Source organism: Hordeum vulgare, chromosome 2H (assembly GCF_904849725.1).
Source record: "Hordeum vulgare subsp. vulgare chromosome 2H, MorexV3_pseudomolecules_assembly, whole genome shotgun sequence".
Classification (NCBI taxonomy): Eukaryota; Viridiplantae; Streptophyta; class Magnoliopsida; order Poales; family Poaceae; genus Hordeum; species Hordeum vulgare.
This window is the reverse complement of record NC_058519.1, coordinates 96,683,000-96,755,088: the sequence shown is the minus strand read 5'-3', so window position 1 is coordinate 96,755,088 and position 72,089 is coordinate 96,683,000. Positions and strand designations below refer to the sequence as shown.

Below are 72,089 nucleotides of genomic sequence, written 5' to 3'. Positions count from 1 at the left end.
GTTTAAATACCAAGAGACTCCAAACTAGATGTACGACTATCACAGTAGTTGGAACTGCGTCATGAAATCATTGTCTTCACCAAGAACCTGGTTCTATTTGCTCAACACTTCAATTTCCTCATTTACGTGTTGATGAAATTGATCATTAATGTTTCAAGAATTTGACTAAAGACTTTCTCAATTTCCTTATCACAAATTCTCCACATCACTTGTTCTTCACTTGTGTATCCTGATCACGCTACTCACGCTAAGTGTTTGTTTCATTTCATCATGATGACTATGTTGTTACTGTGTTGTGCTTACGCCTGAGTACTTATTACTCTCAGGGAAATTCCTCAGTGATGAATTCATAAAAAATCGCTTACTGACCCCCTCTAGTCGATATAACACACTTTCAATTGGTATCAGAGCAAGGTACTCCCTTGTTATGTGTGATTTTGGTTTAACCACCTCCAGTTTTAGTAATGTCGACCGCAGGTATGAGCAAGGTCACTCCAGGCTATCCTACCTTTGAAGCGAGAGACTACCCCTACTGGAAGAACAAGATGTGGATGCATCTTGAAGCAATTGCAATGATCTCTGGTATGTTGTGGCAAGAGTTGTTCCCACTCTATCTGAAACTATCAACACTGCTGACGTGAAGAGATTCAAGCAACTCGACTCTCAAGCGAAGAATATCATCTATGGCCATCTGAGAAAAGATCAGTATGGCAGGGTGAGTGCTTTGCGAACTGCAAAGCTCATCGGGGACATGCTATCCAAAGTCAACAAAGGAGTATCTACTCAACGTGACTCACGAGTTGATGTTCTTCACAATCTCTTCAACCTCTTCAAAAGACTTAATAATGAAAATTGTGAGCAAACCTTCAATCGCATCATGATCTCTCCAATGAGCAACAAGCTCTCGGGGCCAATGACATCACCGACCATGAGGTGGTGAAGAAATTGCCAAGATCTCTTGATTCTTCATTTGATACACTCGCCCTGATGATTCAAGAGTGTAGAGACTAAAAGTTACTAGATCCTGCTGATACTCTTGAGAGACTCAATACTCATGAATTCCAACAAGCTAAGAAGAGAGATCTCTATGGACCAAGCTATGGAAGATATCGTGTGCTGAAGGCAAAGGCTATTTCCTCATATAAAGAAGAAAAGTCTGATTGCAGTCTTGGTGATCCTGAAGAACTTGGTGAGGAACTTGCTATGCTTGTGAGGAAATTCTAGAAGTTCTCCAGGTGTGGTCAGTTCGGAAAATCTTCAAGAAGAGATGTGAGGAAATCAGAATCTTCATCCGGGGACTACAAGAAAAGAACTTGTCATAAATGCAAGAAGTCTGATCACTACATTACTGATTGTCCTTGGTGGGTAAAGAAATAAAAAAACAATAAGTACAAGGATGACAGTTCTGATGACTCAAAGAAAAAGAAGAAACCTTCAAAATTCTCATCATCAAAGTCCTCATCGCACAAGAAGAACAGTTTCAGAAATGCCCGAGCTCTTATTGGCAAGGAAATGGATTCTGAGGTATGTGATGAAGAGGCAGGGTTTGAGGAGGGGCCATAGTTTGGTGTGGCAAGTCTAGCCCTTGCTACCACATTCGTCAGCAAGTCCATCTTCAACCTTGAAGAAAATGACAACGTCAACAACATTGATGATTGTGACGACGACTTTGCTCCCTCCTATTGCCTCATGCCAAAAGGTGCCAAGGTACCCAAACACACTTCCTCTTCCAACTCAAGTGACTATGAACCTGATGATTATGATAAACCCAGTTACTACAAACTTGCTAATATTGCCACTAAGCAACAAAATGCTATTGAAAAGCTTCAGAAATTGCTATACAAAAGCGATGACCTGTTGAACGAGGAAATGGATCGGACTCAAACCCAGACTCATGATGTTCAAAGCCTTCATTCTAAGTTTGATAGTCTTCAAGAACGTCATGACACTCTCTTGGATGATCATGAGAAACTTTCTAATGAGTTTCTTCAAAGACAGCAAGATCTTGAAAAACTAAGAGCGTCTCATGATGATCTTTGAAGTGAAAATAATTCTTTGCTCGCTCAATAGGTCAGTTCCACTCACGAAGAATTCATTCACCATGTATGAAATGCATCGAATGTGAATCTGCTAATTATTCACCTGAAAGTTCAAATGCTTCTATTGCTACAAATTCCTCAACTGTATGTGTGGTCACAAATTCCTCGCTTGAGGTACCCACATATGTCCCTAACAAAAATGCAGGGTTTAAGGAATTGTATGTGATAGGCATATACAAAAATCTCAAAGGACATCAACCCCTTCGTGATGTGTTTCAAAAGTAGATTTTAAACAAAAACCCTATCAAAGAGGGTATTGTATTTGAGAGGAAATTGAATGCTGATGGATCATACTGGAAACCTGAGCAGCATCCCAAAACCTCACGGGTTGCTGCAAAAGGACCTCCTGTTGATCCATCTACATTATCAGGCTTTGTATGTGAAACTTCATATTCCTCTGATGAGCCATTTGGCTCCAACTATAAATTGTTCAAAAATCAGAATGGTGAAGTATTTGCTAGATATGTCGGAACTGATTACAGGAATGGACCACTCTTGAGGAAAATCTGGGCTCCCAAAAGCAGCTTGGAAAGTCTTCACATGAATGTCCTCATGACACCGCTCGTGAAGAAAAGGAACCCCAAATCAAATTCCTCAAGTGGACCAAAGTTTTCACAAGGACCAAATTCCTCATATGGTCAAAATTCTGCTAATACTCGTGCTAATGCTTCTGGAATGCAATGAAATTACAAGGGTCGTGAATATGTGCACTATTCCTCAAATCATTATGTTCATAAGTCCTCGAAGAATTTCTCTACATATGCAGTCGAGTAGACTAACCCCCTCCTGTGAAATGAAGTGCATTAGCTTTAATACCAAAATTCTCATATGGTGCTCGTAGGATGATGAAATCTTTGACACCCCTTTAGATGTGGGTGGTGAAGAAATTTAACTAACCACTTATGCAGGTTAGGTCTCCAAATGAACATGAACATTTAAAGAATTTGCTCGATACCTGAGGAAATGCTTGATAGGACGCAAGCTGATCATGATGAAATGATTATCATTTCACATGTCCTCAATATTATCTTAACTCTACTCTGTGTGATGAAATTCAAGTCTAATGAATTTGATATCATATTCTTCACTCTAAGCATATGAGATGGTAAGCAGTACTAATTCATCTGCAGGATGATAACCCCAAAACCACTAAGGGGTTTTTTGAGAGTGGATGTACAAATCACATGACTTGTGAAAAGAGTCTATTGATGAACATTCCATTAACTCCATCACCATTGAAGCATATCACCTACGCACACAAAGGAAAATAAAGATATTGGGTCTTGGTAAGGTCGCTATATCCAAGGACTGACACATGGACAAAGTCATGCTTGTCGAATCCCTTGGGTTTAACCTCATGTCAGTCTCAATGCTTTGTGATCTTGATATGATTGTCATATTTGGCAAATATCGTTGCATAGTCATCATGGAATCTGACAAATACAAATTCTTCAAAGACTTTAGGAGAGGAGACTTGTACATTGTTGATTTCTCTACAGGACCATAGCCGACCACATATCTACTTGCAAAAGCCTCAGAGGGCCGCCTATGCATCGATGACTTGTTCATGCAGGCATGAGGAATCTGCACACTCTGCAAAGAAGAAGCATGTCATTGGCATCGAGGGTGTAAAATTCCTCAAGAATCATCTGTGCGGAGCTTGTGAGTCTGGAAAGATGACCAGATCCAAGCACCCCTCGAAGACTATCATGACCACCACTCGTCCTTTTGAATTGCTTCACATGGACCTCTTTGGACCTACTCATTTTACACTAACCAATGCAGCATCTCTATATGGCTTTGTCATTGTTGATGATTATTCACGTTACACTTGGGTGCATATTATCTCTTACAAAACCGAAGTGCAGGAAGTCTTCAAACGATTTTCCTCAAGGGCCTCGACGAACTTTGATGTCAAGATCAAGCTTATCAAGAGTGACAATGGGATTGAGTTCAAAAACACTGGTCTTGATGATTATCTTGATGAACTTGGTATTACTCTTGAGCTGTGTGCCGCATATACTCCTCAACACAATGGCATCGTGGAGCGCAAGAATAGGACTCTTGTTGAGATGGCTCGCACTATGCTTGAAGAATATCAGAATCCTCGTTGCTTATGGCCTGAGGCAATCAACACTTCCTGCCACATTAACAACAGGGTATATCTCCACAAATTCGTCAACAAGACCTCATATGAACTCCTCACTAACAAGAAACCCAATGTAAGTTATTTCAAAGTCTTTGGTGCAAAATGTTGGATTAGAGATCCTCATCACAATTGTAAATTTGCACCGAAAGCACATGAGGATTTTATGCTTGGTTACGGAAAGGACTCGCATACCTACAGAGTCTTCAACAACTATCACAACAAAGTTGTTGAAACTGTAGATGTGCGGTTCGATGAAACTAACGGCTCACAAAGAGAGCACCAGCCTCCTGTGCTAGATCAAATGGCTCCCGAGGAATCCATTAGGTTCAAATCTACTGAAGATATCATCCCCATTGAAGAACCTCTGCATCTTGAAGAAGTCATCCCAAACAACGAAGAAATTCAGGCTGGTGCACCTAAGAAAATTGTTGCCGATCAAATTCCTCAACCCAAGCAAAGTCCTCAACATGCGCATCGAAGGTTTGCAAATGAAGTGCAAATTTACAAAATCCTTGAGGACATCAATGCAACAGGTCCCCTCACTCTCTCAAAAGCTTGACACTTAATTAACTTTTGTGGGAACTCTTCCTTCGTGTCTATCACATAACCCTCAAAAGTTGAAGAAGCCTTCATGGAGCCTGAGTGGATTCAAGCAACGCAAGAAGAACTTCATCAATTCAAGCTTAACAATGTATGGGAACTTGTCAAGCAACCTGATCCTTGCAAGTATAATATCATCGGTACCAAGTGTATCTACCAAAACAAGAAAGACGAAGATGGTCAGGTAGTAAGGAACAAGGCACGACTTGTGACAGAATGCTACACATAGGTTGAAGGAATTGACTTTGATGAAACTTTTGCACGTGTTGCTCGATTTGAAGCTATTCGTATATTGCTTGCTTATGCTAACCATCACAATATCACCTTATATCAAATGGATGCGAAAAGTGCATTCCTCAATGATAAGCTTGAGGAAGAAGTATATGTTGCTCAACCCCTAGGTTTCGAAGACCCAAAGCATCCTCACAAAGTCTTCACACTCAACAAGGCTCTCTATGGACTCTAGCAGGCCCCTAGGACGTGGTATGACACGTTGAAGGAATTCCTCATGTAGAAAGGCTTCAAAATTGGTTTACTTGATCCAACTGTTTTCAAAAATCCCTATGACAATGAACTATTCGTGTGCCAAATATATGTAGACGACATTATCTTTGGTTGTACTGACAAACATTAAGTGACAAATTTTCCTACATGATAGGTGAAGAATATCAAATGTCCATGATGGGGGAGTTGAAATTCTTCCCAGGACTTCAAATTCGTCAACAACGCAATGGCGTCTTCATCTCTCAAGAAAAATACCTCAATGATGTTGTGAAGAAATTCGGCATGCAAGATCACAAAGGCGTCAAAATTCCAATGCCTACCAACAACCACCTCTACACTGATGAAACTGGTAAAGATTTGGATCATAAGGTATATCGCTCCATGATTGGATCTTTATTGTACTTATGTGCATCTAGGCAAGATATTATGCTTAGTGTTTGCATGTGTGCCCGTTTCCAAGCAACACCGAAGGAATCACACCATAAGGGTGTGAAGCATATTCTTTGATATCTAGCTCACACACCAACGCTTGGATTATAGTACCCCAAGGGCTCAAATCTTCATCTCATTGGATATTCTCACTCTGACTATACTTGTGACCGTGTGGATCGCAAGTCAACATCAGGCACATGCCATTTCCTCGGACGATCCTTAGTCTGTTGGTCCTTGAAGAAATAGAATTGTGTGTCACTTTCTAATGCTGAAGCTAAGTATATTGCTGCTGGTTCGTGTTGTGCTCAACTACCATGGACGAAGCAAACCCTCAAGGACCACGGCATCAATGTGAAGAATGTTCCACTCTACTGTGCCAATGAGAGTGCAAGCAAGATTGCAAACAATCCAGTACAACACTCAAAGACCAAGCACATCCAGATTCGTCATCATTTTCTTCGTGATCATCTACTCAAGGGCAACATCTTCCTCGACCATGTGAAGACTGAAGAACAACTGGCAGATATCTTCACTAATCCCTTGGGTGAAAAGAGATTTTGCAAGTTGTTGTGCGAGCTAAATATCTTAGAATCTTTGAATGTTCTGTGAAAGGACACACATCCTAACACTTATGCAAAATTGATGACTTACATGTGCAACACAATAAGTAACATTTTTTTCAATCAATCAAGACTAACCCGCTAAGTGTGAAGAAATTTGAAAGTGCGTTATATCGACTAGAGGGGGGTGAATAGGCGATTTTTACAATTTCATCACTGAGGAAAATCCTAGTGAGGCAAATCCTGAGTCATGAACTAAGTGCAGCGGAAATAGTACTTAGTCAGAAGTGCAGAAACATTTACAGCAAACTACTCAGCGTGAATTAAGGGAATCTGTTTGCACAAGTCACGAGTACAGGATAAGAAGGTGAAGAATAACTAAGCTAAAGAATCTGAGGTGAGGAATTCAGAGAAAGTCTTCAATCAAATTCTTCAAACAGTACAGATGAAAGTCTTCAACAAAAAATTGAGGAAATGAAAGGTGTTGAGGAAATAGAACCAGTAGCTCGATGAAGACAATTGTTGATGACCCAGTTCCAACTGTTGTGACAGTTGTACGTCTAGTTTGGAGCGGCTTGCTATTGAAACCAAAGGACGCACAGTCCTGGGACACACAGTCCCTACCGTATTCTCCTTGAGCTAAGGACACACAGTCCTCTCCCAATACTCGTTGTAAGTCTTCAGGGCGGACTTCTAAACCCTCACAAACTCGGTCACCCGGCGATCCACAAGTGACTGCTAGATGCTCTAGACCATAACGCCTAGCCATATGGAGGACGCACAGTCCTTACAGGTAACAAGCGTTGGTTCCACACAGGGATAACTTCTTCAGTGATGCTCAATCACTTGGGTTTCAATTTGGGTTTGGGTGTTTTGGGGGTATGTCCTCACTTGACGATTTTCGCTCAAAGGCTTTGAGGAATTTGGGTTGCTCTAAATGACTGGTGTCAGTTTCTCCTGGAGCATCCAACCATCTAGTGGTTGTGGGGGTGGCTATTTATAGCTTGGGAGCATCCCGACATGATTTGACATATATGCCCGTAATGATATGACCGTTGGGTGGATAAGCATTGGGACACGTGGCGCGTGGCGCGACAACGGTCGGAACTTTCAACTGTGAAAGTCCTCATGTTTCTCATGTTCCTCACTTTGAGGATTTGGTATGCGTAGGTCTGGGTTGAGCATCATCAGGAAATTATTTCCGTAGTTTTACCTCGACCCCCTTTAACAGTACGGTGTTCCTATGACTCAAGAATGAAGAATATTAAACAGAAAGAATAAGTCTTCAAGCTTCAAATTCTTTAGAGTATTTTCTTCAGGACACACCGAATTCCTCATCTTCAATATATTCAAGAGGAATATCAATTTCTTCGCAATGTCTTTGCGATCAAACTCTTGAAGGAATGACCAAAGTCTTCACCCGAACACATACATTTTTGGGGGTCGATATTCTTTTAATAACTCAAACTCCTGAGTGACTTATAGAGCTTGTGTACACTTACAAACATATCAGTCTCTTAACCTATAAGTCTTCAATCCACGAAAATCACTAAGGGGCACTAGATGCACTTACAAAATTAATGAAGAATTTGATTCTTAGGACCGCACGAGAATTGTACATGATGTGTGAAATCATTATTCTTATACGATGGGTTACACCACCAACCCAAGTTGAAATTCTTCAAATTTTGAAAATTTTCAAATTCTTCAAATCTTCCAATTCTTCAAAAAAAAATTCAAATTCCTCAAGTTCGTAAATTCCTGAAAAAGTTCAAATTCTTCAAAATTTTCAACATGTGTTCTGCATTGACTATATACATATACATTTATGCTTGAGCTTTCAAAGTCCTCAACATCATTCACTTATTGCAAATTCTTCAAGTTGGTTTTTCTTCTAAGTGAATGTGATCGGACCCGTTCCCCCTCTGTTCTAAGCTCAACCCAGTCTGTTCGGAACATCATTTGAAGAATTTGCGTTGGACTACAAATGCACATTGATGATTTATATCATGGATATCTCCCCTTGTATCTTGTAATTAATGCATGCATTTGACATATAGTATGAGGAATTTGAAATTCATGATGAAAAATGGTGTCTGACGTATTTTAGCATGCATGCATTAATTAACTTGAGGAATAAGCATGCGAGGAAAAAGTTCAAAAGTGTCAGAACACTATCGGGCTTAAGTTACAACTCATTACATCAAGCACTTTAGAAGAAACGAGAGTTTGTAACTTAATAAAGTTTATAAGCCCATAAATTTAACTCGCTTGAAGACTAATTCTCATATTTCTCCCCCTTTGTCATCAAGTGACGAAAAGGGACGAAACAGAGGACTAACGCGCATGAAGAACTTCACTTCTGTGTTGGAGGAGAGGCGCGAGCATACTTCATGTCAGTCTTCCTTGTTGGGCCTGTTGCAGTATCAGCACGTTCTTCATCAGAATTAGAAGTGTGGATGAATAATATGAGTTGTCCACCAAGTCAGGAACTGGGATCTTCTTGAATTTCTTCTTTGGTGGCCATGACCAATCAAAGTCTTGAGTGAATTCTAGTTCTTTGAGTTCCTCAGGTGTATTGAGGTGAGATAGTATGGCCGAGGTGCGATCAAATACCTTATGAAGATAATAGTGATTTTTCTTCACAACATTTTTAGTGTCATTGAGGGTTTTAATAATGGAGCCAAACTGGCATTTAACCCACTTATGGTTTTGGTAAACTTTCTCATGAAGACTCAGGAGAAGCTCTCTGTTAGTCATCACCCGTGGGGTAGTTGGAATTGGAGGTTTTTCTCTGCCATCATATTCTTGGGTGGCAGTGTCATCATATAAGGAGTAGGATGCATCCTTGCGAAATTGATCATCCAGTGGACGATTTCCTTCATCAATCACATACTTGCCTTTGCCCTCAATTGGTTCAAAAGATTTCTTGATGACTTTGAGAGGAGGCAGATAGCCAAGATGATTCTGATAGTTAGCTTGATAGTTGATTGCAGATCTGGTATATCTTCACAAATTCCTCAAGAAAACCTCATATGAACTCCTCATTGACAAGAAACCCAATATAAGTTATTTCAAAGTCTTCGATGCAAGATGCTGGATTAGAGATCCTCACCATAGCTCAAAGTTTGCACCTAAAGCACATGAGCGTTTTATGCTTGGTTACGGGAAGGACTCGCACACCTACAGAGTCTTCAACACCTATCACAACAAGGTTGTTGAAACCATAGATGCGCGGTTTGATGAAACTAATGGCTCGCAAAGATAGCAACAAGGCTACTAACGATATCATTCCTACTGAGGAACAACCCCTTCTTGAAGAAGTCATCCCCAACACTGAGGGAATTCATACTCGTGCACATGAGGAAAATGCTACAGAACGAATTCCTCAGCCCAACCAAAGTCTTCAACCAGCTCATCCAAGGATTGCAAATGAAGTAGAACTTGACAAAATCCTCGATGACAACAATGCACCAGGCCCTCTCACTCGCTCAAAAGCTTCACATTTAGTTAACTTTTGTGGGCATTCCTTGTTTGTGTCTATCACAGAACCCTCAAAAGTTGCTAAAGCCTTCATGGAACCTGAGTGGATTCAAGCCATGCAAGATGAACTTCTTCAGTTCAAGCTAAATGACGTATGGGAACTCGTCAAAAGACCAGATCCTCGCAAGCACAATATCATCGACACCAAGTGGATCTACCGAAACAAGCAAGATAAGGATGGTCAGGTAGTGAGGAATAAGGCACGACTTGTAGCCCAAGGCTACACACAGGTTGAAGGAATTGACTTCGATGAAACATTTGCATCTGTTGCTAGACTTGAAGCTATTCGAATATTAATTGCTTATGCTAATCGTCAAAATATTACTCTATATCAAATGGATGTGAAAAGTGCATTCCTCAATGGTAAGCTTGAGGAAGAAGTATATGTTGCTCAACCCCCAGGTTTTGAAGACCCGAAGCATCCGGACAAAGTCTTCAGATTTAAAAAGGCACTCTATGGTCTCAAGCAAGCCCCTCGGGCGTGGTATGATACATTGAAGGAATTCCTCATAAAGAAATGTTTCAAACCCGGTTCACTTGACCCTACTCTTTTCAAAAAATCCTATGACAATGAACTATTTGTGTGTCAAATATATGTCGACGACATTATTTTTGGTTGTACTGACAAACGTTACAGTGATGAATTTGCCTACATGATGAGTGAAGAATATCAAATGTCCATGATGGGGGAGCTGAAATTCTTCTTAGGCCTACAAATTTGTCAACAACACAATGACATCTTCATATCTTAGGAGAAATAGCTCAAGGACGTTCTGAGGAAATTCGACATGCATGAATGCAAAGGCGTCAAGATCCCTATGCCTACCAACGGTCACCTCAGCACTGACGAAAATGGCAAAGAATTCGATTAGCAGGTATATCGGTCTATGATTGGCTCGTTATTGTACCTATGTGCATCTAGGCCAGATATTATGCTTAGTGTTTGCATGTGTGCTCTTTTTCAAGCAAAATCTGAAGGAATCACACCATAAGGTTGTGAGACATATTCTTCGATATTTAGCTCACACACCAACACTAGGATTATGGTACCCCAAGGGCTCAAATCTTCACCTCGTTGGATATTCTGGTTCTGATTATGCTGATGACCAACATCTGGCACATGCCATCTCCTCGGAAGATCATTAGTTTGTTGGTCCTCAAAGAAGCAGAATTGTGTATCACTCTCCACTGCCGAAGCTGAGTACATTGCTCCTTGATCTTGTTGTGCTCAACTGCTATGGATGAAGCAAACCCTCAGAGACTACGACATCAACATGAAGAATGTGCCCCTCTACTGCGACAATGAGAGTGCAATCAAGATCGCGTACAACCTAGTATAACACTCGAAGACCAAGCACATCCAAATTCGTCATCATTTTCTTCGCGACCATCTCCTCAAAGGCAATACCATCATCGACCATGTGAAGACTGATGATCAACTAGCAGATATTTTCACAAAGCCCTTGGATGAGAGAAGGTTTTGCAAGTTGCGCTGTGAGCTAAATATCCTAGAATCTTCGAATGTCTTGTAAACATGCACACATCCTAACACTTATGCACAATTGATGACTTAGATGTGCAACACACAAAGTAATGATTTTCTTCAATTAATGAATAATATCACTCTAAGTGTGAAGAAATCAATGAAGAATTTGGTTCTCAGGGCCCTACAACAATTTTTCGCGGTGCCTGAAATCATCATTCTTATACGGTGGGTAACGCCACACCCAAGTTTGAATTCTTCAATTTGAAACTTTTTCACAAATTCCTCAAAATTTTAGAAGTCTTCAAATTTTCAAATTCTTCAAAACGTTTTGTGATGATCTTCATTTGATTATATATATATATATATATATATATATATATTATAATGAGCTTTCAATGTCCTCAACAACATTCACTTATTGCTCAGTCTTCAATTTGTTTTTTCTTCTAAGTGAATGTGATCGGACCCGACTCCCCTCTATGCTAAGCTCAACCCAGTCTATTCTCAATTCTTCATATGCGTTCTGTTTGACACTTGTTCAAAATCCTCACCGAGTCCTCGTCACGTGAGGACTTTGCAACGAAATCCTCAAAATTCATTTTTTTTACGTTAAAACAGTAACCACACCCACTACTCACGTTCGGATAACCACGATCTCCATCGCTTCGATCGTGGGCACCACATGTCACACGGAGACGAGGGGGCAAGGGAAGTTCTGTCCGAAAGTTTTGGCCCGGACCGTTTTCACCTGAGTTATAAATAGCCCACTTACCTCCCTTGGTGAAAACTCTTCTCTTCCTCTCGTCTTCTCCGCTCGAGCTCAAAACTTAGCACCGCCGCTAGCATATTCGTCGACGGTGAGGAAAAGCATCACTGCCTCGCCCTCGCCATCGCCGGACTCATGCCGACTGCGGAATATCTTCCTCCACCACCGCCGTAGCTGTCTTCAGTCGCCAAATTAGGGCATTGAAGATCTGGACCGAAGAACTTCCTCTTTTTACTGCCTCAGTTCATCGTGTTCTTCGCATAGGGTAAATAAAATCCTATTTTACTGCCCCTGTTGATTCTTATTTCTCTTCAGATTCGCGAAATCAGTTTTTCCTTCGAAATTTCCTCAGCTATGCACACCCATGTATAGAACACTTGATGAATTTCACTAAGTCACTAAAATTCTTCACGAGATTCCTCAATTGTGTAAATTTTTGAATCTGCACAACTCTAGAACCCAAGATTAGAATGCTTAGTCAAATTCCTCAACTCACTGGTCAAATTCCTCAACTTAAGTAATTATTCAAATTTCCTCAAATCTGAGAACACATATGACCTCTCCAAATTCTTCGCACCTATACTCTGTTCACAGGTACAAAATGTCAGCTAATGAATCACTAGGTTCACATCAACTTAACTCATTTGCAACATTTCTTGAAGAAACATTACCTGTGTTCTCAGAATCATCAAGAATATAAATTCCTCAGCAAAAGCCTCAGCTGAAGAAAATGGAGGAAGACAAGAAACAGAAAGGTGGCAAGAAGCTGGAACAAAATACTGCCTTTGAGATCCCTGAGGAAATCTATGCTAATTATTGTACACATGATTAGGAAATTCATGGGAAAGAGACCATGGCGAAGCGCAAGATAATGCTTCAGAGGATATAACGCCGATGGGCTAAAGAATGGAAAGAATACAGATATGTGACTCCAAAATATGCCAAAAAGTTTGCCCTCAAGCCTCCCTGCAAAAGGTTGCCACAGGGAGCTCAACAAGCAGCTGATCCCTCAACCGTAGCTACTATTGAGGATTACCGTGATGAAAGAGACAAATATCTGTCTAAGCTGCAGAAGAAGCCTAAAGCTGATGTGACAAAATTCAATGACGACTTTGCTGAATCAGCTACTTCTGCCACTTCTTCAGATGTTGAGGCCTCTGCCACTAACAGTCCTTAGAAGAAGGCTCTGCTGAAGAAACCAATTCTCAAGCCAAAAGCCTCAACAGGTGCATCAAAAGAGCAATTTCCTTAGAAAGTTGCAACTACTGCAAAATCGTCAAGTGCAGCCAAGTCTTCACCACCTCAGCAAAATAAGCTTAGTAAGATTCAATCTGACAACCTTAGTTCCTGTGTTCCATCTGCCACTGGCTCAGTGTTAAAATCTTCACCAAGTCTATTGAAGACTAAGATGACTGCTGGCAGAGGTACCAGGCCAAGCCATGGCAAAGTAGTCAAGATTCCTTCTGCATCAGAAGGAAGTGAAGAATACGATGATGAAACTCTTCAAGCCATCATCAGAAACAAACAGGAAAGAGTTGCAGAAGCCACTGGAAGCACCACTCCTCTTGCAATGGATCCGAAGGAATTACTAAACTTCATTGATCTCTGGCATGAGGATCCGAACACTCCCATTGATGATTTGAAGCTTCCTCCTCGAGTCAGCCACATGGTTTCCACTTTCATCAACGAAGCTAAATGGAAGGATCGGCAAGCCAAACAAGCTAGGCTTGCCAAGATAAAAAAGGAGAAATTCTTGAAGCAGAACCTCCTCACCTTATCCCATGATAAACTTGTTTCTACTCAGGCGGAGCTGAATACTCTCACAAACAGATATACAAGTCTTCATGCTGATCAAAAAGGCGCCAAAGTACAATTCGTCAAAGCCGCAACTTCAGTTGTTGATGAATACAACAGCAGAATGGCCGCTTCCAAGCAGCCAACAAAGCCTCAACCAAGCCAAATTGTGCAAACGGCTGAGGGTGATGAAAATGAAGAACCAGCAGCTGAAGAAATTCCTCAGAATATTCCAGCTGAAAAATCTGCTAGGCCTGATTCTGATGAAACAACGCCTGAAGAAAATGCTCCTTCACCAAAATCCTCAAAGGTGAAGAAAGTGACTCCGTCTGCAGGAGACGTGAAGAAAACTAAAGCGGTTGAAAATGGAGCTAAAATAGAAAAGCTCCAATGGCTTCAGAATCCTCAAAAGCAAAACGTCTGAAGACAATGCCGTCAAAATCTTCATAAGCCCCGATGGATGCTACTCCTATGAATGTGGCACCATCGTATATGATGATTCCTTTCGGCGAGGAATACATCATCCCTGAAGAGGATGAAGAAATGGAAGATAACGTATCTCATGCATCCACACCGATGGATGAGGAAATTCAAATTGACGATATTCCTCAAGCCACAACACCTCCGATGACCACTGAAGAAAAGGAGGGTGATGAAGAAATTGGATGAAGCACACCTGTGATCCAGGATGAGTTCTGGGAACAAGCTCGCCCTAACTCAAGAACAACCCAAATTCCTCAAACTCCAGCTGACACTGAAATTCTGACTGGCCCTGATGGAAAAAGCATACATGAAGAATCAGCACAAGACCGCAAATCAGCTGCATCAGCTGAAGAAAATGCAGCATAAAAAACTACAACTACTTCCCCAAATCAGCAAATTTCTCAAGCTGAAGAAAATGCTTCTGCTCCAAATGCTGAAACTGCACTTGTTGTGGTGAATCCTGAAACTGCCATTGTGGTGGCCACAATTCCTCAAGATGCACAACAGCACAATCTTCAGTCGAAGCCTAATCAACCCTTCTCCAAGAGGCCAAAGTTTCAGAAGGAAGCATTCTTTGATGAACGCCATTATTTCACAGGTGCAAACCCTTATGATAAACTTCGCATGAGGCACAGAAAATTTTGGACCAGAAATCAACTTAATTATTATGCCTCTTTGCTCTATGGAAGAAAGAAGATATTTCTTCACACCCATATTCCTCATTGTGACATGGAGGAAATACCTTGCTTATCCCGAGTCCTCAATGTTCTTCACGAAGCAGGGCTACTGCCATTCTGCACAAATATTAGTGATTGGAACACAGACATAATTCTTCAATTCTATGCTACACTGCATATCTCAGGCGGCCCCAAAGATGTCACCACATGGGTCTTGGACTGGATGACTCAGCACACGCATTACAAAGCTTCAGCCACAGAATTTCTTCAAGCTCTCCCAATATCAATTCCCTCATAGGATGCAATCAAAATGTATGATGAAAGAGAACTGCCGAACGAGCTCATGGAAGTCCTCATGAAGCCTATGGCTCAAGGCCAACCTCCAAGGACCAGATTCCTCATAAAGGATCTGAAGTATGAGCCCAAAACTGTCTATTGAATCTTATCATATTCCTTCGCTCCAATCAAAGGGCATGACAATGAAGAAGACGTTGTAGGCATCATAAAAAATATCCTATTCAATGTCATTCATGGCATTCCTATGGATCTTCATGATTTATTCTTGAGGAATTTGGCTGACAACGCTTTGACACCATATGTGACGCCCTCGATTTAATCGTACGCTAATCATACACACAAATGCGTACGATCAAACCCAAGGACTCACGGGAAGATATCACAACACAACTCTAGACACAAATAAAATAACATCAGCTTCATATTACAAGCCAGGGGCCTCGAGGGCTAGAATACGAAAGCTCGAAAAACACACGAGTCAGCGAAAGCAACAAATATCTGAGTACAGACATAAAACATGGGGTGCCTTAGAGAAGGCTAGCACAAAAGATACAACGATCGAACGAGGCGAGGCCTCCTGCCTGGGAACCTCCTAACTACTCCTGATCATCAGCGGCCTCCACGTAGTAGTAGGCACCGTCGGGTAGCAGCCGTCGGTGGCGAGGACCTCCATCTCCTGGGCTCCATCATCTGGTCGCAGCAAACGGATCGAGGGGACAAGAGGGGGAGCAAAGCAGCGGTGAGTACTCCTCCAAAGTACTCGCAAGTCTTACATCAGAACTATTCTAATTATGCATCAGTATCAAAGAAGGGGGTTATATGTGGACTGACTGCAGCAATGCGAGGATAGAGAGAGAAGGTCTAGTCCTATCGAAGACTAGCATCTTCAGGGTCTTGCAGCAATAGACGAGAGTAGAACAGGGGTAACACATTAATAATCATATTGTTGCAGAAATATTAAAGTGAGGCCACGCCTAAAGATCCTCCCTTGACTCCCTGCGAGGAAGCAATCCCGAGGCAAACTAATTCCAGTTAAGTAACAATTGTAGTTGTAAAAGATCGGGGCACAACTCCAAGTCGTCCTGTAACCGTGGACACGGCTATCCGAATAGTTAATTTTCATCCTTGCAGGGGTGCACCACATGTCCCGTCACGCTCGATAACACTCTGGCCGGACATACTTTTCTGGGTCCTGCCCGGCCTCGGAATATCGACACGTCGCAGCCCCACCTAAGACTAATCAGAGAGGCCAGCCCGCCGGTCTAACTCCTAATTACAAAGGGTTCGTGGGCCCAGTTCGCCTTCACGCTCCTGCACGTGGCGTGGGCGGCCGACGTCAGTCCTAGCATCCCTTAATCACAAGCGCGATGCATCTCGGGACCACTCGGGTGCGCGCCGCTACAATGCTGGCATCTGAAAAGCTTCGGCTGATACCGCGACGCCGAGTACCCATAATTCTTCCTGCGTAGCCGGTTAGTGCGAAAAGGTCTCCGACCAACCCAGATCAAAATACCCAAATCCATTAACATTTTAATTAGTCCAACAACACAGTTTCACGGGAATCCACCCGTCTTACAACTAATCACCAATGTCCCCATTAACATGGTCGAGTAACTGTGTGGTTGTAACATCGGGGGGGATCCGAGGTATCACCCTCGTTGGATTCCGAACGATGTACCCGTCAAGGTGGGCTTAGAGGAATCACCCTCGGGGGTCCCACACTTGAGGGGTTGCACGACAGGGGCGTCAACGGGAATGGTGAAAGAGGAATCACCCTCGATAACCACGACCGACTAGCTATACTACAGAGATATCATCAGGAGTACTTAGCGAGGTGTCACCCTCGGTACCCGATAGTATCTTTGTAGCGTCGTAAAACGAAGGGGGAGTGTATGTGCTGTGTCGGGTCTGGCTCGTCGATCAGAGATCGAGACTTGAAAACAAGCGGGGCAACTGGACTACGGGGTCAGAGGGGATGACTGCTCCACCTATACTAGGCATATTAAAGGTACATGACTGAAAGTAGCAGTTCATCAAAAACAGGCTATGCATCAGATATAGGAGCTAACTACAACAGTAGCAAAATACTAATGCAAGCAGTGAGAAGAAAGACATAGGCGATATAGGAATGATCAAGGGGGTTTGCTTGCCTTGCTGCTCTGCGGCAAAGGACTGATCGGTAGGGTCGTAGATGTACCCGACAGCAGCGTTAGTCTCGGGGTCTACCGGTAAGAAGAGGGGGAAGAGACAATAAATAATAGCAACGGTGCAACACAAAGCATGACATGGCAAGATGCAGGCTAGACATGAGCTAACGCAGCAACATCCGTCATAGACGGGTCGGAAGAATATCTGACGACATTTTCCGGGTCTCGGGCTACTACCGGTAATACTGGAAACGATGGAAAAGTTCCTTGTTTGCGATGCTAGGGACGCGTGACAGACGAACGGGCCATGTATCCGGGTTCGTCTTGTTCTGCTGATCAACTTTCATGTTGAAAATATTTCGATCTGACTTACGGATTATTTAATATTAATTTTTAAAGTTTTATTTAATAATTAGGAATTAAAAACAGATTTAAATGATTTAATAAAAATCCTATTATGACATCATCGCGATGTCATGCTGACATCAGCAGTTGACTGGTCAACTGACCAGCGGGTCCCGAACGTCATAGGCACAAGTTTTAATTAAGATTAAATATTAATTAATCAGGTTAATTTAGTGGGGGACCCACGTGGCATTCTCTCATTAGGTTAATTAATTATTCTAATTAACAGATTAACTTATATATTTATTTAACTAATTCATTAACTCATTAATTAATTATTATATCTATTTATTTATTTATTTAATAAAAACATATATTTTTATTATTTATATTAACTATCGCATGGGGCCTCCCTGTCATAGACAGCGGGTGCGTTGGCCCCACCGGTAAGTGACCTTAGGCCAAAATACTCGATTTTATCCATAGATATAAACATGCAAATATCGTATTCCTCCAATACCTATATACGCAGTACATACATCGCATCTCATACATACATACATTCATATATACGGAATACATCATTCGTTTTTATTTTATTTAACTTTCACACTCACATCTCTCTCTGTTAACACACAACAGAGAACACAACTCTTTGCTAACTCAACATAGGAGAACACCTTCTTCAAATCCTCCTACCGGTCACTACCGTCGACGGATCGGGGCCCCGTTTGCCGGAACGGAACTGGGACGAAAAATGGAAGGAGAGGGTGGGAGGAGCCCGTAAAAGGGCTCACCGGCGTTGATGAGACGGCCCGGTGAAGCCGGAGTTCGCGGGAAAGGCGGGGTTGACGGCGATGATGACGCGGTGGTGGTGATGCCGGTGAGGACGGTCGGTCGTGCCGGCGAGGGGGAGCCGGCCGGATCCGGCAAGGCGAAGATGTCTCCCTGCCCGGTCCCTCCTGGACCGAGCGGGAGGAAGGCCGACGAGGGCGGGATTGGGGCCAAGAGGGGTGGTGGTCGCCGGGATGGGGGTGTAGGCCGGCGAGGTGGTCCGGCCAGATCTGGTGGGGGCCGATTGGGGAGAGGAGAGGGAGGCCGGCGGTGCTGCCAGGGGAGGGAGGGAACGAGGCAGGGGAGGGGGTGCCTCGCCCTAGGGTTTGAGGGGGGCGCGGGGTGGGCTGGCTAGTTGGGCCTCTTGGCCCAGCTCGGCTAGGGGGGTGGGGGTTTCTTCTTTTTTTTGTTGTCTTGTTTTGTTTTGTTTTATTTTGCTTTTTTACTTTTCTATTATTTCTTTTCTTTCTTTTATCATTCTTATTTTTAATACTTTCTTTCTTTAATAGTTAACAGGAATTTATAATTATAATTATCTTTTGTTTTCAATTTCTGAATCCAGATAGAAATTCAATGCGGGTCATCGACGGTAATTCTCGATGATATGGCATCATCTGCGGTTGATCACTGTAGCTTAATTACAATATTTACTGTAGCAAAAGTCGAGGATGTCACAATTCTCCCCTACTAACAAGAATTCTCGTGCCGAGAATTAAGAGGTAGAGGGAAAGAGCCCGGGGTATTCATCACGAAGATGATCCTCGCGTTCCCAAGTGGCTTCATCTTCAGAGTGATTTGACCACTGCACCTTAAGGAACTTGGTGACCTTACGACGAGTCTTACGTTCAGCTTGGTCGAGAATGCGGACCGGATGCTCTTTATAAGAGAGGTCTTGTTGTAGCTCAAGCATATCGTGATCCACTGCTCGAATAGGGTCCTTGAAGCAGCGACGGAGCTGAGAAACATGGAAGACATCGTGAACCTGAGAAAGGTTCGCCGGTAGTTCCAATTGATAAGCCACTCTTCCACGCCTTTCGAGAACGGTGAAAGGACCAATATAATGAGGAGCTAACTTGCCCTTGATTCCGAAACGGTGTGCACCTCTCATTGGTGTGACATGAAGATAAGCCTTTTCGCCAGGTTGATAGACCATATCTTGATGATGACGGTCATACTGACTCTTCTAACGAGACTGAGCAGCCTTCAGATTCTCATGAATAATGCGGACTTGATCTTCGGCATGTTGAATAATATCCGGACCGAAGAGTGATCGTTCCCCAGTTTCTGACCAATTCAGAGGAGTTCGACACCTTCGCCCATACAATACTTCGAAAGGGGCCATCTTCAGACTAGCTTGATAGCTATTGTTGTAAGAGAACTCGGCATACGGGAGAGACTCCTCCCATTTCTTACCGAAAGAGATGACACAAGCTCGAAGCATGTCCTCGAGAATTTGGTTGACTCGTTCAACTTGTCCCTGGGATTGAGGATGAAATGCAGTGCTGAAGGACAGATGAGTCCCCATAGCCTTCTGAAAACTTTCCCAGAATTTTGAAGTGAACAAGCTGCCACGGTCCGAACTGATTACCAACGGAATACCGTGAAGTGAAACAACTCTTGACATATAAAGATCTACCAGCTGACTAGCATTAATCGTTTCTTTGACGGCCAGGAAATGTGCAACTTTGGACAGTCGATCAATGACGACAAGAATAACATCATTACCTTTCTGAGATCTGGGAAAACCAGTGACAAAGTCCATTTCAACATGGTCCCATTTCCACTCGGGAATAGAGATAGGTTGCAAAGTTCCAGCAGGCTTTTGGTGTTCTGCTTTGATACGCCGACATATATCACATTCTGTCACATAGCGTGCAATGTCTTGTTTCATATTGGGCCACCAGAATCTTCGCCGGATGTCTTGGTACATCTTGGTACTACCCGGGTGAATAGACAATGGTGTGTCATGAGCTTCTTCCATCACCTTCCCAGTCATCCTGAGATTTTCCTTCTTATTTGGGACGAATAGGCGACCCTTGAAATACAAGGCGCCACCTTCATCAACAGTGAAAAAGGAGGGTTTACCCTTTGCAATATAGCTCTTAATCCTGTCGACATCATCGTCAAAGTCTTGCAGATTCTTTATGGAGCTCACAAGATCTGGTTCAACCACTAGGTTACTGAGGGAACCCTGATTAACAACACGAAGGTTCATCTTTTGACACTCTTCAGGAGGGGGAACAAGGTAACCCTGAGGAACAATGTGGAGGTTCAGCTTACGGAATTCCTCTTGCAGACGATCGTGAACCTGATGAACTTGGAGGTGGTTGCAGTATGACTTGCGACTTAAGGCATCAGCCATTACGTTAGCCTTGCCAGGGGTATATGATATACTACAGTCAAAATCTGCTATACGCTCCATCCATCTTTGTTGACGCAGGTTCAGCTCGGTTGAGTGAACAAGTACTTCAGACTTTGATGGTCGGTGTAGATTTCACAGCGATTACCGACAAGGTATTGTCGCCACTCCTTCAATGCATGAATGACTGCGGCAAGCTCGAGATCATGAACTGGGTAGTTCTCTTCATGAGCACGCAGTTGACGTGAAGCATAAGTGATCACCTTGCGATCCTGCATTAGGACACAACCTATTCCTTGACGAGAAGCATCACAGTATATGACGAAGTCCCTTTTCGTATCTGGAGGAGAAAGTACTGGAGCGGACGTCAGTTTGTCCTTGAGCGCCTGGAAACTTTCCTGACATTTAACAGTCCATTCATACTTAACACCTTTGTGAAGCAGGTTGGTTAAGGGCTTCGCAATCTTGGAGAAGTTCTCGACGAATCGACGGCAATAGCTGGCGAGTCTGAGAAAACTTCTGACTTGCTTGACATTCTTCCGGGGAGTCCAGTCAACAATAGTTTGAATTCGTTCGGGGTTGACCGCAATACCATCCTTGGAAATCACATGACCAAGGTAAGTCACTTCGTCTAGCCAGAACTCACATTTGGAATACTTCGCATAGAGTTTATGCTCCTGAAGCTTATCCAGTACAAGACGAAGATGCTCAACATGTTCTTCTTTGTTCTTCGAAAATACCAGAATATCATCCAGATATACCACGACGAATTTGTCGAGGTAGTCCATGAATATATAATTCATCAATCGAGAGAAGGTTGCCGGTGCATTGGTTAAGCCGAAGGACATGACGGTGTACTCGTATCATCCATATCGAGTAACAAAGGCGGTCTTTGGAATATCCTCCTTGCGAACACGGATTTGGTGGTATCCCAATCTCAAGTCGAGCTTAGAGAAAACGGTGGAACCAGCAAGTTGATCATACAAATCATTTATCCGAGGGAGAGGATATTTGTTCTGAATAGTGGCCTGGTTGATAGGACGATAGTCTTGAACCAATCGATTTGTCCCATCCTTCTTCTTAACAAAGAGAGAAGGTGCTCCCCAAGCAGAGGAACTCGGACGGACGAAACCCAGACGGAGCGAGTTGTCAATTTCTTGCTTAAGTTCAAGGAGTTCATGTGGTGGCATTTTATAAGGACGCTTGGCAATAGGAGTGGTACCGGGTACCAAGTCAATGACAAACTCGACAGCTCGAGCAGGGGGAATCCCCGGAAGTTCTTCTGGAAAGACATCTTGAAATTCTCGGACCACTGGTATGTTTTCAATCCCTTCCAGAGGCGACGCATTTAATGCATTCAAAGCATACAGTCGTGCCTCAGCATTACGGACGAGATGCGCATGGTAGCTTACTACTTCATCTGAAGGGTGTAGGAGGTGGGCGGTCTTGGTGGCACAAACGATCGATGCCGTATGAGCTTTCAACCATTCCATCCCCAATATGAGATCAATGTTGGATGACTTTAGTAGGATGGGGTTGGCAAGGAATTCTAACCCTTCAATTTCAACTGGCACATGGGGGAAAACCACAGAGGTTCGACATTCGCCCCAAGGGGTGTTTACCACTATCGGGATGTTCATCTCTTCGCTCCTAATGTCATGCATGTATGCAAACTTTTCCGATACAAAGGAATGTGATGCTCCTGTATCAAACAATACAGAAGCAGGTACTGAGTTAACGAGAAGTGTACCCATCACGGTAGCAGGCTGGTCTTGAGCTTGACTCATATCAATGTTGTTGGCTTGACCACGAACATAAGCAGGCTTAGCGTTGAAGTTGCGGTTCTGGTTGTTGCCACTGCCAGTTGCGGGAAGTGTCAGCTGATTCGGATTCTGCCTGCAGTCTCTAGCACGGTGACCTGGACGGCCACACTTGAAGCACAGCCCGTCCTCAGGACGGGAAGGAGGAACTCGAGGCGGTGGAGCTGGAAGCCTCGGCTGCCTAGGTGGTGGAGGAGGCAGGCGAGGTGGAGCATAGGACGGCCTCGGAGTAGGAGCAGGTGCATGGTACATGTTGTTGGGAATCCAGATCTTCCGCTTCTGTGCAGATGAGCCCGAAGATGAGCCCATGTCACGGTTGCGCTTGCTGCTATCTTTGTATTCCTGCAGACCAGTCTCAACCTGAATAGCCTTGTTCACCAGGGTGGCGAAATCAGCATAGTCCTGAACGAGGAGTGTCAGCTTGATATCAGGGTGGAGGCCTTCACGAAACTTCTCCTGCCTGCGTGCATCAGTCGCAATGTCTTCTTCAGCATAGCGAGATAATTCCAGAAATTCCCGCTGATAAGCATCCACAGTCTTGTTGCCCTGGACCAAGTTGCGGAACTCACGCTTCTTCCGGTCCATGATTCCCTGGGGAATGTATCGAGCACGGAAAGCAGCTTTGAACTCTGCCCAAGTGATGATAGTCCCATCGGGCTGAGAGCGCCTGCGGCTGTCCCACCATTGAGCAGCGGGACCCTTCAGAAAGTAGGCGGCAAAGTTGACATAGCTCGCCAGGGGCACATTGGCAGACTCTAGCTCATAAGAAATGTCACGGAGCCAGTCATCAGCATCAAGAGGCTGAGTTGAGCTGCGGTAGATCACAGGGTTGAGACGGCAGAAGTCTTGCAGTGTCATGCCTTGCGGTTGGTTCATGTTCGGCCTTTGGAACTGATCCATGAGCCCTTGCATAAACTGGCGGTTCAGCTCAAACTGTTGGATCATCCCCGCCATATACTCAGGAGGCGGGGTGGTGCATCGTTGGCAGGGGCACGCGGGCGGCCAGCTGGTCTAACCATCCTGTTAAATATTTAGCAGGGGTAGTTTAGCATTAAAGAAATTGAAAGGCATCGCACACATTCATGAAGTAATCAAGCATAATGAAAGGGAAATGCGATAGATACTCCATAGTAGTTGAGTTGGACATACAGACCCATACATAAGTTCGATTACAGACTAACGATTACAAATTCGAAATTTGGCGATAGCCCGGACGCATTTGACGATACCCTGGACTCACTAGGCGGCGCGCAGGCACGCGGTGGAAGAGTACCACAACGAGATGTAGCGATAAGGCTACATCAACGTCGGAGAGGACGATCGAATCCTGGTAGCTGGCGGTGATAGAAGGTAGGGACAGGACCCTGTGTCCCGTTGTGACTCTGGTGAGGGTACCGCATCCAGTCGAGCAGCTGAGGTCCAAGTGCAGGGGTTCTACCCCCAACATCAGTCCACTCGAGAGCTGGTGGTAGCTCTGTCCTGCTCGGCTCGCGGATGCGCATAGGTGGAACCCTCGGACAGTGTGATGGCTGCAGCTCTGTCAACGCGTCGTAAATACGAGCGCGTATAGCATACAGCTCCACAGTCAGAGCTCGGAAAGCATGATCCATTGCCTCAGTGTACTGCACCAGAACCCGCGCGTCGTAGCGACGCGTCACGTAGGGGGCGCAGACAGCGACGTAGGAACGGTCGATGCGCTCCCGAACGTCAGAAGCGTAGGCAGTGAGATCAGACCCAGTCTCATTCCCAGCAGGAGCATGCAGGATGTATCTGAAAGGGCTCTCCTCCAGGTGAGGGTACGCTCCACGGAGACGGGTGATGGCGATGTAGGCCGCATCATGGACGGCCATCTCGACCGACACTCCAATACCACAGAACACGTGGCGCTCGAGGGTCTCGCCGCTCCTCTGGTCGAAGATGCGAACCTCAACCTGGTACTGGTACTGGTTGTACTCGCGGAAATCCTCGAACACAGTGTACTCGGGGTACCAGCGATATCCCAACCTGGTCAAGAGATCGACCAAAATGGCCAGGAACCCAGTCGTCTCAGTGGCCTGTGTCAGGCGCACGTGCTGTCTTGCGGGACGCATCTGAAAATAAGATTGACAGATGTCAAATGACAGTGTGTGTAATATATATTCAGGAGAAAGAGTAGATAGTCTAGCGCTCCGGATCGATGTGATTCGAGAACCTAACGTTAGAGTTAGTAAAATCTTTGACCCGAAAGAGAAGAGAAAGTAGAGCCCAGAGTATAGGAAAGGAGTAAAGATACTAATACCACCCAATTGAGATGTGGGCCCGTAAGCCAAAACATCAGTGTTAGTAAAGTTTTTCAAACACTAGACTCAACTTCGGCCAAGGAGTTGGAAAGGGGTCTACCTACAGGCAGTTGGCTCTGATACCAACTTGTGACGCCCTCGATTTAATCGTACGCTAATCATACATGCAAATGCGTACGATCAAACCCAAGGACTCACGGGAAGATATCACAACACAACTCTAGACACAAATAAAATAACATCAGCTTCATATTACAAGCCAGGGGCCTCGAGGGCTAGAATTCGAAAGCTCGAAAAACACACGAGTCAGCGGAAGCAACAAATATCTGAGTACAGACATAAAACATGGGGTGCCTTAGAGAAGGCTAGCACAAAAGATATAACGATCGAACGAGGCGAGGCCTCCTGCCTGGGAACCTCCTAACTACTCCTGATCATCAGCGGCCTCCACGTAGTAGTAGGCACCGTCAGGGTAGCAGCCGTCGGTGGCGAGGACCTCCATCTCCTGGGCTCCATCATCTGGTCGCAGCAAACGGATCGAGGGGACAAGAGGGGGAGCAAAGCAGCGGTGAGTACTCCTCCAAAGTACTCGCAAGTCTTACATCAGAACTATTCTAATTATGCATCAGTATCAAAGAAGGGGGTTATATGTGGACTGACTGCAACAATGCAAGGATAGAGAGAGAAGGTCTAGTCCTATCGAAGACTAGCATCTTCAGGGTCTTGCAGCAATAGACGAGAGTAGAACAGGGGTAACACATTAATAGTCATATTGTTGCAACAATATTAAAGTGAGGTCACGCCTAAAGATCCTCCCTCGACTCCCTGCGAGGAAGCAATCCCGAGGCAAACTAATTCCAGTTAAGTAACAATTGTAGTTGTAAAAGATCGGGGCACAACTCCAAGTCGTCCTGTAACCGTGGACACGGCTATCCGAATAGTTAATTTTCATCCCTGCAGGGGTGCACCACATGTCCCGTCATGCTCGATAACACTCTGGCCGGACATACTTTTCTGGGTCCTGCCCGACCTCGGAATATCGACACGTCGCAGCCCCACCTAAGACTAATCAGAGAGGCCAGCCCGCCGGTCTAACTCCTAAGCACAAAGGGTTCGTGGGCCCAGTTCCCCTTCACGCTCCTGCACGTGGCGTGGGCGGCCGACGTCAGTCCTAGCATCCCTTAATCACAAGCGCGATGCATCTCGAGACCACTCGGGCGCGTGCCGCTACAATGCTGGCATCTGAAAAGCTTCGGCTGATACCGCAACGCCGAGTACCCATAATTCTTCCCGCGTAGCCGGTTAGTGCGAAAAGGTCTCCGACCAACCCAGATAAAAATACCCAAATCCATTAACATTTTAATTAGGCCAACAACACAGTTTCATGGGAATCCACCCGTCTTACAACTAATCACCAATGTCCCCAGTAACATGGTCGAGTAACTGTGTGGTTGTAACATCCGGGGGGGGGGGGGATCCGAGGTATCACCCTCGTTGGATTCCGAACGATGTACCCGTCCAGGTGGGCTTAGAGGAATCACCCTCGGGGGTCGCACACTTGAGGGGTTGCACGACAGGGGCGTCATCGGGAATGGTGAAAGAGGAATCACCCTCGATAACCACGATCGACTAGCTATACTACAGAGATATCATCAGGAGTACTTAGCGAGGTGTCACCCTCGGTACCCGATAGTATCTTTGTAGCATCGTACAACGAAGGGGGGGTGTATGTGCTCTGTCGGGTCTGGCTCGTCGATCAGAGATCGAGACTTGAAAACAAGCGGGGCAACTGGACTACGGGGTCAGAGGGGATGACTGCTCCACCTATACTAGGCATATTAAAGGTACATGACTGAAAGTAGCAGTTCATCAAAAACAGGCTATGCATCAGATATAGGAGCTAACTACAACAGTAGCAAAATACTAATGCAAGCAGTAGGAAGAAAGACATAGGCAATATAGGAATGATCAAGGGGGTTTGCTTGCCTTGCTGCTCTGCGGCAAAGGACTGATCGGCAGGGTCGTAGATGTACCCGGCAGCAGCGTCACTCTCGGGGTCTACCGGTAAGAAGAGGGGGAAGAAACAATAAATAATAGCAACGGTGCAACACAAAGCATGACATGGCAAGATGCAGGCTAGACATGAGCTAACGCAGCAACATCCGTCATAGACGGGTCGGAAGAATATCTGACGATATTTTCCGGGTCTCGGGCTACTACCCGTAATACTGGAAATGATGGAAAAGTTCCATGTTTGCGATGCTAGGGACGCGTGACAGACGAACGGGCCGTGTATCCGAGTTCGTCTCGTTCTGCTGATCAACTTTCATGTTGAAAATATTTCGATCTGACTTACGGATTATTTAATATTAGTTTTTAAAGTTTTATTTAATAATTAGGAATTAAAAACAGATTTAAATGATTTAATAAAAATCCTATTATGACATCATCGCGATGTCATGCTGACATCAGCAGTTGACTGGTCAACTGACCAGCGGGTCCCGAACGTCATAGGCACAAGTTTTAATTAAGATTAAATATTAATTAATTAGGTTAATTTAGTGGGGGACCCACGTGGCATTCTCTCATTAGGTTAATTAATTATTCTAATTAACAGATTAACTAATATATTTATTTAACTAATTCATTAACTCATTAATTAATTATTATATCTATCTATTTATTTATTTAATAAAAACATATATTTTTATTATTTATATTAACTATCGCGTGGGCCTCCCTGTCATAGACAGCGGGTGCGTTGGCCCCACCGGTAAGTGACCTTAGGCCAAAATACTCGATTTTATCCATAGATATAAACATGCAAATATCGTATTCCTCCAATACCTATATACGCAATACATACATCGCATCTCATACATACATACATTCATATATACGGAATACATCATTTGTTTTTATTTTATTTAACTCTCACACTCACATCTCTCTGTGTTAACAGACAACACAGAACACAACTCTCTGCTAACTCAACATAGGAGAACACCTTCTTCAAATCCTCCTACCGGTCACTACCGTCGACGGATCGGGGTCCCATTTGCCGGAACGGAACCGGGACGAAAAACGGAAGGAGAGGGTGGGAGGAGCCCGTAAAAGAGCTCACCGGCGTTGATGAGACGGCCTGGTGAAGCCGGAGTTCGCGGGAAAGGCGGGGTTGACGGCGGTGATGACGCGGTGGTGGTGATGCCGGTGAGGACGGTCGGTCGTGCCGGCGAGGGGGAGCCGGCCGGATCCGGCGAGGCGAAGATGTCTCCCTGCCCGGTCCCTCCTGGACCGAGCGGGAGGAAGGCCGACGGGGGCGGGGTTGGGGCCGAGAGGGGTGGTGGTCGCCGGGATGGGGGTGTAGGCCGGCGAGGTGGTCCGGCCAGATCTGGTGGGGGCCGAGTGGGGAGAGGAGAGGGAGGCCGGCGGCGCTGCCAGGGGAGGGAGGGAATGAGGCAGGGGAGGGGTGCCTCGCCCTAGGGTTTGAGGGGGGGCGCGGGGTGGGCTGGCCAGTTGGGCCTCTTGGCCCAGCTCGGCCAGGGGGGTGGGGGTTTCTTCTTCTTTTTTTGTCTTGTTTTGTTTTGTTTTATTTTTCTTTTTTCCTTTTCTATTATTTCTTTTCTTTCTTTTATCATTGTTATTTTTAATACTTTCTTTCTTTAATAGTTAACAGGAATTTATAATTATAATTATCTTTTGTTTTCAATTTCTGAATCCAGATAGAAATTCAATGCGGGTCATCGACGATAATTCTCGATGATGTGTCATCATCTGCGGTTGATCACTGTAGCTTAATTACAATATTTACTGTAGCAAAAGTCGAGGATGTCACACCATATGAGCTGAAGATTTATGCACCATGGATTATGAGGTTCATGAGGAACAGATCGTGCATCAACTATCAAGCTGACTTTCAGAATCACCTCGGATATCTTCCGCCTATCAAAGTCATCAAGCATTCTTTTGAACCTGTTGAAGGGAAAGGAAAGTCCGTGATTGATGAAGGAAATCGGCCCCTAGACGGCCAATTTCGCAAGGCTAATTCATATTCCTCATATGATGATACTGCTACTCAAGACCCTCCAAGCCCCACTGCCCCTTGGGTGATGACTGACAGAGAGCTTCTCCTTAATCTTCACCAGAAAGTTGATTGCAATCACAAGTGGGTAAAACGCCAGTTTGATGCCATTGTGAAAACCCTTAATGAGACTCAAAATGCAGTGAAGAAAAATCACTATTATCTTCATGAGGTTTTTTATCGCACTTGGGACACCTTGGCTCACCTGAAGACTCCCGAGGAACTTGAGGAAATGGAATTTACTCAAGACTTTGACTGGTCGTGGCCTCCAAAGAAGAAATTCAAGACAATTCCAGTTCCTGACTTGGAGGATAGTTCATTTTCTTCATTTTGCACCGCAGAATCAGATGAAGAACCAGAGGACACTACAACTGGTCCAAGGAAGAAGACTCTCTCCAAGGATGCTCACGCCTCTACATCAACAAAGAAGTGAATTTCTTTAAGGGCGTTAGTCCTCAGTTTTGTCCCTTTTCATCACTTGATGACAAAGGGGGAGAAATCTGAGAGTTATCTTCAAGCGGGATACATTATGGGCTTATAAACTTTATTAAATTACAAACGGTTGGTTCTTCTGAAGTTTTTGATGTAATGAGTTGTAACTTAAGCCTGATGGTGTTCTGACTCTTTTGAATGTTTTTCCTCGCATGCTTATTCCTCAATGTTTATTAATGCATGCATGCTGAAATTCGTGAGACACTATTTTTCATCATGCATTTCTAATTCCTCATACCATATGTCAGATGCATGCATGAATTGTAAGATACAAGGGGAGATCTCCATGATATAAATCATCAATGTGCATCTGCTGTTCAAAGCAAATTCCTCAAAATATGCACATCTTGGGGGGGGGGGAGTTTCTATGTATCTTGATTTCAAATTCCTCAAACTCTATACTTACATTCCATATTATTATCCCCGTTGAAAACTTAACCTAATTGTCATCAAGCACCAAAAAGGGGGAGACTGTAAGTGCATCTAGTGCCCCTTAGTGATTTTGGTGGTTTGAAGACTTATATGTTAAGAGACTGATATGTTTGTAAGTGTACACAGGCTCTATAAGTCGCTGAGGAGTTTGAGTTAACCGATGAATATCGACACCTAAAAATGTATGTCATTGGGTGAAGACTTTGGTCCTTCCTTGAAGAATTTGATCGCGAAGAAATTACGAAGAAATTGATATTCCTCATGAAGATAATGAAGATGAGGAAATCGGTGTGTCTTGAAGAAAACACTCTGAATACTTTGAAATGTGAAGATTTACTCTTTATGTGTAATTTTCTTTATGCTTGAGTCATAGGAACACCGTCGTGTTAAAGGGGGTCGAGGTAAAACTACGGAATGATTTTCCTCATGATGCTCAACCCAAGCCTAAATCTACTAAAGCCTCAAAGTGAGGAATATGAGAGACATGAGGACTTTCACAGTTGAAAGTTCCGACCGTTGCCGTGCCACGCGCCAGCTCACTGATCTTATCCACCCAACGGTCACATTGTTAAAGGTCATTTATGTCAAATCATGTCGGGATGCTCCCAGGCTATAAATAGCTGCCCCCACAACCACTTGCTGGTTGGCTGCTCCGAGAGAATCTAACACTTGTCATTTTGAGAAACTCAAATTCCTCAGAACCTTTGAGCGAAAATCCTCAAGTGAGGAAATACCCCAAACACCAAACCCAAACCAAACACCCAAGTGATTGAGTATCACTTAAGAAGTTGTTCCTGTGTGGAGCCGACACTTTTTACCTTTGAGGACTATGCATCCTCCAGATGGTTAGGCGTCATGGTCTAGAGCATCCAATAGTCAATTGTGGATCGCCGGGTGACCGAGTTTATGAGGGTTTGGAAGTCTGCCCTGAAGACATACCATAGTGTTGGGCGAGGACTGTGTGTCCTTAGCTCAAGGGGAATACGGTAGGTACTGTATGTACTGGGACTGCGTGTCATTTTGGTTTCAATTTGAAGCCGCTCCGAACCAGACGTACAACTGTCAGAGTAGTTGGAACTGGGTCATCAACAACTGTCTTCATCGAGCTACGGGTTCTATTTCTTCAACTCTTTCATTTCCTCAATTGTATGTTCAAGATTTTCATCTGTGATGTTTGAAGAATTTGGCTGAAGACTTTCTCTGAATTTCCTCAACCTCAAATTCTTCACTTGAGTTAATCTTCACCTGCTTACTCTGTACTTGCGAACTATGCAAACCGAATCTCAAAAATCTCATCGAGTACTTTGCTGTAGTCCTTTTTGCACTCCTGATCCTGTACTATATCCGATGCACACAGTTCATAACTGAGGACTTTCCTCACAAGGAATTTCCTTAGTGATGAAATTCTAAAAATCTCCTATTCACCCCCCTCTAGTCAATATAACGCACTTTCAGGGTTGCTCTAAATGACTAGTGTCAGTTTCTCTCAGAGCAGCCAACCAGCTAGTGGTTGTGGGGGTGGCTATTTATTGCCTGCGAGCATCCCGGCATGATTTGACATAAATGCCCTTCATGATATGACCGTTGGGTGGATAAGATTTAGGGCAGGTGACGCGTGGCGCGGCAACGGTCAGAACTTTCAACTGTGAAAGTCCCCATGTCTCTCATGTTTCTCACTTTGAGGATTTGGTAGGTGTAGGTTTGGGTTGAGCATCATGAGGAAATTCTTTCCATAGTTTTACCTCGACCCCCTTTAACAGTATGGTGTTCTATGATTCTTAGTACCCTACGACAATTGTACGTGGTGTGTGAAATCATTATTCTTATACAATGGGTTATGCCACCAACCCAAGTTGAAATTCATCAAATTTTGAGATTTTTGCAAATTCTTCAAACCTTCAAATTCTTCAAAAATTTCAAATTCCTCAAGTTCGCAAATTCCTTAAAAAGTTCAAATTCTTCAAAAATTTCAACATGTGTTCTTCATTGACTATATACATATACATTTATGCTTGAGCTTCCAAAATCCTCAACATCATTCACTTATTGCTAGGTCTTCAAGTTGGTTTTTCTTCTAAGAGAAAGTGATCGGACCCGTTCCCTGTCTATTCCAAGCTCAACCGAGTTTGTTCTCAAATTCTTCATATGCATTCTACTTGAAACCCGTTCAAAGTCTTTAGTGAGTCCTTGTTAGCTGACGAATCTACGAACAAAATGTTCAAAAAATTCTTATCAAATTTTTTGGCCGTTGCCACTCAAACCACTCCCACTACCCACGTGTGGATAACCATGATCTCCCACTAACTCCGCCTCTTAATACGTGGATGACACTTGTCGAGCGGAGAGGAAGAGTCAGGGTAGTTTTGTCCGAAATCTTTGGGACGGACCATTTTCACCTGGGCTATAAATACCCCTTCACACTACTGGAAAAACATAATTTGTCGACAACAATTTCACGGGGCTGCCGGCATAGGGACTTTGCCCTCAGCCAAAAACAATGCTGAAGGCATAGGCGTGGCTGACGACATAGAAAATCTATGTTGTCCGCTTTATCTAAGCCGTCAGCCAGCTGACGGCAAAGGAGAAATAGACTGACGACATAGGGAGCTTCCCGGTCCCATGTCCGACCAGGGCCACTACAACAGAACATAGCTTTTGTAACACCATTTTATGTTACTACAGGCCCAAAAAGGTGTTACTACGTCATGCAGTAACATATTTTGAAATGTGTTTCATTAGACCGTGTTACTAAGTCGTGTCCACTGTCACACATCACAGTTGTTACCATATTTTAAAAATTGTGTTACAATTAAGTTGCAGTAACATGCATATCATGTGTTACTAAATATACTGGTAACACATTATTTACCTATAGTAACAACCATGGTAACATATTTTTAGAGAGACGAGCCATTTGTGGTAACACACTTTTGTAAATATAGTAACACAACTGGTAACAACTTTTTTAGCTTGAAAGCATAACTAGTAACATAATATCCAAATATTGTAACATTATAATGTATACTTGTCATTACCATAGTAACACATTATGTCACCCTAGTAACGTCATTATTAAGAATACTATATTAGCATCTCAATAAAATTAAGGCATTTTTTCTTTTGGTAAACACAGAGTTAGGTACATATTTTGTTGAATGTATATTTAATTCATAAAATTGCTGCACTAGCTCAAATGATTAATTATTCAATTATGATGTTGGTCCCTAATTGCCATGGTTCCGCAGCATCACAAAGAGCGATTGTGAGGAATCGACATTCTAATGAACGAAGAATCATTGGAATTTCCCATCTTTTTCAGCTCTGCTCCCGAAAAGAGAAAGGAGACTGATCTTGACGTCGGCGTTGGTTTTTCCAACGAAACATTCTTTCACGGGAAATAGAGCTAGATAGGCTCTATACACGCTCGAAAAATCATAGTAAAATATAGAAGTGATGAATGCTGTGAATATTCCTTTCTTCTCCGTAAAATTAAGTCTATCAATCAGTCCTTTTCTGAACTGATTTCTATAGCCCTGCTTCCCTCCCGCAATCGGAGTGAAACTACCATAAAAGGTTTGTCTTGAACAGAAATAGTGCCACTGGCAGCCGAAGAAGGGATACAGGTATTTCAAGTTCAAGAAGTAGGCATTGATCCCAAATAATGTAGTGAAAATCTAGGCTAGGAGGAATGCGTCAGAGCCGAGGTCAGGCAAAAGGTTGCTGGATCTTTATGTTGGCCGGAAGTTATTTCTTTTCAATGAGGTTCAATGTTCTCTAGATTGCTTAGAAGTAGCCTGCCTTACTCGAGCCAACTAGGATCAGAAGGTGTTGATAGGGCTAGACTTTCTTGCAGAGCCGTTTCATGAGCGGGGGGGCTAAGCGCAGTTCTTTGAATCAAAGGTTTCATGAAATTGAAATCGATTCTTTTTTAGATATCTGGATAGATGGATGGATCTATCTTTCTATTCAGATATCTTTTGCAATCAGCCCCAAATCCTTGATTTGGCCAGGAAACAAAGCACTGCTTTGGGCCCAGGAAGCGAAGGGAATGAGCTCGGCTGCTTCTCCCCCACACTTCTTTATTTCTCCGGTCTCCCCAACCATTATAACAAGAACCAACCGTTGGATAGGGCCACCGCTCGATGGGTTGGATCCTGCTCACCACGCGGAAAACAACCATACAATTTAGTAATTCCGGGGCTTACTATTCAAGGGCAAATCAAGTAGAATTGTGTATATAGATGAAAAAGGAGAATGGCGAAGAAAGTCAATTTGTCCAAAGCACGGTGCCGACCTCCTTCTTTTATACTATACGAACGAGAATTCTCATTTCTTGTGAATGGGCCCAATTTCCCTTTTGTTACTGGTCGGGACGACCTAAATCCTATATCGGTTTCTCAAGTGCCAAATAGAATAGTTCTTTTCCAAGTTTGGGTAGGATTCCCCCCCTTTCCTGTCCGTCCCGACCGGCAGCAGTTGGGTCTCCCCATCTCTCCTCAACTTCCCCGGTCTTCGGCCCGAGCTGTATGAGGCAGAAACTCGTCCCACGTACGGTTCGGAGGCCGAGCCCCACCCCTGCAATAATGGTCCGATCATCCTCAACCTCAAGCACAAAACCACCTGTCGGAAAAAAAGAATCTCAGTCAACACTTAGCATGTGCTGCAGCCTTTAAGTATCAAAAGTTCTCGAACTTAGATGATGCCCTTAAATGGTATAACGAACACCAGACTGAAATGTTTACTTCGGACGAAAGTTTCATTCAATTTGCTGCGCAAGCTAGTGATCCATTTTTTTTCATAGCCAAGATCCTTTCTCAGGAATGCTATGAATAACCCAGTATCGAATACTGGTAATAATATCAGCAAAAGAACGTTCTCCCGTGCTTCCAGACATGCTGAACTCCCAAAATTTTTGTACATTCAAAAAAGGAATTGATTCCGTAAAAGATGGGATCAACCAGTAAATAGAAAATTACTGATATTTCATCCGCCCTTGTGATATGATAAGAAGAAAAGGGGCCAGGCCGCCCTCTTTTCTTTTCCGCACCAAGCCTTCTTGTAAAATCGGGTGTATAGCTCAGTTGGTAGAGCATTGGGCTTTTAACCTAATGGTCGCAGGTTCAAGTCCTGCTATACCCAAAACAAAAAAAACCACTCTTGTATTCGTAAGGATGCATAGTAGCCTTCAAAGAGCACTCTTTGGCCTTGAGAAAAGCCCCTTTCTCATCAACATCTCGACTTCGACCAAAAGCAAGCATGACGTCGTTATGAACATAAAGGCCCAAGGTATGGAATCCTAGAAAGAGGCTAGCCCAACTTAAATGAGATATGATAGCTTCTTTATGGTCTAACATTCTTGCCAATACATTATCCTCATTCTGTTCCGGATTGTAATCCCTAATAAAAAAATTGCTCCATGAGCAAAAGCCCCTGTCATGATGAACCCCGCAATATATTGGGAGCCCGTAGCAGCTACTTTTAAGGTTTATCGCCCATCGGCCCAGAAATCCATAGAAAGACGATTGAGATTAGTGAATGGCATCGATCTGAAGTTCATAGAATCTCTAGCGTCTCTTTGTTCGTAACAAATGAGTATGATATAGAAATTAAAGTGCAACACATATGCAAATTGAAAAATTCTAAGATATTTATTACAAATATACAAAAGTGTAGGATACATAATCATTACAATAAATAAATACCAATAGTACTGGTGCAACAATATATCATCCATACCTAATGACTAGGAAACACATTTATGAAGAATATTACACCATATCATTTGCATCAATTTGATCAAAGGAAAAGATCTTATGAATGATATTACATTTATCAATCTACTAATATAAACTAAGTACAATCTTCAAATTATATTTTCTTGATCCAACCAAAGAATTCAGCTGCTGCAACTCAGTCATGCTTCTCTCAAATCTGAAAAACAAAATTGGACCTTACAGTTATATGATTAAATGTATACAAATATGGTTTTAGAATATAGAAGAAAAAGAACTTACAAAAGTTAACAGCCAAGAAGTTAAGCATCCGAAAGAAAAAGCATCACCAATTGTCTTGCAATCACATACTTCCCTTACTAATTCTTCAGTGTCCAGAATAGATCCATCTATGCGCACAAGTGAAAATTCGGCACCTAAGTCAACAACACCAGCTTGGGATCAGTACTCCGAATAGCAACATGTGCAACATTCGCTTGTTTGGATATGTCAATGTCTTTAGAATTGCTTTGGAACCAACAATATGATGGATATTAGCATTCAATGACAGTGATGATATAATATGCATGAACAATATGTCAATAAATACACATGGTCATAGTTCCGGAAGATTGTCATGAGTATTCACTATGTTAGGGATACACTAGTTTTAAAAGAAGAAGGACAATAACGCAAACACCGGTTAACATGCACCATTACTAGTTTATGCTAAACTCTTGCTAGCATACTAGTTTTCTAAAGTGTACTCGCATGTCACTCGTACTACTTTCTGACATGAACAAGCAAGATCAGAATCCAGCATAACAATCAAACAATCAACTATACCTCAACATGAACACGAGTTTCTAGCCTCACATCGACTTTAAGTAATTGTTATATACAAACCAATACATTTGTAAAAATGCCTAACTTACGTATTATTGGATAAGCATAGTGCTTGGAGAGAAAGTATAGCCTTAGGAGTTACTTAAGAAAACAAAGCCAGTCATCTAAAAGTCATGTACCTAGTTGGAAGAGAGAAAACACGATTTGTAATCAAGCAAAGATAAGTTAATTGCCTTGTTCTGTTAGTACTAATAAAAATGATGCATCACCGTACATCATAATGTCGGTAGACCTGAAGTTCGATATTTAGAACCTAGCGTGATCATATTGGTTGTCTTCTCATACCTTCACAACACTTGCTGCACCTTCTCTTACCTTCATAGCAATATATGCACCACCGTCCAGAACACCGTGAAGTCAACCATGGAACATGAATCACAACCAAGTTAATTAGGAAATCTCACAATCAAGGGAATATTAAGAACGGTACTATTTATCATCTGATCATAACTAGCTAATTAAGATTTGTCTATGTGTGTGTGCCATGTAGAACATAACTAGCTACTTAGCTACAACATCACACCCAACTACTACCATTGTACAAAAAGAACAAGTAGAAATTATAGAAATAGTAGTAATGCTTTATAAGGGGTCTTCGTCTCATTGTCTAGGGATACAATAGCAAAGGCGCTCGCGCTGGACACACTCAAGGGGCGGAAGATAGCTACGGACGCGCACACATGTGGGTAGCAGCAGCGCACGCAGGGTGTGGAGCAGATGGGAAAGTGCAATGAGAACACATGCGCTAGGACAGGACGGAGGTAGCGACCAGCGAGGATCAGCCTGGACATTACAACAGTTTAACAAGGAGGAGTATAGCGACATGGAGTTAGTCATCAGCTTTGCTAATTCAAAATTTTACTGATACCATTGCTCAATCAGGCAGAATTTGTTTTATTTTCCAAACAAAACTTGCATCATATTGCAAAATGGTAGCAGAGGCTAGCACCATGGAGAAACTCCCTATAAGCTTTCTTGGTTGAGAGATAAATCAATAGTGTAGCTGTATGGAGACTACAAACAATGTTTGATTTTTTTAGTGTTGATTCTAAAAAAAAGTGTTGTATAAGCTTAAGAATCTGTAAGCATAATGGCAGTGAGTGAGCATGGACGGATGTTTGGGAAAGTGCTCACCAGCAGATTGGATACCATCATTGATTAAGTTGTAGCTGTCAGGATATATGTGATGGTAAGTAATGTGTAGGTTGCGTGAAGCTGGTCCTACATTTTAATTTGTTCTAGTCAAGTTGCTCTGTTATTAGTGCGCAAGTGCTCACCTTCAGATAGATTACCGTCCCCAACAATTGCTGATAAGTAAATTTCCCAAACCTGGTGGTGAGAATTATGGGAATCAGGTAGAGAATTGTGCTACACTGCTATTAACTTGTTGGATGCTATCAGGGCTGCAAGACGTACAAGGTTGGATGGTTGCAACCAATATGTAGTTTCCAAAATCGCAGAAAGATTCAGCAACTAGCATTAGACTTATTGATTTCTGGGTTCTTCGATGATGGCAGCATGCATCATGTGTAAATATTTGCTATCACCAACCAACGTGAGTGACCAGGGTATTGAACAAAAACGAAATTGTATTAGCCAAAAGGGGCACCTCTGATAATAGCAGCACATACCAACCTGGGATTGATCTGTGTAGTCGTCCTCCGAAAGTGCGCAGCCACATGGCTGTGTGGGTGTGGGTGTGGTCGTGCTCGGAAGGAGGCGGAGAGGGAACCTATCGTCGTATCTCACCCGAGACGGATGGGTCTCGCTGGGGCACCGGGAGGAAGAGAGGCAGCCGTTGCCTCTCTCGAGTCGCGCATTGACGTGCCAGCTAGATCCATTGGAGGAGCACGTCGGAAGAGCCAGCCCTCGCAAAGCGACGACGGGAGGAAGAGATCGAAGTGCTCGCCGCGCAAAGCATGAGGAGGCCGCTACGTCGTGATGTTCTCGTGACAGAGATGTAGAGGCACCGGATCCTTGGATCCCGACGGCGACCAACACGCGGCCTCAGAGCAACGGCCTCGTCGGAGATCTTAGCTAGCTCAGGAGGGATGTAGAAAGGGAAGGAGGGAGCCAAAGGGAGGGGTGCGGTGGCCGTCATGGTAGAGGTAAGGTAGACTTAGATCTAACTTCCCTCGCCACCACACGAGATAGAGGTAGGAAATATCACGGGGAGGGAGAGAGATAGGGTTACGGGCATGGATTTAGCTCCAAAAGGGTATATTTAGTTGCTTATATGACCCCATCGCTTTAATTTTGGATCTCAATGGCGTGACCTCTAAAATATTTCATCTGATGATTATGCAAATTAATGGCGGATTTTAGATTTTTTTTTAGAATTGATAGATCTAAAATATGTGAAATAGGTACATAACACATATATGTACATAAGTGTTGATTCTTGAAGGCACATAAGTGCGATGGTTTGACTCAAGGGATTCCATCTATGGTAAATTGTGACGTATTTCTAAAGAACGAAATTATGACATGTTTCTAAAGAATGAATTCTTGCGCGTTTAAAAAAATGCCACACAATGATTGTACAGTTTGAATTTGTATATGCTTTCTAATGTTTTATAATTTTATAATTTGAAATACGGTCTAAAAATTATCTTTATTAATAGTGAATCGATACTTTGTTAACCTAATGCATTTGTGTTTGGATCCATCACTCGTCTCCCATTGGCGAACAACCTACACGACGGTAACGCATCACATCTTGCCCGTAAGGAAAGACGTCGAGATAATTGATCGGCTCACGGTACGTCGAGGATGTAGTAGGATCTGAAAAGACCTCGAGTCCTGATGATCCATGCCTTTCAAGATCCTTTGGATATCCGAACCTAAGCTCCTCATTCAAACATCCTATTTAACCATAGGACACATAATCTCTCGCATGTTGGCCGCTTGATGCCCTTTCACCTCCACCTACCATATCTTCCTCGGGAGAAGAACAAAGAGTGTATTTGTCACATTCCATCGACGAAGACTGTAAGGAAGACCTCTACATTATAATTGGTATAATAAACCTAAATTGCAAGTACCATGCCTTTAATCTGTGTGATAATTGGACCTATGAATTTTTCTTCTTTTCCGTAGATTTGTTTATGTAGGAGAACGTGTTTTTTGTTTGATTTTCATTAAACTATGCATGTAGTGTCATTCGATCTATTAAAAACAATTGATCTATAAAGTCTTAACGTTGATAAAACACCAACTCAATGGTAAACCTCTCTATGGATGATTCACATGACCACAATTCAAATCGCACATATTGCTAAATACTATAATCATTAATGACACACTAGCCTAGTGATAAACCTCTTAGTCGAACGCGTATGTAAGAGCGAGGTTATGGGTTCGAATCTTGCAGAGTCGAATATTTTTCCATTTATACATCAATCACTAGCACGTTCAACATTTTTTTGATGAAAAATGTCGTTTAAACCTTAAAAAGTAGCGGATGAGATCTTGAAAAACTCACAAAATGATTCTTTTTCTAGTATTTTCTCTTGTTTATGTAGAAAAATTTAGGGAGTGTATTGCATAAATATTTTAGGATTGTACTTCGCAAGGTACCCATTCTTAGGTATTTACAAAGTAGAAAAAGTAATTTATTACATGACAAGTGAAAATATGAAGTTATGTTTTCAATCGTAATGATGAAGTAGATGATGTATTCCATTTTCCTAAGTTACATGTACAAAGAAGATGATTGGTCAATAGAAACCTCATAGTTGGACTTGAATGTCTAAGAAACATCATAGTAGATCCACCAACTACAAAGATAATTACGTGAAACCTTTTTCAAAATGTCGTGATACTTTTTACCCTATTTCATAATACCATGGCATGAGCACATGCAAAAGTAACGTCATTTTGTACTCATAATTTTTCAAATTCGGACAAGTGGGTCTAGAATTTTGTGCACACCAAAGGTTGTCACATTATCTCAGTTGTGGAGATTGCATATGATCTCAAATCAAGATTATCCAAACAGCTAATTTGTTTGTTTCAACGAGACGAACAACTTTCATGTTGAACGCCTTCTCATTTGAATCCACCTGAATGCCGTAATAGTGCACGTATTAATAAGACTACATACTCAAGTAGGGTAACTTGATGAATGTGAACGCAAAGTTGACACAGAAAGATACCAGGGTTCAAGATTCCATTGGGCCTAAGATTTTTAAAAATTATGGAACTTGATTGGTAGGGTCAGTTTTTAATCAGAATAATTTCAAGAAACATGCCTTTTTGAATTTTTAAAAATAAAACATGACATGTGGGTCTGCTTTTTAATTAGAATAGTTTCAAGAAAACGTGTTTTTTATTTATTTTTTCATTCAAATATACCTGTCGTACATTGGGCATAGGAAAAAGAGATAACCTAAACAACCTAGCAATTAGTCAATCGCTGTCCTGGTGGTAAACCTCTTGAGTGGTAACGACGCGACCATGGTTCGATTCCCAGTTCTTGCTACTCATTTTTGTAGGAGATTTTGGAAAATAAAACATGGTAGGTCTATCTGCTTTTTAATTATAATAGTTTCAAGAAAACTTGTTTTTTTGTTTAATTTTTCATTGAATATACACGTACTGACATTTGATAACATAAGAAAATAGTAAATATATAAACTCTTATCACTAATCAAACATTATCCTGGTGGTAAACCTCTATGCAGATAATGACCATGACTACGGTTCAAATCCCACGTTTAGCACTTCCCTTTTTCAGATTTTGGAAAATAAAACATGATATATGGGTCTCCTTTTTTAATTAGCCTAGTGATAAACCTCTTAGTCCAACGTGTCCACAACAACGAGGTTTTGGAAAATAAAACATGATGTATGGGTCTTCTTTTTTAATTAGCCTAGTGATAAACCTCTTAGTCCAACGTGTCCACAACGACGAGGTTTTCGCTTCGAATCTTGCAGACTCAATTTTCTTTTATTTGTATTTCCGTTACTAACTCGTCCACATTTAGCACTTCCTTTTTCAGATTTTGGAAAATAAAACATGATATATGGGTCTCCTTTTTTAATTAGCCTAGTGATAAACCTCTTAGTCCAACGTGTCCACAATGACCAGGTTTTCGCTTCGAATCTTGCAGACTCAATTTTCTTCTATTTGTATTTCCATTACTAACTCGTCCAACATTTTATTTGATCACATTACGGATAAAAAAACGTTTTATTTCAAAAAAAAATTGAGTTGACTCATCTATTATTTTTCGGTCACACTAAAAGTCGTACCATAAAATTTGCATGCCTACTGAGATTCAAATCCATCGCCTACAATCAGGCTTGAATGTCGCCAAAGTTGCTGCACCAGGAGGAAATCAGCTGGTAACGGATTCTATCACAAGAAATTATCTTAGGAGACCCTTTTCTTTCATAAAAAAGTATCACGTGTTGTGCATACATGATACATATAAATTTATGGCTAAAAAAACATGGGCACATTACACCCATGCTCGCTATCTAGGATCCATGACACAACAATGCTCTACATGTGAGTGCTTAATTGATGCTTTAGTTGTACTACTATAAAATTAAACAATATATGCTCTCGTTTGTTGCTGGTATTTTTGCTTCTTCCTGAGTACGAGCATTGCCATCAATTGCTTAATTTTGTATGATCAATTTAATGTGTGTGTAGTTGACATGTATGGTCGTTGAGTCATCCTAAAATCCGCATCAAATTTGCTTAATATGGTATTTACCAAAGCAACCCATATGTTGTTTCGTATCGTATTTGTTAAAGATTATATTTATCATTTTTATTAAAAAATTCATGTTGGCACATGGGCCCTATATGTTAACGTAATGGTGACATACTCATGCAATTGATTTTAGTTTTTCTATTTCCCCTTATAAAAGAGACTACGGCTATGGATGAACACGATTGTGTATTCTTTCACAATTTGTAACACATCCTGCCAACACATATTTATATGTTACTCATTCAATATAGCTGTAACATATTAATGCAACACATAAATATATGTTACTTGGATAATAAAATTGTAACACATTTCCAGGTCTCATATAGTATGTGTTACTTTTGATGGTTGCAACACAAAATCATATGTTACAGATATTTAGTTGTAACATATTTTATTATGTGTTACATGATTGTGTTACCAAAGCTCTGTCCTGTTGTAGTGGGCTTAACGGGAGCCGTCTATGTCGACAGCCAGCTGACGGCAAAGCCTAATGGTTGTCTTTGCCGACAGCCACCTGACGGCATAGCCCGGTGTTATCCCCCCGTGCACACGACCTAACTGCCCTATCCTCTTCTCTCTCACGTCTCTCCCATCTGCTCTCGAGACCCACCGCCATCGTCGACCCGCGCCCGCCCTGCGCCAGCCCCTACTCGCCGGCGCCGCCCCGCGCCAGCCCCGCCCCGACCATCCGCCATCACCCCGCACTGCCCCGCGCCGCCCCGCCTCTGCCTCGCTCCGCCCACCCCGCCCCGCCTCTAACCCGCGCCGCCCCGCGCCAGCCCCGCCCCGACTCACCGGTGAGCTCCTCCTCCCCTTTTGTTTTCTTTTTTTAGTTTATTTTTCTATGTTAGTAGTAGATTTTTAGTTAAATTTAGTTAGCAATTACTTAGTGGTAGATTTTTAGTTAAATTTAGTTAGGAATTAGAAGGAGATTAAGAGAAGAAGATGAAGAAGAAAAGGAAAAAGAGAAAGAAGAAGGGGGAGAATTATTTAGTTAGCAATTATTTAATTACCGCGAGTAGAAAAAGAGAAAGAAGAAGAAGAAAAGGAAAAAGAGAAAGAAGAAGGGGGAGAAAAGTTAAATTTAGTTAGCAATTATTTAATTACCGCGAGTGCGTATTTGTGTTGATTGAGTGCATTTAAATGTGAAGTAGCTTCTCCGCGAGGGTTTGGTTTTCGACGACCTCCCCTGCATTCGAAAGTGAGCACATTTGTTAACTCCTCCTCCACCCCCTTTATTTTGCTCTGTTCTGGCCTTCGTGCTGATGACACTATCTAGCTAGGTATTTTTAGTATTAAAATGCAAAGTTGTTGCGTAATCAATATGTGTCTCCCGTTCGAAAGGGTTCATGTTATAAATATGCATGCATTTGCATATTTATAACGGTGATTCTTTCGAATTGTCCAACGTTATCCATGGGCAGCCCGGGTATGTGTAGATTGGGTCGTTTCCCACGCTTTTCTCCGGATCCCATGCAGACTTTCGACAGCGCCTCCTTGTTGTTCTCCGGGTACACATCCTCTCGGTTAGTTGCCAGACGTGTATTAGGAGAACAACGGGGAGGTGCTGCCAAAATTTTGCGTTGGATCGGGAGCAGAGCATGGGGAAATGACCCAATCTACACATACTCGGGTGGGATTAGGACCCATGTTTACCTAGTAGCTGGTAGGTGTGCATGCCGTGGATCCCAATGTATTAACCATGATTAAAAAGTGGCCATAATTAATTTAACATACTTGATGAACTGATAATTTATATTGTTTATATGTGGATACTATATAGCTAGTTTGCCAGAATGACTGATCGTGAATGGATGTACACCGGTCACCATAGTCAGAGAGAGATGACCGATGAATGGTTGATCAAAACCTATGAATTCGTGGAAACGACATTTTCTAAAGGCCAGCCAAAAACATGGTGCCCCTACACTAAGTGCAAGAATTATTCGCGACAGACAAAGGATGTAATGGGTAAGCACCTGCAGATGCGTGGTTTTACTCCCGGCTATACTTTGTGGACATTTCATGGTGAGTCGGCCCAACGTAACAGAGCCGAGGTGTTGCGTCGGTGCACCGATGATTATGGTACAGGGATTGAAGACATGGTGAATGACTTTGATGATGCTCGGAACAAGGCCGAAGAGATGGAGGAATCCGCGAAAGCCTTCTATGCCATGTTGGAGTCTTCAAAACGTCCTCTTCACGAGCACACTAAGATTTCTCAGCTAGATGCCATCACACAAGTAATGGCTCTGAAATCCCAATTCAAAATTGGAAGAGACTTGTTTGACTCAGTGATGACCCTATTTGGGCGCTTTCTACCCGAAGGCCATATTATGCCTTCAAACCTATATGAGTCAGACAAAATCCTTAGTGCACTCAAGATGCCGTATGAGCAGATACATGCTTGTGAGAAAGGATGTGCCTTATTTAGGAAAGAGTATGCAGATGAAACATATTGTCCATTTTGCAAGTCCTCTAGATATGTTGAGGTAGAAAACGGTGAAGGTGAGAAGAAGCAGAGCAAAATCCCCGTGAGTGTCCTACGGTATCTGCCAATCCTACCAAGATTTCAACGACTTTACATGCTCGAAGAAATAGCAAAACAAATGACATGGCACAAACATGGAATTAGGAAAGAATCAGATGAACACGGAGTTCCGATGTTGGTACACCCTTCAGATGGTGACGCATGGAAGGCATTCGATAGTATACATAAGGAAAAAGCTAAAGAACCAAGGAATTGTCGAATCGCCATCAGCCTCGATGGGTTCAATCCTTTTGGTATGACGGCTACCCAATATAGTTGCTGGCCTGTATTTGTCATTCCCCTCAATCTTCCACCATCATCCATTATGCAAAGAAAGCACATATTTCTGACGTTGATAGTTCCAGGGCCAAACTACCCGGGGAAGAATATGAGAGTGTACATGCAACCGCTGATGGATGACTTGAAAGAAGCTTGGGTGAATGGGGTCAACACATACGACGCAGCTAAGAAAAAGAACTTTCAAATGTATGTTTGGTACCAATACTCGTTGCATGATCTGCCGGCATTTGCGCTTTTCGTTGCCTGGTGTATGCATGGAAGGTTCCCATGCCCACAATGCAAGGCATCTCTTAAGTTTCATTGGTTGCCGGCGGGTGGGAAGTATTCCTGCTTTGACTTGCATAGACAGTTCTTGCCTATGGACCATCCATTCAGAAAAGAGAAGAAGAATTTCATGGAAGGTAAAGTTGTCAAACACTCGGCACCACCTGCATTGACGGGGCACAAATTAATGAACAGTTAAAATCTATGGAGCCTGATCCAAACCGTCCAGGGTATTTCTTGGGTTATAATGAGGAACACGCCTGGACCCAAAGGCCATGCATCTAGGATCTCCCCTACTTCGAAGACCTCTTACTTCCACACAACATTGACATGATGCACACTGAAAAGAATATCGCCGAGGCCCTTCTTGGCACATTTTTCGGCACTGATAAGGGCAAAGATAATACAAAGGCTAGAGTTGACCAGGAGACTCTGTGTGATAGGCCATCACTAAACATGCGAGAACTGAAAGGAAGAAAAAATTGGTCCAAACCACCTGCCTGGTACAATCTTGAGAAGGGAGCAATAAGGGAAATCCTCTTGTGGGTGCAAAAAAAGTTGTTGTCCCCGATGGGTATGCTGCGAATCAAGCGAGGGGAGCGAGCATTGAAAAAATGAATAATTTTGGGCTCAAGAGTTATGATTGGCACATATGGCTTGAGCGGATAATGTTGGTGATGTTGCGTGGCTATATCCCCGAGGCTGAATGGCTAGTATTGGCCGAGTTGAGCTATTTCTTCCGTGTTCTTTGTGCTAAAGAGTTGTCGCGTGCCATGATAGATGACATGGAAGAGTTGGCGCCTGAGTTTCTCTACAAGTTAGAGAATTTTTTTCCACCGGGCTTCTTTAATGCGATGCAACACATGATTTTGCATCTCCCAACCGAGGCAAGATTGGGTGGCCCTGTGCAAAATCGTTGGTGCTACGCAACTAAAAGAATGCAGAAGACACTTCGAGGAAAATGTAAAAATAAATGTAGAATGGAAGCATCAATGCCCGAGGCGTTCATTACCGAGGAGGCGACAAACTTCATAACAACACACTATGATGCTACTATGCATAGCTTGCATATCCAAAGCCTCGGTACAATGTGGGCAACCCCAAACGACGTGAATCCAATCTCAGCCTCTTCAAAGACAAGCTCGCACCTTCTGGTGTGGGAAAACCAAAGTTGATGTGCGTCGAGGAGTGGCGCACACTAACGATGTATATGTTGAACAACTTAACAGAAGTTCGGCCATACATCGAGTAAGTGCTCTGTACATTGTTTCGCAACTTTTAACAAGTTTTGTGTCTAACAACTATTATTAATTCATACAGTCGATACGTCGAACAATTCTCGAATGGTGTTGCAATCGAAAAAGAATCCATTCTCGAGTATGAACTTCTTGAAAAGACAGGAAGCGACTATCCCGGTTTCATCTCTTGGTTCAAAAAAACGATACCTCCCTTATATATAATAGGTGATTTCCTTTGTTGCTATTACTCATGAGTAACACACCAAATTCTATCTTTTCTTAACTTCTAGGCTAATTCAGATGAGCAAGTCGACGATGAATTGAGACAAATATCTAATGGTTTTGACTTTAAGGTCCGTACATTTCAGAAGTACGACATCAACGGGTATCGCTTTCGTACTGCTAGCAAAGAGCTTTCAATGCCCGGTCGAAAAACAAACAATTCCGGTGTCTCTGCTGTAGGCGAGGGAGGTGTCGAGTATTATGGAAGACTTGAAGAAGTCTACGAACTTCATTATTATGGTGAAAATCCTCCGAACGTTGTTGTGTTCAAATGTCATTGGTTCGATCCTACTAAGACAAGGCGGACTCATGAACATCTTGGGCTAGTCGAAATTCGACAAGACAGGCAGTTAAGCGGTGCCGATGTCTATATTGTGGCTCAACAGGCCACCCAAGTTTTCTATCTACCATACTGTCGTCAAAGTGTTAAGAACCTGGAAGGTTGGTATGTTGTGTTCGATGTGCCGCCACATCTTAGACCACCTCCCCCAAATGAAGACGATTATGAACCTCAAATTGAACCAATAACATATGATGGAGAATTCTTCCAAGAATCACGTGGTGTGCAACGTCGTACCCGAAACTGCTCTACGTCCACCCTGAACACGGAGGAACAAGAATCACGTGATGATGAGGAAGAAGTGGAAGTAGAAGAGGTTACCAATGCGGATGAGCTATCAATGCTTGATCAGTTACAAAAAGGCCTTCCACATGATGTCCCTGAACCCGATGACGATATCAGTCATGACAACAGGTGTGATACTGATGATGATTTTGCTTCAATTGACCATGGAGAAGAGACAAATGATCCCGACTATTAGTACTTTGTATGCATCCAAACATTGTTGTTTAATTATTCAATTATTAGTTGAATTATTCATGTATTTATTATTTTTCGTTTAATTATTGTCCTTCAATTTGTACTAATTATTTAACTATTTATCGTTCCAGGTGGTGACACATGGCAGGCGGGGATAAGTTGAGGATAGCACCTAGGCAGCTACGGAGAACTTTGTTGCAGAGCTTTGCCGAGGAGCCCCGTGGGAGAGGCGGAGGAAAGAAGAGAGACAGAGAACGTGGTCGAGGGAGAGGGAGGATGCCTGATAGGAGCCAGTCGCCACCACCCTCGGCTACTTCTGTCTCAGCCACTTCACCCTTGCAGACGAGGGTGTCACCGGTGCGGGATCCTCCCGTCCAGGAGCAGACACCGATGCAGGGGGCTGAGGCGGAGGCTGAGGCTGAGGAGGAGGCTGAGGCGGAGGCTGAGGGGGCTGAGGCAGAGGCTGAGGGAGAGAGGCGTGATGACCCACAAGTATAGGGGATCAATCGTAGTCCTTTCGATAAGTAAGAGTGTCAAACCCAACGAGGAGGAGAAGGCTCAGATAAACGGTTTTCACCAAGGTAATAACTGCAAGCACTGAAAGTAGCGGTAACAAGTGATGGTGTAGTGAGGTGAAACGTAACAACCAAAAAGTAACAAGTAACAAGTAGTAGCAACGGTGCAGCAAGTGGCCAATCCCTTTCGTAGCAAGGGACAAGCCTGAACAAAGTCTTATAAGAGGAAAAACACTCCCGAGGACACATGGGAATTTCTGTCATGCTAGTTTCATCATGTTCATATGATTCGCGTTCGTTACTTTGATAGTTTGATATGTGGGTGGACTGGCGCTTGGGTACTGCCCTTACTTGGACAAGCATCCCACTTATGATTAACCCCTCTCGCAAACATCCGCAACTACGAAAGAAGAATTAAGACGACGTCTAACCATAGCATTAAACTAGTGGATCCAAATCAGCCCCTTACAAGCAACGCATAGACTGGGGTTTAAGCTTCTGTCACTCTAGCAACCCATCATCTACTTACTACTCCCCAATGCTTTCCTCTAGGCCCAAATATGGTGAAGTGTTATGCAGTCGACGTTCACATGCACCACTAGGGGAAAAACAACATACAACATATCAAAATACCGAACGAATACCAAATTCACATGACTATTATTAGCATGACTTATCCCATGTCCTTAGGAACAAAAGTAACTACTCACAAAGCATAATCATAATCATGATCAGACGTGTAATGAATAGCATCAAGGATCGGAACATAAACTCTTCCACCAAGTAATCTAACTAGCATCAACTAAAAAGAGTAATCAACACTACTAGCAACCTTACAAGTACCAATCGGAGTCGCGAGACGGAGATTGGTTACAAGAGATGAACTAGGGTTTGGAGAGGAGATGGTGCTAATGAAGATGTTGATGGAGATGCCTCCCCTCCGACGAGAGGAGTGTTGGTGATGACGATGGTGGTGATTTCCCCCTCCGGGAGGGAAGTTTCCCCGGCAGGATCGTCCTGCCGGAGCTCTAGATTGGATATGCTCAAGTTTCGCCTCGTGGCGGCGGAGAATCCACAAAAAAGCTCCACCCTGATTTTTACTCGGACGAAACCCTTCATATAGCAAAAGAGGGGGACCAGTGGGCCACCAGGGTGCCCACAAGCCCTGTTGTCGCGGCCAGGGGGGTAGGCCGCGGCAACCAGGCTTGTGGGCCCCTGGTTGCCCCCCTCTGACACTTCTTTCGCCTAGTATTTTTTATATATTCCCAAAAAAATCCACGTTGATTTTCAGGGCATTTGGAGTTGCGCAGAATAGAGGACTCAGACTTGCTCCTTTTCCACTCCAGAATTCCAGTTGCCGGTATTCTCCCTCTTCAAATAAACCTTGCAAAATAAGAGAGAAAAGGCATAAGTATGGTTCCACAAAGTATAATAACATCCCATAAAGCGATAAATATCAACATGAAAGCATGATGCAAAATGGACGTATCAACTCCCCCAAGCTTAGACCTCGCTTGTCCTCAAGCGAAAACCAAGACCCAAAACAATGTCCACATGTTTAGGGGTGAAGGTGTCGATAAAACATAATACAGACATGAGGGCATCATGATCACACATAGAACAGCAATACATCATAGAGATTCTTATGAGAAAGTAACAATTCCATCACAAAGCAAAGTATGAAACAAAAACCTTACCGAGAAGTAGCCAACAACAGTCCATAGTCATTGAAGCAATTGCAATTTATCATAATATCAGAAAGAGTCAAATAAGAGCTTGCAAAGCAAATCCACATACCCAATCATCTCTTTTCTTTTCCACAATTGTTACAACTCACATAGTACTCATGGTATCAAAGTTTCAGTTGGACACAGAGAAAGATAGGGGCTTATAGTTTTGCCTCCCAACCATTTACCTCAAGGGTAAAGTCAACAATAATAAAGCATAAGTACTCAGCTCCAAGTTGATATATGAATATAGATCTTTCCCAAGCATATGACGTTCACCAAGAAAAAGGCTAAATAAGGAATTGGTGAGGATCACCATGACTCTTACAAAGGTAAAAAGTAAAGGTACAAGATATGCCCTTCGCAGAGGGAAGCAGAGGTTGTCATGCGCTTTTGAGGTCTGGATGCGTGTCCTCTTAGTGTGGAGGAACGTCACTTTATATTGTCGCCTGTGATAAAGAACTTTATTATGCAGTCTGTCGCTTTTATGTCTTCCTCATCACAGGTTCGTACAAAGCTTATTTTCCACACACTAATAGATCATACATATTAGAGAGCAATTTTTATTGCTTGCACCGATGACAACTTAATTAAGGGATCTTATTCAATCCATAGGTAGGTATGGTGGACACTCATGACAAAACTGGGTTGAAGGTTTATGGATGCACAAGTAGTATCTCTACTTGGTGCAGGAGTTTTGGCTAATATGAGGTGGAAGCAATCGTCACATGCTAAGGGATCTCTAATCATATAACATTGTTCAGAGCAAAGCAAACACAACTCATTATGTTGTCTTCCTTGTCCAACATCTACTTCTAAGCATGTAATAGTTTGGTGAGTGCTCACAATTATAGAAAGTGTCTAAGATGATATATTTATATGTGAACCTCTGTTTCCTTATTATTTCTTATTAATTGCAACAATGACTGGGGTCTATGTTGATCTACTCTCAACAAGTTTCAATCATCATACTTGTTATATGTGAAGCTATCACTTTCCATAAGATCATCTCATGATCTTTCATGCTATCGTTCTTTTCATACTTTTGATCACGTCCCAAAACAAAGCCCTTGACTAAGATACTCTTTATTATATAGCTCGCAAGCTCGAATACATCGGGGGAGAGACAAAAGCAAAAGACTCAAACTAAACACTAAAGACTTATTCCACTAAGAGAAGAAATAAAAACTGAAAAGGAAAAAACTAAAACAAAGGTAAAAGCAAAAGATATAAAGGTGATATGATACGAGGGAAACTCCCCAAAGCTTGGCACAAGCCAAGGGGATTGCCCATACCAATGCTTAGTTGTCTTCCTTTGGTGGTGATGGTGGTGGAGTTGTTGAAGCAGTCTTGAGCTTGTCTAATCTCCACTTGAGCATAAAGTTCTGCTCCCTCAGATCGTCATTTTCCTCCTCAAGCTTCAACACTCTATGGAAAAGTTCCTGCTTACTCTCCTGCAAGAAATGAGAAGGGATAAACACGGTCTTAGGCTTCTTCTTTGGTCAGGGAGGCTTGACTTCTTGAACTCCACATGAGTGCGTCCAGGTTGAGGTAGAGGAGCCTCCTCTTCATCGGAACTCATTTGTTCCTTCCATTTGGGATCATAGTCCTCTTCCTCGTCAGTGGTCCAGCCATATGGTTCCAAGTCCCCATAGACCTTGGGGTTAGCAAGGTAATCATCCACATAGCTCTCCCCCTCTGAATCCTGAGAAGACATCTTGACCTAGATCTGCGGCAGAAAACAAGCTCGAAACGAAAACAGAGGAAAACTGCGTGATATGGAGATCAAAACCCTCGGGCGTATATATAATGATTTTTTCTGGACCAGAAGGAGTGCTCCGCAAGAAAACGGAGTCCGGGAGGCACACGAGGTGCCCACAAGCCCTGTTGTCGCGACTAGGGGGGAGGCCGCGGCAACCAAGCTTGTGGCCGCCTCGTGCACTCTCCGGACTGCTTTTTATTTTCCTATTTTTCCATAAATTCCAAAACGGAGAAAATTTCCTATTGGAAAAGTTTCGGAGTCCAATTACTTACCGAAACACATACCTCTTCATTTTCAGGGTCTGAAACAGGCTGATAAACATCCCTTATGTACTCCTCTGGAGTTATGATATTGATGATATTGGTCTCAACATTTATGGGAGTACCAGAGATGTAATGCTTGATTCTTTCCCCATTTACCACTCTAGGAAAATTACCTTCCCTGTTATTGATTTTGATGGCACCGGAACGATATACTTCCTCGACAACGTAGGGACCTTCCCATTTAGAGAGAAGCTTGCCTGCGAAGAATCTTAAACGAGAATTGTATAGCAGGACATTATCACCTACATTGAACTCTCGTTTTTGTATTCTTTTATCGTGCCATCTCTTAAACTTTTCCTTGAACAACTTGGCATTCGCATATGCCTGTGCCCTCCATTCATCTAATGAGCTGATATCAAACAACCGCTTCTCACCGGCAAGTTTGAAATCGAAGTTGAGCTCTTTGATTGCCCAATAAGCTTTGTGTTCCATCTCAAGAGGTAAATGGCAGGCCTTACCATAAACCATTTTATACGGCGACATGCCCATGGGATTCTTATAAGCAGTCCTATAAGCCCATAGTGCATCGTCAAGTTTGCTAGACCAATTCTTTCGAGATCTATTGATGGTCTTTTGTAAGATCAATTTAATCTCCCTATTACTCAACTCCACTTGACCACTAGACTGAGGATGATAAGGAGATGCAACTATATGGTTGACATCATACTTAGCGAGCATGTTGCGGAAAACAACATGAATGAAGTGTGAACCGCCATCAGTCATCAGATATCTAGGGACTCCAAATCTTGGGAAAATGACTTTTTTAAGCATCTTAATAGAGGTGTGGTGATCAGCATTTTTAGCGGGGATAGCCTCTACCCACTTAGTGACATAATCCAGAGCAATTAAGATGTGAGTATACCCATTGGAACTCGGGAAAGGTCCCATATAATCAAAGCCCTAGACATCAAATGGTTCAATGACAAGTGAATAGTTCATAGGCATTTCCTGACGCTTACTGATATTCCCTATTCTTTGGCATTCATCACAAGACAAGACAAACTTACGGGCATCCTTAAAGAGAGTGGGCCAATAGAAACCTGATTGCAATACCTTATGAGCAGTTCTATCTCCAGCATGGTGTCCTCCGTAGGCTTCGGAATGACACTTCTGTAGGATCTGTCCCTGTTCATGTTCAGGCACACACCATCTAATAACACCATCTACTCCTTCGTTATAAAGGTGAGGATCATCTCAAAAGTAGTGTCTCAAATCAAAGAAGAATTTATTCTTTTGCTGGTAGGTGAAACTGGGTGGTATGTATTTGGCTACGATATAGTTTGCGTAATCAGCATACCACGGTGCACTATGTGAAGTGCGGATGACATTCAATTGCTCATCAGGAAAGCTGTCATCTATAGGTCGTGGGTCATCAAGGACATCTAGCCTAGACAAATTATCTGCTACGGGGTTATCAGCACCCTTTCGGTCAACAACGTGCAAATCAAATTCCTGTAGCAGGAGAACCCATCTGATTAGCCTAGGCTTAGCATCCTTCTTCTCCATAAGGTACCTAATAGCAGCATGATCAGAGTGAATAGTGACTTTGGAGTCAACTATATAAGATCTGAACTTTTCACATGCAAACACGACCGCAAAAAACTCCTTCTCCGTAGTGGCATAGTTTCTTTGGGCACTGTCTAGAGTTTTACTAGCGTAGTGAATGAAATTCAACTTCTTGTCAACTCTTTGTCCTAGAACAACACCAACAGCATAATCACTAGCATCGCAAATGATTTCAAAAGGCAAGTTCCAATCAGGTGGTTGAAAAATAGGTGCGGTTATTAAGGCCTTCTTAAGTATTTCGAAAGCTTCCTCACAATCCTCATCAAAAACAAAAGGAACATCCTTCTGCAAGAGGTTGGTAAGAGGCCTATAAATCTTAGAGAAGTCTTTAATGAACCTTCTATAGAAACATGAATGACCTAGGAAACTTCGTATACCTCTAATATCTGTGGGGCAAGGCATTTTCTCAATTGCATCTACCTTAGCCCTATCAACTTCAATGCCTTTCTCAGAGATTTTGTGTCCTAAGACGATGCCTTCATTAACCATGAAGTGGCACTTCTCCCAGTTCAAGACGAGGTTGTTATCTTTGCATCTATGTAAGACTCGATCAAGGTTGTTGAGGCAATCATTAAAGGAAGAACCATAAATGGAGAAATCATCCATGAAAACCTCAACAATCTTTTCACAAAAGTCAGATAATATAGCCATCATGCATCTTTGAAAGGTGGCAGGTGCATCGCACAAGCCAAAAGGCATACGTCTATAAGCAAAGGTACCGAAGGGGCAGGTGAAAGTGGTTTTCTCCTGATCAGATTATGCAACAGGTATTTGCAAGAAACCTAAATAACCGTCTAGAAAGCAGAAGTGTGTGTGTTTAGATAGCCTTTCTAGCATCTGGTGGATAAACGACAAAGGATAATGGTATTTCCTAGTTGCCTTGTTCAGTTTCCGGAAGTCTATCACCATCCTATAGCTAGTAATAACCCTCTGTGGGATTAGTTCATTCTTATCATTAGGAACGATGGTGATACCTCCCTTCTTAGGTACGCAATGTACTGGACTTACCCAATCACTATGAGCAACGGGATAAATGATTCCTGCTTCCAGAAGCTTCAATATTTCTTTTCTCACGACCTCTTTCATCCTGGGATTTAATCTCCGTTGATGATCAGCAACTGGCTTAGAATCAGGATCAGTTCTAATCTTGTGCTGACATAGAGTGGGACTAATACCCTTAAGATCATCAAGAGTATATCCAATAGCAGCACGTTGCTTCCTCAAAGTTTTTAATAACTTCTTCTCTTCGTAATTCGAGAGGTGAGCACTAATAATAACAGGATATATCTCCTTCTCATCAAGATAGGCATACTTAAGAGTATCTAGTAACTGTTTTAGCTCAAACACAGGATCACCCTTTGGTGGCGGAGGATCCCCGAGCAGTTCAATAGGCAGATTATTGTTGAGAATAGGATATTGTTCTAAAACAATTTTATCTATCTCATCTCTTTCATCCATATGCATATCATTTTCATGCTCAAGGAGATATTGCTCTAAAGGATCCGTAGGAGGTACGACAATAGAGGCAAGAGCAAATATTTCATCCCTACCAGACGACTCTTTTTCATGGTGTTGTTTTCCAAACTTGGAGAAGTTAAATTCATGAGACACACCCTCGAAACTAACAGTGACAGTCTGTTTAATGCAATCAATGTGATCATTGACAGTGTTGAGAAAGGGTCTAACAAATATGATGGGACAAAAGCTATCTTGTGCAGTAGCAAGGACGAGGAAATCAGTAGGATACTTCGTCTTACCACACAAAACTTCTAAGTCTCTCACAATTCCCGTAGGGCAGATAGTGTCTCTATTAGCTAGCGTAATAGTGACATCAATGGGTTCTAACTCAGCAGGTGCAATCTCATCTTTGATTTCATCATATAGGGACCGGGGTATTGCATTAACACTAGCACCCATATCACATAAACCATGATAATAGTGATCTCCTATCTTGACAGAAACAACGGGCAGGCCAACTACAGGTCCGTATTTGTCTTTCGCGTGAGGTTTAGCTATTCTAGCGGAGTCCTCACGGAATTTGATAACATGCCCGCCTATGTCTTCGGCTAAGAGATCTTTGATAATAGCAACACTAGGTTCAACTCTAATCTCCTCAGGGGGTGCAAGTGGTCTAATGTAACCCCTACATATCACAGTTGGAGCTTTAGAATAATCCTTTTTCCTAGCAGGGTAAGGTGGTTTCTCAGCGTAGGCAGAAGGAACAATAGGATCACTAAAAGCAACGACTTTCTCCTCAACTAGATTGGGTTTAACTATGTTGATTTCTATAGGGGGATGATACTTAAACCACTTCTCTTTGGGAAGATCAACATGAGCAGCAAAAGATTCACATAGAGAAGCTACTATCTGAGAGTCAAGTCCATACTTAGCGCTAAAATCTCTAGAAGTGTTTGTTTCAACAAAAGATTTAACGCAATCAAACTGGAAATTCATACCTGACTCCTTACCTTCTTCAAGCTCCCAATATTCAGAGTTACGTTTGATTCTTTCCAATAAATTCCACTTGTGGTCAATATCCTTCTTCATAAAAGAACCGGTACAAGAAGTGTCAAGCATGGTACGATCTTCATGAGAAAGCCGAGCATACAAGTTTTGAGTGATAATTTCTCTCGAGAGCTCATGATTGGGGCATGAATATAGCATTGATTTAAGCCTCCCCCAAGCTTGATCTATGCTTTCCCTGTCACGAGGCCAAAAGTTATAAATATAATTCCGACCACGATGTACTAAATGCATAGGATAAAACTTTTGATGAAATTCCAATTTCAACCGACTGTAGTCCCATGATCCAGTATCATCACATAGCCTATACCATGTCAACACATTATCCTTCAAAGATAAAGGAAAGACTTTCTTCTTTACCTCATCCTCGGGCAAACCTGCAAGCTTAAATAAACCACGAACTTCATCTACATAGATTAGATGCAAGTCTGGATGTGATGATCCATCTGCTGTAAAAGGATTAGCCAGCAGTTTCTCAAGCATACCCGAAGGAACTTCATAAAAGATATTTTTAGTAGGTACCTCAGGTTGAGGAAGAACTCCTCGTGCTTCCGTTCGTGGTGAAGATACCCCGAACAAACTCTTCAAAGGAACAGTTTCCATAGTGACAAGTGACAATAAATTTCAGCACAGTATATAAATGTTTCCTTACCAAATTCCACTTACCAAAGGTGCTTTCTTCCCCGGCAACGGCGCCAGAAAAGAGTCTTGATGACCCACAAGTATAGGGGATCAATCGTAGTCCTTTCGATAAGTAAGAGTGTCAAACCCAACGAGGAGGAGAAGGCTCGGATAAACGGTTTTCAGCAAGGTAATAACTGCAAGCGCTGAAAGTAGCGGTAACAAGTGATGGTGTAGTGAGGTGAAACGTAGCAAGCGAAAAGTAACAAGTAACAAGTAGTAGCAATGGTGCAGCAAGTGTCCCAATCCCTTTTTTAGCAAGGGACAAGCCTGAACAAAGTCTTATAAGAGTAAAAACGCTCCCGAGGACACACGGGAATTTCTGTCATGCTAGTTTCATCATGTTCATATGATTTGCATTCGTTACTTTGATAGTTTGATATGTGGGTGGACCGGCGCTTGGGTACTGCCCTTACTTGGACAAGCATCCCACTTATGATTAACCCCTCTCGCAAGCATCCGCAACTATGAAAGAAGAATGAAGACGACGTCTAACCATAGCATTAAACTAGTGGATCCAAATCAGCCCCTTACGAAGCAACGCATAGACTCGGGTTTAAGCTTCTGTCACTCTAGCAACCCATCATCTACTTACTACTCCACAATTATTTCCTCTAGGCAAAAATATGGTGAAGTGTTATGTAGTCGATGTTCACATAACACCACTAGAGGAAAAACAACATACAACATATCAAAATACCGAACGAATACCAAATTCACATGACTATTATTAGCATGACTTATCCCATGTCCTCAGGAACAAAAGTAACTACTCACAAAGAATAATCATAATCATGATCAGAGGTGTAATGAATAGCATCAAGGATCTGAATATAAACTCTTCCACCAAGTAATCCAACTAGCATCAACTACAAAGAGTAATCAACACTACTAGCAACCTTACAAGTACCAATCGGAGTCGCGAGACGGAGATTGGTTACAAGATATGAACTAGGGTTTGGAGAGGAGATGGTGCTGATGAAGATGTTGATGGAGATGCCTCCCCTCCGAGAGAGGAGTGTTGGTGATGACGATGGCAACGATTTCCCCTTCGGGAGGCATGTTTCCCCGGCAGGATCGTCCTGCCGGAGCTCTAGATTGGATCTGCTCAAGTTTCGCCTCGTGGCGGCGGAGAATCCACGAAAAAGCTCCACCCTGATTTTTTTCTCGGACGAAACCCTTCATATAGCAAAAGAGGGGGGCCAGTGGGCCACCAGGGTGCCCAAAAGCCCTGTTGACGCGGACAGGGGGGTAGGCCGGAGCAACCAGGCTTGTGGGCCCCTGGTTGCTTGATACGTCTCAAACGTATCTATAATTTTCGATGGTTTCAAGTTGTTATCCTGTCTTCTTTGGTTGTTTTATGTACCTTTTATATCTTTTTTGGGACTAACTTATTAATTCAGTGCCAAGTGCCAATTCCTGTTTTTTCCGTGTTTTTGACTCTTTTCAGATCTGATTTTGGAACGGAGTCCAAACGGAAGAAAAACCCCAAATGATTTTTTGCCGAACGGAAGAAGACTAGGGGGTTTTGGGCCAAGCCATGTGGGCTCCAGGGAGCCCACAAGCCCCCACTCCGCCACCAGGGGGAGGCGGCGGTGGGCAGGCTTGTGGCCTCCCTGGCCGCCCCCTGACCTAGGTCTTTGGCCTATAAATTCCCAAATATTTCGCAAAAAATCAGGAGAGCCTCGAAAATACTTTTCCGCCGCCGCAAGCTTCCGTTTCCGCAAGATCTCATCTGGAGACCCTTCCCGGCGCCCTGCCGGAGGGGGCGTTGGAGTTGGAGCGCTTATTCATCATCATCATCGCCCCTCCAATGACTCGTGAGTAGTTCACTTCAGACCTACGGGTTCGTAGTTAGTAGCTAGATGGCTTCTTCTCTCTCTTGGATCTTCAATACAAAGTTCTCCATGATCTTCATGGAGATCTATCCGATGTAATCTTCTTTGGTGGTGTGTTTGTCGAGATCCGATGAATTGTGGATTTGTGATCAGATTATCTATGATATATATTTGAGTCTTTGATGATTTCTTATATGCATGATTTGATATCCTTGTAAGTCTCTCTGAGTCTTGGGTTTTGTTTGGCCAACTAGATCTATGATTCTTGCAATGGGAGAAGTGCTTGGTTTTGGGTTCTGCCATGTGGTGACCTTTCCCAGTGACAGTAGGGGCAGCAAGGCACACATCAAGTAGTTGCCATCAAGGCTAAAAAGATGGGGTTTTTATCATTGGTTTGAGATTATCCCTCTACATCATGTCATCTTGCTTAAGGCGTTACTCTGTTCTTATGGACTTAATACACTAGATGCATGCTGGATAGCGGTCGACGTGTGGAGTAATAGTAGTAGATGTAGAAAGTATCGGTCTACTTGTTTCGGACATGATGCCTATAGAAACAATCATTGCATAGATATCGTCACGACTCTGCACAGTTCTATCAATTGCTCGATAGTAATTTGTTCACCCACCGTCTATTTGCTTTCATGAGAGAATCCACTAGTAAACACTACGGCCCTCGGGTCTATTCACATCCATCGTTTACACCTCCGCTTTTACTTTGCTTTATTACTTTGTTGCTTTGAGTTCTCACTTGGCAAACAATCTATAAGGGATTGACAACCCCTTCATAGCGTTGGGAGCAAGTTTTTGTGTTTGTGCAGGATCTTGAGATACTCCTCCACTGGATTGAAAGCTTCGTTCTCGAACTGAGGGAAGTACTTACCACCGCTTCGAGGGAACACCAACGCATAGCTCCAAGGCCACGGGGAAATCCTTTGCATACTTGCCTAGGAAGTCCCTTAAGGCGTAGCTGCAGCTGAAGGATTCCTGGTGCCGTTGCTGAGGAGTATCAAGCAACACTCCTATTTCTGGCGCCGTTGGAAGGTCTTTTGTTGCAGTAGCAGAAGTATTTCTGGCGCCGTTGTCGGGGAGGAGCACGTCCAAATAATTTCCCGACAACGTGCCTATTTCTGGAGCCGTTGCCGGGGAGGAGAAATCAAGATCTATCCAAGTAGGTCTCACAAACTCTTCTCTTGCATTTACTTTTGTTGCCAGTTGCCTCTTGTTTTCCTCTCTCCCACTTCACATTTGTCGCTTTCATTTGCCGTTCTCCTTCGCCGTTTTCTTTTGCTTTTTTTTGTTCGCCCTTTTCTCTCGCTTGCTTTCTGTTCGCTTGTGTGCCATGTGCCCTCAATATGCTTGCATCTTCGCTTGCTGAAAATCTAGTGATATGGATCCTCATCCACTTGCTAGTCTCTTTAAGAGACCCACTCGTTTGGAATAAATTGCTAGTGAGTTGAGGGAAATTCACTATTTCTTTGAAGTTTTGCGTAAGATGCGTGAATCTGAAAATTGTGAGGAAGAAATTCATGAAGTGATTCACGAGGGCTCCTTGGATGAAAAGCATGATTGCAATGATTTCACTATAAATTCTATTAGTGATAATCATCCTAAAATTATGCAAAAACCTAAGCTTGGGGTTGCTAGTTTTGCTTTGTCCACTACTTGTTGCAACAATCATGATTGAGGTGATGATCTTTCTTATGATCTTGAAAATTTGTTCAAACCCCATGATGAATATGATATTTGCAACAATATTGGAAGTGGGTTTGGAGACGTCATGACTTTGGTTGATGATAATCCCACTATTTTTGAAGAGCGTCAACTTTGCATGCATGTGGATCATGAAAAGAATATCCTATGGGATATCTATATTGTTGAATTTGAATATGGTCCCACATATAATTTCTATGAGACAGGAACATATTGTGGTAGAAACTTTCATGTTACCAAAATACCTCTCGTTATGTTGAGATTGCTATTGTATCTTTCTTCTTCCTTGCATATGGCAACTATTGGTTGTCTTGACAATCTGTTTTCATATAAAATTCCTATGCATAGGAAGTATGTTAGACTTAGATATGGTTTTCACATGCTTTAGGATGCTCTCGTCGTGCTTCAATTCTTGTCTTTTGTGAGAGCATCATTGAATGCCTAGCTAAGGGCGTTAAACAAAAGCGCTTGTTGGGAGGCAACCCAACGAATCTATCCTTTTTATTTCTGTTTTGTGCTTTCCACACTTTCATAATTCTGTTATGATTGTGTTTTTTGTGTTTCTTTTTGCGTTTGTGCCAAGCAAAACCGTTATGATTAGTCTTGGGGATGATCGTTGGTCATGCTGGAAAAGACAGAAACTTTCTGCTCACGAAAATAATTTTCATTTTTTTCTGTAAGAGATTTTGAGTTGATTCTTTTTGCTGCTGATTTATACGCAAATGCTTCAGACTTCCGTAAATGTTCAAATTTTTTGAAGTACCAGAGGTATACGACATATACAGATTGCTACAGACTGGTCTGCTGTTAATAGATTCTGTTTTTGTGGTGTTGGTTGCTTATTTTGATGAAACTATGGATAGTATCGGTGGGTATTAGCCATGTAAGATTGAAATTACAGTAACCCAACATCAGAACAAGTAGAATTTAAGTTTGCTACAGTACCTAGGGAAGTGGTGGTTTGCATTCTTGTACTAATGTTATCACGAGTTTCTGTTTAAGTTTCGTGTTGTGAAGTTTTCAAGTTTTGGGTGAAGTTCTTATGGAAAAAGAGATAAAGAGTGGCAAGAGATCAAGCTTGGGGATGCCCAAGGAACCCCAAGAGATCCAAGGATGCCGTAAAAGCCTAAGCTTGGGGATGCCCCGGGAAGGCATCCCCTCTCTCGTCTTCAATCCATCGGTAACGTTACTTGGGGCTATATTTTTATTCACCACATGTTATGTGTTTTTGCTTGGAGCGTCTTGTATCGTAGGAGTCTTTTATTTTTGTTGTGTCACAATCATCCTTGCTGCACACCTAGAGAGAGAGACATGCACACACCGTGATTTTGTCGAGCTTCACTTATATCTTTTGGTAGACAATTCAGCTCACATGTGCTTCACTTATATCTTTTGAGCTAGATACTTTTTCTCTATGTGCTTCTCTTATATATTTTAGAGCGCAGAGGTGAGTGCCTTGGTAGTTGATATATGCTTTGAAAGTAGTCTCAAAAGGGGTAGTTATCCAAAGGGATACGAAAACTTCCACCTTCATGTGCATTGAATAGTTAGAGAAGTTTGATTCATCTCAATTACTTTTGAGTTGTGGTTATGGTAATATTGAAGTCATGCTAGTAAGGTGTTGCGAATCTAGAAATACTTGTGTTGAAGTTAGTGATTCCTGTAGCATGCACGTATGGTGAACCGCTATGTGATGAAATCTGAGCATGATTAGTATATTGATTGTCATCCTTTGCGTGGCGGTCGGGATCGCGCGATGGTTTATACCTACCAACCCTTCCCCTAGGAGTATGCGTTGAATGTTTTGTTTCGATTACTAATAAAACTTTTACAATAAGTATATGAGTTCTTTATGACTAATGTTGAGTCCATTGGTTAGATGCGCATTCACCTTCCACCATCACTATCTTCTTAGTGCCGTGCAACTTTCGCCGGTGCACAAAACCCACCATTAGCCTCCCTCAAAACAGCCACCATACCTACCTACTATGGCTTTTTCAAAGTCATTCCGAGATATATTGCCATGCAACTACCACCATGACATGTGCCACCACGTCTACATTGCCATTGCATGATCGTAAGATAGCTAGCATGATGTTTCCATTCATGTCTATGCCATGCTAGATCATTGCCACGGTACACTACCGAAGGCATTCCATATAGAGTCATCATTACTCTACGTTTTGAGTTGAAAGTGTAATACCCATCATTAATGGAGCATTGTCCCATGTGAGGAAATAAAAGAGGCCAAAGAACACCACAAAAAAAGAGGCCAAAGAGCCCACCAAATAAAAAAAATGAGAGAAAAATAGAGAAGGGACAATGCTACCACTTTTTCCACACTTGTGCATATTAAGTACCATGATCTTCATGATTGAGAGTCTCTCGTTTTGTCACCACCATATTGCTAGTGGCAAATTTTCATTATATAACTTGGCTTGTATATTCCAATGATAGGTTTCCTCAAAATTGCCTTAGGTCTTCGTGAGCAAGCAAGTTGGATGCACACCCACTAGTTTTCTTTAAGAGCTTTCACATACTCGTAGCTCTAGTGCATCATTTGTATGGCAATCCCTACTCATTCACATTGATACCTATTGATGAGCATCTCCATAGCTCATTGATATGCCTAGTTAATGTGACTATCTTCTCCTTTTTGTCTTGCAACATCCACCACATTCCACACCATCTATAGTGCTATAACCATGGCTCACGCTCATGTATTGCGTGAGAGTTGAAAAGGTTTGAGAAAGTAAAGGTGTGAAACAATTACTTGGCCAATACCGGGGTTTTGCATGATTTAAATTCCTTGTGCAATGATGATAGAGCATAGCCAGACTATATGCTTTTGTAGGGATAACTTTCTTTTGGCCTTGTTATTTTGAAATTTCATGATTACTTTGCTAGTTTGCTTGAATTATTATTGTTTCCACATCAATAGCAAAATATTGTTTTGTCACATAAGAGGAATTACAAAGGACACCTATGCTAGGTAGCATGAAAGCATCAAAAATTCATTCTTATCACTTCCCTACTCGAGGACGAGCAGAAGTTAAGCTTGGGGATGCTTGATACGTCTCAAACGTATCTATAATTTTTGATGGTTTCACGCTGTTATCTTGTCTTCTTTGGTTGTTTTATGTACCTTTTATATCTTTATTGGGACTAACTTATTAATTTAGTGCAAGTGCGAGTTCCTGTTTTTTTCGTGTTTTTGACTCTTTTCATATATGATTTTGAAACGGAGTCCAAACGGAAGAAAAAAACCGAAATGATTTTTTCCCGCACGGAAAAAGACCAGGGGGCTTTTGGGCCAAGCGAGGTGGGCTCCAGGGAGCCCACAAGCCCCCACTCCGACACCAGGGGGGAGGCGGCGGTGGGCATGCTTGTGGCCTCCCTGGCCGCCCCCTGACCTAGGTCTTTGGCCTATAAATTCCCAAATATTCCGCAAAAAATCAGGGGAGCCTCGGAAATACTTTTCCACTGCCGCAAGCTTTCGTTTCCGCGAGATCTCATCTGGAGACCCTTCCCGGCACCCTGCCGGAGGAGACTTTGGAGTTGGAGGGCTTCTTCATCATCATCATTGCCCCTCCAATCACTCGTGAGTAGTTCACTTCAGACCTACGGGTCCGTAGTTAGTAGTTAGATGGCTTCTTCTCTCTCTTAGATCTTCAATACAAAGTTCTCCATGATCTTCATGGAGATCTATCCGATGTAATCTTCTTTGGCGGTGTGTTTGTCGAGATCCGATGAATTGTGGATTTGTGATCAGATTATCTATGATATATATATTTTAGTCTTTGCTGATTTCTTATATGCATGATTTGATATCCTTGTAAGTCTCTCCGAGTCTTGGGTTTTGTTTGGCCAACTAGATCTATGATTCTTGCAATGGGAGAAGTGCTTGGTTTTGGGTTCTGCCATGTGATGACCTTTCCCAGTGATAGTAGGGGCAGCAAGGCACACATCAAGTAGTTTCCATCTAGGGTAAAAAGATGGGGGTTTTATCATTGGTTTGAGATTATCCCTCTACATCATGTCATCTTGCTTAAGGCGTTACTCTGTTCTTATGGACTTAATACACTAGATGCATGCTGGATAGCGGTCGATGTGTGGATTAATAGTAGTAGATGCAGAAAGTATCGGTCTACTTGTTTCGGACGTGATGCCTATTGAAACAATCATTACATAGATATCGTCACGACTCTGCACAGTTCTATCAATTGCTCGACAGTAATTTGTTCACCCACCGTCTATTTGCTTTCATGAGAGAAGCCACTAGTAAACACTACGGCCCCCGGGTCTATTCACATCCATCCTTTACACCTTCGCTTTTACTTTGCTTTATTACTTTGTTGCTTTCAGTTCTCACTTGGCAAACAATCTATAAGGGATTGACAACTCCTTCATAGCGTTGGGAGCAAGTTTTTGTGTTTGTGCAGAATCTTGAGATACTCCTCCACTGGATTGATACCTTGGTTCTCAAACTGAGGGAAGTACTTACCACCGCTACGTTACATCACCCTTTCCGCTTCGAGGGAACACCAACGCAAGGCTCCAAGGCCACGGGGGAAATCCTTTGCGTACTTGCCTAGGAAGTCCTTTAAGGCGTAGCCGCAGCTGAAGGATTCCTGGTGCCATTGCTGAGGAGTATATAGCAACACTCCCATTTCTGGCACCGTTGGAAGGTCTTTTTTTGCAGTAGCATTGCTCCCCTCTGACACTTCTTTCACCCAGTGTTTTTTATATATTCCCAAAAAAATCCACGTTGATTTTCACGGCATTTGGAGTTGCGCAGAATAGAGGACTCAGACTTGCTCCTTTTCCAGTCGAGAATTCCAGTTGCCGGTATTCTCCCTCTTCAAATAAACCTTGCAAAATAAGAGAGAAAAGGCATAAGTATGGTTCCACAAAGTATAATAACAGTCCATAAAGCGATAAATATCAACATGAAAGCATGATGCAAAATGGACGTATCAAGGCGGAGCCCGTCTGCCAGCAAGTCGGTCTACCAACGTGGTATGACACGAGTTCCAGACCGATTGGAGTTGCAGCACAGGGCGTTCATTGAGCCAGATGGCGAGAAGTAAGTTGATATATATTGTGTACCTTATATCATTATATTTCACCAATTAGCTAATGTCTTTGCCTTATCATTATGTAGGGGGTGGGATTACCCGAAGAATACCCAGAATCCAAACTGCCTCCTTGGTGCTTTACTTAGGGAGCACTTCCCCGGGATAGTGTAGTTGCCCGGTGAGGGTATGGTTCCCGAGCCAAGACTCAAGTGGGATCACTACCAAGCCGCTCTGCTCCCGGAAAACACACATGTGAATGGTGTTGTTTGCGTGAGCGTGGCCGACAAGGTGTTGGCTGATTTTTGGGTAACTATTATTTTAGCCAATAAAAAGTATACAATGTTATATATTGTTATTTCCTTCCAAATCATTTCACTATTCATCTGTGCATCTATATGGCATAATTGCAGAGTTACTTTAGGGTCGCGGAGGGGACGGAGGAGGCGGCCAAGAATAACCTCGTGAAAGAGTGCAAGAGTTTATTGAATAACACGAGGCACGAGCTGCGTGTTGAGGCTGTTCGAGATTGGTACGCCAAGCAAGGGGAGCCGAAGACAAAGACTGAATGTCGAAAGATTTACCTTGATAAGACCGAGTACATGGAGGTATGTACATTCCAAAGATCAATTCTTTAATAGTTTTGTTAGGGCTAGTTAGGTCTATTTAGTTATAATACTTAGTTTCATTCTTCATTAACTTACATTCATAGGTGCCCCCGAGATGGTTGGTCGATAAGATGGATTGTTGGGAGATGATAGTGGACAGGTGGTGCACAGAGGCTTGGTTGAGCACCCACACTATGGCCAAGGACCGTCGTGCCCAATTGGTTGGTGTGCCACACCACGAAGGCAATGCCAACATCAAGCAATACGCCAAAAAAATGGGCATATGTTCCTTGTTTTGTTTCATCAATAATTCATTCGTTCATGATTTTTGTTGTACTAATTCTTTGTATTTTCGTGTAGGCCAAACACAATAACCAGCCCGAGCCTCAGGGATACGCCACGTTTAGCATGGCCCATAAGGGCTCGTACAAGACGGCGAAGGCATATTCTGAGGGGGACGGGCCGTCGGCGTACACAAGTCTGTCCGCCTACAGCAAGATGACGTCTTATTCTAAGGTGGTCAAACAGCTGCGCGGGCCTGACTTTTGACCCGAGCCAGAATCCTATCGATCCGGAGGCGTTGATGATCTCTTGTGGCGGTAAGAGTCATGGCACGCTGGCCATGTGTGATCGCTTCGTCCCTATCACTGAGACTCTATCTCAGATCAAGGTGAGGCAAACGAGCTCCGCTCCTGTAATACGGCAGCGCGCGAGGGCAGTTGATCTTGCCATCGAGGTTAGTTTTCTTCATTATTTCTTTCGTTCATTTGTCCTTGGATGGATGATGAAAATTCCTTTTGAGGAGTGGTTGCAGGCCGCACTTGAGAAGGAGAGGGAGGCTACCAGGCTCTTGTTGGAGGAGAGGGACCGAAATACGCAGAGGTTGCTTGAGGATGAGAGGGCACGCAATAATGCCCATGCGAAGGCCATGCACGACTTCGTTGCGGTAACTTAGTTGTGTGAGAAGCAAGGCTATGTGTGAGAAGCAACAAGGCTATTTCTTTGACTCCTCGAAAACTAATTTGTAGGCTATGTGTGAGAAGCAAGGTTTGCCGCCCCCTCCTCCGATGCCTTCTCCGGTGGGAACGGTGAGTTCCCTTTCAATGACCAACCTTGCACGGTCTTATACCATTGTCTGTCGTCGTGCTAACCACATATTTTAACTCTTGCCTTGTTGCAGCATCATTCCAGAGTTGAATCCCACGATCCCTTTACTTCTCCTGGTGAGAGCCCTAGCAACCCAGCGACCAACGGAGATGGTGCTTCTCCTCCGTTTCTTGGCATTCGATAAGTTATTCCTCTCCTTCTTATTCTTCTTATTGTTTAGATCAACTTAGATTATGCCATGCTTTAGTTAGCTTAGTAAAATCTAGTTGATATTAGCCATGCTTTAGTTAGCTTACTAAATTCTAGTTGATAATTAGCTTACTTACCTAAAAATTACATAATTAGCTTACTTACTTCAAAAATGACATAATTACTTGATAACACAAAAAATAGCATAATTAGTTGATATTAGAGCTCAAAATGACATAATTAGTTTAGAAAGTTTAAAAAGAAACCAGAAGAGAAGAACAAAGAAGAGATGGAAAAATAAGAGAAGAAGAAAGAGGAGAAAAAGATATAATAAGAAGAACAAATCTTTTTATTCTTCCTTTTTCTCTACTTTCTTTTTCTCCATCTTCTTCTTCTTCTTCTTCTTCCACTTCTTCTTCTAATTTCTTAGCTTAATTTAACTTCCTTCTTATTGTATTCTTCTTCTAACTTCTTTCTCATTATGCAGATTTTGATAAAGCAGCATGGCATATGGATGGATGCTCCACGGACTGTACTCATGTAGTCTTAGATGAACTTTGTAATGCACTTGTATTTGCGGATGCACTTGTGATGCTTTGTAATACTTTGTGATCTTGTATGCACTTTAATTACATATATCGGTGTTGTTTGCACTTTGTGATGCACTTGTGGTGTTGTTTGCACTTTGTGATGCACTTGTGGTGTTGTTTGCACTTTGTGATGCACTTGTGGTGTTGTTTAGGGCCTGGGCAAATATATATATATATTGCTGTTTGTATCTATGTTTTGCAAATGCAGGGAATTAACAGAAAACAAATATAAAAAAAGCAGAGAGGGTCTTTGCCTATAGCTTACTGACGGCAACGCCTATGCAGTCGGTGGGCTGACGGCAAAGAAGGACACGTGGCGACAGCCTATGTAACCTGGCAACTGTGAGAACACCAAATTTTCCCAGATTTTCGGCTTTGCCGTCAGTTGTGCTTCGGCTGTGGGCAAAGAGGGGACCCATGGGACCCAGGTTTTTGGCTTTGCCGTCAGCTGTGCTTCGGCTGTGGGCAAAGAGGGGACCCAGGTTTTCGGCTTTGCCGTCAGCTGTGCTTCGGCTGTGGCAAAGAGGGGACCCAGGGGACCCAGGTTTTTAGCTTTGCCGTCAGCTGCTCTCCGACTGTGGGCAAAGAGGGGACCCACATGTTAGTGCTGCTAGCATCCCTAAAACGTATGGCCCACCAGAACTTTGCCGTCCGCCAGCTTCCAGCTGACGGCAAAGCCTACCGTTAACCCTCTAACGGGGCTCGGCCATTGCCGCCATTGCTCTATGCCGTCAGCCCGTGCCAAAAATCTGATGGCAAAGGCGTTGCCATCGGTCGATTTGCAGCTGACGGCAAAGAAGGTGATTGCCGATAAAATCGTGGCCGGCTCCTTTGCCGACTGCACACTGACGGCAAAGCCTTTGCCGTCCGTTAAACAGGTCGTTGCCGTCAGCTCTGGCTGTTGGCAAACCAGCAGATTTCAGTAGTGTCACTCCCCTTAGTTACTCTATATTCCTCTTGATCTCACTTATCACCTCTCGAAGACCAGACCTAGAGCCGCAGCTGGAAATCATCATCGCCGAAGAGGAAGAGCTTCGCTGCATCGACCTCCTCGTCGCCATACTCACGTCGTCCATGGACATCCTCCCTCCGCCGCGGTCGTAGCTGTCTTCTACCGCTGAGTTAGGGCGCTGAAGATCTAACCCGACGAACTTTTGCCCCACTTCTTCGTGTCCGTTGTGTTATTTGGCAAGGGTAATTAAAATCTAATTTTACTGCCCTTGTATATCTTTGTGTTTCCATAAAATCTTCAAAAAGTGTTATTCCTCAACAGATTCATCATATGAAAACTTCCTATGCTTAGATCACTTGATCAATTTCCCTAAGTTACACTATTCTTCAAAAGATTCCTCAACTGTTTGAATTTTTGGATCTGCACAACTCTAGAACCTAAGTCAAGAACACTTAGCAAAATTCTTCAAGACACCGTTGGTCAAATTCCTCAACTCGAGTTATTTTTGAAAATCTTCTGAGAATGCATATGACCTCTTCAAATTTTTCGTACCTATACTCTGTTCATAGGTACAACATATCTACTAACGAATCTGTAGGTTCTCATCAACTTAACTCATTTGCAGCATTTCTTGAAGGAAATTTGCACACCTCCTCGGAGTCCTCAAAAGTTCAAATTCCTCAAGTGAAGAAAATGGCTGAAGGAAAGAGACAGTAGAAGGATGGAAAGAAGACACAGACAAACACTGCCTTTGAAATCCCCAAGGATACATATGATGAATATTGCACACCAGATGAAGAAATATATGTGAAGGAAACAAAGAGAAGCGCAAGAAGCGCATACAGAAGATTGAAAGGAGATGGTCCAGAGAATGGAAGGAGTACAAATATGTGACTCCCAAGTACATGAAGAAATTCACACTGAAACCTCCTAGCCCAAGACCTCCTCTTGTTGATGGCCAAGTCGCTGATCCCACTACTCTCGTCACTCGTGAAGAATTTCCCGCCGAATGGGCTAAACTTCATGCAAAACTACAGAAGGCTGCAAAACATGTCATGAGGAGATTTAATTTGGAGACTGCTGCTGTAACTACTGCTCCCACTTCGTCTGGTGCCGAAGCTTCTGGTATAGAAACAACTCTAAAGTGAGCTTTAGTGAAGAAATCGGCTGTGAAGACAAAATCTTCAACTTCACATTCTTCACAGCAAAATCCTCAACCACCTCCAACAGTGGCTGCAATGTCCTCACTGACTGCCTCAATGTCCTCAATGTGAGTGCAACTGGAAATAAGTCAGCGAACTAAAGGAACTATAATTCTATCCAGACCCTCTGCTTCTCGCTCTGCACACACTCCTTCAACTGAAACCATGAAGAAAAAGATGACCGTTGGGCGAGGAAAATGACCAAGCCCCAACAAGGTGGTCTTCAACATTCCCTCTCGATTTGAGGAAGAATAAGCTTATGATGACGAATTATCTCAAGTCATCACAAACAAACAAGAGAGGGAAGCTCAGGCCAAAGGCACAAATATTCCTCTCATGCTGAGTTTGAGGGTGGTGCTTGACTTCATCGACCTGTGGTATCAAAATCCTCAGACTCCGGTTGACAATTTGCAGCTTCCACCTGGACCAAGCCATGTGTTAGCTGCATTCATTGTTGAAGAAAAATGGAAAGTTGGGAAGGCCAAAAGTGAAAAAAAGAACAAACTCAAAAGGAGAGGTTTCTGAAGAATAACATCCTCTCCTTGACCCCTGACCAGCTTGTTTCCACCCACACTGAGATCAAAACGTCGGCGAAGAATATAGTGGCTATCATGCTAACTTAAAAAGGAGCAAAGGTTAGATTCGTCAATGTGGCAACCAAAGCCATCACAGATCACAACACCAGGGGTTCAGCTCCAACGTAACCACAAGTTCCTCAGGCCAACTCCCCCGCCTAGCTGCCTGAAGAAATTGTCATGGCTGAGGAAATTCAAGCGCCCGAAGACTTTGCAACTGAAGAACCTTCCAGTCCAGTTGAAGAAACTGTTGCGTGTGAAGAAAATGATCGTGCGAGGACGGATACATCAGCCGCACCTCAAGAATCTGCTCCTACAAGAAAATCTTCAAAAGTGAAGAATCTCACACTTCCTTTTTCATCAGAAGTGAAGAAGACAATGGCTGCTGAAAAGGAAGCCGCTAAGAAGCGAAAAGCATCAACGAGCACAAATTCCTCATAAGCCAAACGTATGAGGACTTTGTCAAGTTCCTCAAGTGCACCAATTGATGCTACTCCAATTAGCACGGTACCCTCTTACTAGATGGTGCCATTTGGCAAAGAACATGTCATCCCAGAAGGGGATGAAAAATTTGAAGATAATCGATCTTCTGCTTCCACAAAATAGATTGATGAAGAAATTGAAGTGGAACCAAATACATAAATTACTCAAGCATCATCATCTCCGCGTCAGCAGAGAACAGAGGTGGCAGTTGAATAAATGGATGAAGACGTGGATATTGGATGCCACACACCTATTATTAATAGTGATTATTCGTAAGAACCTCATCCCAACTCACCGCTGGCCACTCCACTTCCATAAATTCCCCAGTCCCCTTCTGTTACTCAAGAAATTCATACTCGGTCTGATGAAAAACACACTCTATTAATATCAATTCCGGAGGAAGAAATAGTTGCATCATCTGGAGAAACAGTAGATCAAACCGCCAGTGAGGATATTACTGCATCTGTCATTAATGAATCTGCAAAGCATATTCCTCACTCTGAAGAAATTTTGGCCAAAGAAGGTGATCCTCAAGGTAAGGTTACTGCTGGTGAGCCTCATGTTCAAAATCCTCAGTCAGTAGTAGTCGTGGCTCAAGTTCCTCGGACTCAGGAAGAGCTCCAAAGACTTGTGGGCAGATATAGGCCAAATCTTTAACCCAAGACTCTTTAGCCATTTAGAGGTACAAACAGGCCCAAATT

At 42.9% G+C, this 72,089-nt stretch overlaps 1 long non-coding RNA gene and 1 other non-coding gene across 3 annotated transcripts; one reads left to right on the top strand and one right to left on the bottom strand.

The window, feature by feature from the left end:
- Window positions 1-35,245: 35,245 nt before the first annotated feature.
- TRNAK-UUU lies at window positions 35,246-35,318 on the top strand. Its single transcript has one exon. It is a non-coding gene; the product is annotated as a tRNA-Lys (tRNA).
- A 519-nt stretch (window positions 35,319-35,837) lies between these two features.
- On the bottom strand, window positions 35,838-38,985 carry LOC123425290. Of its 2 annotated transcripts, none has more exons than XR_006621810.1 (3): window positions 36,826-38,985; window positions 36,194-36,327; window positions 35,838-36,110 (listed from the first exon to the last, which is right to left on the bottom strand). It is a non-coding gene; the product is annotated as an uncharacterized LOC123425290 (long non-coding RNA). The 2 variants fall into 2 exon arrangements; XR_006621811.1 differs by having other exon boundaries at window positions 37,011-38,985.
- Window positions 38,986-72,089: the final 33,104 nt, after the last annotated feature.